General features: G+C 49.0%; 1 protein-coding gene and 1 long non-coding RNA gene across 7 annotated transcripts in view; both read left to right on the top strand.

Moving 5' to 3' along the window:
- ERMARD (ER membrane associated RNA degradation) overlaps positions 1 to 3,670 on the top strand; it is a 26,813-nt gene extending 23,143 nt beyond the window's left edge. For all 5 annotated transcript variants that reach the window (XM_046669326.1, XM_046669330.1, XM_046669328.1 and 2 more), the window contains exons 17-18: positions 683 to 796; positions 2,090 to 3,670. In XM_046669326.1, coding sequence (XP_046525282.1) covers positions 683 to 796; positions 2,090 to 2,273 — 298 coding nt within the window. In that variant the 3' untranslated portion in view covers positions 2,274 to 3,670. The remainder of the gene's footprint in view (positions 1 to 682; positions 797 to 2,089) is intronic.
- A 34,860-nt stretch (positions 3,671 to 38,530) lies between these two features.
- On the top strand, positions 38,531 to 47,201 carry LOC124243972 (uncharacterized). 2 transcript variants are annotated; one of them, XR_006889823.1, is made up of 3 exons: positions 38,531 to 38,757; positions 38,851 to 39,027; positions 46,568 to 47,201. It is a non-coding gene; the product is annotated as an uncharacterized LOC124243972 (long non-coding RNA). The 2 variants fall into 2 exon arrangements; XR_006889822.1 differs by having other exon boundaries at positions 38,832 to 39,027.
- Positions 47,202 to 71,419: the final 24,218 nt, after the last annotated feature.

Here is a 71,419-nt window from a genome sequence, read left to right as displayed (position 1 = left end):
GGACCAATTCCTAGAAATTTGAGTTGAGTGGTATCTGTGTCTATAAGGCTTTTAATAGACATGCCTCAGTTGCTTCCAAAAGGTTATACCCAGTTTACACTCTTGCTGGTACTTTATAAGATGCTGCCCATTACATTATGTCCTTCCCAAAACGGTATAGATTTTAAAAAATCTGTACCTGTTGCACCAGAAAGTTAGTATCTTACTTTGATTGGAATTTCTTTGAGTCCTGGAGACATTGAACTCATTTTTGTGTTTAAGCCATCTGTATCTCTCTTCTTATGAGAGTCCTTTACTGGATATCAAATTGTAAGAAAGGTGTTGACAGATGGCAAAGAGTACAGGAACCGAGTGGAAGGCCTGGGCGCAGGGCTAGTGATGTCCTGGTGCTCCCAGAGAGCAGTGTCAGGACCGCTGCTGGCTCCCGTCAATCAAGACCTTGCCCCCTGAGAGTGAAGACGGAGGAAGGTGGGACTCAGCTGGCAGAGGACTGCTGGGCTTCAGCTCTTGTGGGCCCTCTTGGTGCAGCCTGCAGGGGCCACGCCATGGCGGTTAGAAAACAGCTGCCATAGACACAGAGCATTCTTTTAAGAAAAGGGTTGGTTATGTGAAATGTTTTTTCCTTATGAAAGTGAAAAATACTTAAATTTGTCAAATTTTAACTTGTTTTATCTATTTTTAGCATTAAGCTTCTGTCTCCTGTGCTTTACCTGATTTTATTGCTGATTGCAGTGGAAATGGTCAACATTCATGAGCTTCCAGGAAAAAATGCTCACGAATATCAGCAGTATCTTAAGTAAGTGTGTCATACTCACAAGAAACGAAACTGTGTTTGGTAATTTTAAATAATTTTCACTCCTTCTGGTTATTTTCTTTGATTTTCTAAAGCCCTTGGTCTGATGGGCCCTTCACGGTTCTTCTGCGTGGGTTTCAGTGCAAGTGTGTGAACCTTTAAAACCAACACTTGTGTGGGCACATTTCGAAAGATGAGATGTGACTTACGTGTGAGTGCTTTCGGAGCTCCTCACCCCATGTGATGATAACAACCTCCAGAGAGTCATGTTGCTAATGCTTTGTGGGGAGCAGGCACCTCGATGCATGTTTAAAATGAACATGAAAGTATGACATTTTATGAAAGAAGCGTGGAGTCCAGGTGAGAGCGAGAGCAGCGGCTGTGCAAAATGTCAGCGGTTGGTGACTCTGGATCAAGGTTTCTCCGCCTCGACTCGGCTGGTGTTTTGAGCTGGCTCGTTTTCTGTGGGGGCTGTCCTGTGCACTGTAGGGTGTGGAGCAGCCGCCCACTCCGTGCCAGTAGCACCCCCAGCTGTGGCACCCAGAGGCAATGTAGACACTGCCAAATAGCCCCTGGAGGGCAAAGTCACTCCCGATTGAGAACCACTCTCTAGATGAAGGATCTGTGGATTTGCATTGTTTTATTCTTGTAACTTCTCTCCGAGTTTGAAAATTTTCAAAATTAAAAGTCAGAGAAAATTTCAAACTACTTGGGAAACTTTGAGAACTTGGAAAATGGAAAAATGACATTTATTCCCATCAGTCAGAGGTAACCCCTGTGAACATGTTGTTGATAGATATCTTTACAGAAAAACTTTCTAACAGCAGTAGCTGTCTGAGAGTGGACTGTGTCTGCTCCGCAGTAGTGGACCATCCATCGTGGAGGCTGGAAGCTGGACGTCCAAGGATGGAAACAGGAGGCATGCTGCCACAGGGTCCTAGTGGGTGGAAGGCTTGCTCATTCATCGTCGTGTTGATTGTGTGTTTATTCCATGTCAGTTTATTCCAGATGGCCTCTAAGATCCTGTCTGGAGTCAAGTTCCATCTAAAAATGTCGTGTCTGGATTAGAAAGAGTTGATTCCATCCACCTCTCCAATGACATTGACATTTCAGCATTTTCCTTTTTTATCTAATTTATATTCTCTTATTTCCATACTGGATGACTTTTTCTTGAATTTGCAGACAAAAATTAATTACAGTACTTTAATTGTAATTCCAAAATGAGAACACATTTAAGTCTGTGATTGCATTTTGTAATGAAATAGATGAAATGAACTTCTTTTCTTTCTTAAACAGGTTCTTAAAGTCGGTCTTACAGTACACTGAGAACCTGGTGGCTTACACTAGCCAAGAGAGGAACAAGTGGGCCGAAGCTATCAGTCTTACACACTCGGCTCTGCTGAAAATTTGGACTTTCAGTGAGAAGAAACAAATGTTAATACATTTAGCCAAGAAATCCACAAGCAAAGTAGTCTTATGAAAACACCTGTAAGTTAGGATGCTTTTGGTTACATCAGAAAACCCAACTTGAATAGCTTTGAACAGCATGTAAATTGAAAATTCAAAAGCAGGATGGATTCCAGGGCCTGTTTGATGAGGGTTCAAGGTCTGTTTCTCTGCAGATTTCTGATTTGCGCTTCCTGAGTTGGTGTGAACCTCAGGCTGGATTCCCTTGTGGTAACCAAATGGCTAAAGCAGTTTTGGTCCCCTCTCCCCATGACATACTGTCCAGAAGGGAGAGAGCTTCTTTTCACCAACTGTTACCCAGAAATGGGTAGCTTCACTCTTACTGGCCATATGCCTACTCTTGAAATGATGGCTGTGGTCAGGACCTTGCCCTGCACTCACTGTTCAGGCCAGTAGACGTCCACTCCTGGACCAGCCATCGGGGCATGGAGGGAGCGATTGACCAGTCCTGCCTCATCCCTGGAGCTGAGAATAAGGTCGAAACAATCCAGATCTCATGGGAGAGAACTGGGGATGAGCAGCTCCTGGAAGGTGTGGTGTGGAAGATCGTGGATGCTGGGCAGGAGGTCTTCCCATCAGCGTTTGTCTGGGAAGGCAGAAGCCCTGGCAAGTATCTGGATATGGCGGGTTTAGTACTGGATCTGGGGGAGCTGGAACAGTGAAGGTCAGGGATGCAGCCACTGCAGTTCAGCTTGACCAACCAAAGCAGCAATTCTCAAGAGTTCCCTGGGCAGCCACTGCAGTTCTCCAGGATGTCTGGGAAGCTCCCTTTGTCTTAGTTGGCGGCAGCAAAGCCGGTGGTTCTCAAGAAAGCCCTGCGAGACTGTCCTGAACCCCAGTTTTGCATATGCATCGGGTGTGCCCATCCTCAGTGAATCATGGCCTCCCTTCATCCTCCGCCTTCTAGTCCTCACTCACAGCCCTGCAAGGAAGGACATCCTGCCACTTGTGCTTCTGGCTTCTCTGCTGTCAGAGATCAGTTTAGAGCAGACCTTCAGGAGGGGCAGTGCTGTGTGACAACAGACATTCCAGCATATTCCATCCATCCCTTTGTCAACTCTACACCTGCCACCCCCTTTTAAACCAAACTTCTGGGTAAAGACAGTAGAAACATCCTGCTCCTGCCTGATGTGATGCCACTTTGTCATACAATGGGAGACCCTGATCCCACGTGTCATCATTTCCATCTCTGGGAGACGATCTTCTGTCATACAGTCATAGCCTCCCCTGGATTTATAGGATTAACCAATGTTAACCTCCTGACGTTGGTGCTACAACCAGAAAGGGAAAAAAGAATTGACTAATACATACAATTACCAAACCAGTGAAAAAATATGTGGAGCTTCTGTGCACCTTGCTTTTGCACTTGTGAGCTGGCACTAGTTGGTACTAAAATTCCTTTACCTACAACTCATTCCATGTTCCTTTACCCTCACCCGAGCCAGTGCCTCTGTTGGTTATGGTTCTTCACCTGGTTGAGCCAAACCTTGTTCTGAAAAACCTTCCTATTAGAAGTCTCCCTACTTTGGGTAACTAGTTTTCTCTTGACTTTTATCACTGGAAATGGAAATATTAAGCCGTTCCCAGAGAATCCCCCAAATTCCAGACATACTCCTCCCTGTCCCCATCTGTGGTAGAAGACCTACCCCAGAGAGTGGGGAGCAATTGCCCAAGACGTTACAGTCAACCCTTCTTGGTCTTTGTTTTATTGGCATGAGGCCAACACAGCCAGGTGGCCTCTCAGCCTGCAGGCCGGTGGGACACTTCTTGTGTCCCTTTGTGGAAACGTTCCTTCTTTAGGAACAAATGCATCCAAACCCGCAGAGTCCAGAATTGTGAGGTGAGCTAATGGCTCATTAGGGGCATAGTGAGGGGAACTGCTCCCACTTGACATGCTACCTTGCCCTGCATATTCTGGTGATGGGAAAAACCACACCACGTGTTGACTGGCGGTTCGGGGCATGAGGCACATGGTGCTGGGTGGGACAGCAGCCCCATGAGACATCACCACCAGCCAGCATCATGGCTGTCTTTAGGGGGCTGTCTGCCGTGTTCTCCAGCTGGCTGCTGTGAAGTCTGGAGCCCATGCTGAGATCGGTGTAGTCCACGGACCTCGTTGCTGAACTTCTGCTGTGAAATGGACCTCTTAGAGGCAGCGCTGTAAGAATCATGCAGTGAGTAAGGCCTTCTGTGAGCCCATTGCCACTGGTGAGAAAAGTTACTGATGGCCACAGACACGTCATCGTGTCACCTGAATGCCGGTGGTGAGCACTCATATGGGACGCAGACATCCACGCACTCTGCTTGTTTCAAGAGGTCTCTCCGCTTCCCTCTGCCTCAGTCCTTGTCAACAGTTTAGATTCTGCTTGCCACTGGTTTCCAATCTTGTTCTTTCTGAGACGCTGACCACCTGCTTACTCTCATGTAGATCCATACTTGTGGCCGTTGCCACTTCCAGGTGAAGTGAATAAGTGTGGTGCTTTGCCTGGTAGGGTTTCTTTCCTCCACTGATTTCTTGGCCACCATTGAGGCTACAATGATGTCGACTTTCACCTTTAGATGGTGTCAGCACAATTTGCGGAAATCAAATAGAACTTTTTTAGTTCAGGCAGCTAGTCATAGGAAACTCTCCATGAGACCATAGGTACCTATGAGGGGGCCTTGTCAGTGCAGCAGTGTTGCTGCTGTGAGGATCTGAACCATTTCCTTATATAAGCTGTGCCTTCAGGACGTGCCTGAGACCAGCCTTCTGTATGTGTCACTTCAGCTAAAGGGTGAAGTCCTCCAGCGGTTTCCCAGCCTGAGGACATGATGGGTCACAGCCCTGTGGCCACCTCAGCTCGTGCGGAAACTAGGTATCCCATGGTAAAGGGCAGTGTTCTAGTCTACACCAGGGTAGAGAAGACAGCCCAGAGCTGGTTCTCAAAAGGAGAGTAATTATCTGCAGAATAATCATCAAGGTTTTGTCCCAGAACCCTAGGGGTCTGTGCGTTGGGTCAGTTTGTGGCTCCATGTGGCATCCTGATGAGCCACAGGCTCTTTGTACCGTGGGATTTGTGGGTACCACCGACTGAGAAGGAGAGCAGCTTCCACATCAGCCAGCTGTAGAGCCTTTTCTTGTTCTGGACTCACACAAAACTGACAGTTTTATGGGTTAATTGGTAAATGGCCAGAACAGCAGGCAGAAATCTTGCCGTTGTTGCGTCCAGAACCCCAAAGAGGTTTCCTAAGTATCTTGCCTCTTTCTTAGTGGCAGTGGATGTAAGAGGCAGCAACCTATCCTTCGCCTTACAGGATGTGTCTAAACATGGACCCCTAGATCACTGGACCCATAGAAACTTCAAGGCAGAGCCCCCTGCATTTTTGTGGGGTTTATGTCCCACCCTTTGGTGTTCGTATATTTCATCAAGACATTAGGTTATCTTTGCTGTCAGCATTACATCATCAAGGGGTGGGCCATGTCCTGTGGAATGGCAAGACTATTGATGGCCGTGAGTTCTAGATTGTACCGAAGAACTGGAGAGGTAGCAGAGCCCTAATACGAGGCTGTGAAGGCATGCTGCTGTCCCTGACAGCTGAAGGCTAGCTGCCCCGGGCAGGTTTGCAGCAGGTTTAGAGAAAAGCTGTCTGCCAGATCAGCAGTGGCAGGCCAGAGACCAGGGGCCATGTTGATTTGTTCCAATAAAGAAACCACGTCTGGAGTGGCATCTGCAGTTGAGGTCCTTATCTGATTAAATTTGTGACAGTCCATGGCCACTCATCAAGACCCATCTATCTGTCTTCTTCGCAGGTCAGATGGGCTTAGGTCATGTGACTGATCTCCGAAATTCTCCCAGTAATGCAGTATTGCTTTTGGTTTTACCATCTTGGAGGAAAGAGAGAATTCTACAGATTTCTACTTTGCCCTTTCCGCCACCCTAGACCTTGTTTGAGGGTTAGGGGCCCAGCCATCCCTTTATGAAGAAGGTCCTGGGTCTGTGGACTGGCTGGGTCCTGGGAGTTGCAGGAGGGGTGTGGTTCTCTTTGTATGACTGCAGTGAGATCTCTGTCCGCCAGCCCCAGACAGTTTCCCTTATACAGATCAGAGATGGCTCTAGTGGCCACCCTGTGTTTCTGTTTGAGGGGCAGCATGATTAATTAGCCACTACTAAGCTCTCTGTAGGTTTGGTCGTCTTGATTACTGCTCTGACCCTGCAGCCCATTGCAGGAACCATGGAAGGCAAGTACTCCACAGAGAAGGAAACCGCTTCCCTTTGAATATCAGTCACTCCTCATTGTTGGGGTACCTCATTGGCTGTGTCCATCCTTTGATCCTGGATCTATGTGTGTTTTTGCCAACGTTCCTTAGGTCCCTGTTTGCTCATACTCACTCTCTCTAGGATTGTCCAAGGAGACTCAAAATTTCTTTCACTTTATTATACCTAGTAATTTGTTTTGCTCTCTCTAACCTTCTCCCACCTGAGCTGTTCCAGGAGGAAGTCTTCTTTCTCTCAGCGTAGATACCCAACCAAATTGCTTTCCCCAAAAAGAGTTATCAATCAGTAGATGAATAACCCAACACATATGAGGCAGAAGAGGATGCAATAGGATTTTGCTCTAAACTGCAAATTGTTGCCCCACTTACGTTTATGCTGATAATCCCGAAGTATCTCAAGCCCTGAGTCTGAGACTCATTCCCTTTTGTCTCTGGGACAGATCCACACCAGCCGCTCACAGGCCACACTCCCTCACCTGAGTCCCTCTTCTCCTTGTCTGTGCGCTCGTGACAAAAGGCAACACCAATACCCCAGACACCAGTGCTGGAAACTTCAAAATCACATTCAGCTGCTCACCTCATAATCAATGTGCCGTCTATTCCACGCCAAAATGACCTCATGTCCTGCCCAAGACACTCGGGCTTTGAGGTAGGAAAATCGTCTTCCCATGAGAACATGTAACAGGAAGCCTGCCTCCATGTAGGTGCTCCTCTGCATGGCCCTGGACCCCACCGCTCCAAATGTATGCCTCCCAAAGGGAGCAGTGTGGGTTCATTTGGTGCTGGGTCAAGCCTTTCCTGATGCTGCTGCGTGCACTGAACAGCAGCAGTCACAACCCACAGCAGGAGCTGCACTTGCCCCGGCAGTGCTTTGGCTGCTCAGGCAGGGAGCCTGGTGCCTTCTCTCCCTCGGGAGGCCCCGCTGTCTCAAGTGGGCACTCATTCCTTGCAGATGCTTGACTGGGCACTGCCATTGGGCATCTTCCCCTCCCTCTGAATTTGTTCCCTGCTGACCAGCCTGCTTCTGATGGACACATACCTTTATCAGATGTGTTACTGCTTTCATCTGGTTATGACCACATCAGATGATGTTGCCTTTCTCTGCTTGGACCCCTTTCACCATTGAATTGATGTAGAACTTAACGCTAAGGGCAAACATCCTCCCACTGTTGCCTTCCTGAGGGATGCTGCCACGTGGTCATCTGGCCAGCAGGAGTCACCGTTGTAACAGACACTGTTTTCTGCTGTGAATGGTGTGTGACTTGATCTGTAGTGTAACATTGCTCAGGAGGCCTGAATAACTGGAAAATGGCAAGAAGGTGCTTTATATTTGCAAGGCTGCTTCAAACTCTCTCTTGCATGCTTTTTATTTTCTCTCTCTGCTGGCTGAATAACCTTAGCAGACTGAACTTATTGGATCAAAGGGAAGAGTTGAAGATTAGCTAAATTTGTTCTCCATCAAAAGCAATGATGAGAGCCAGCTGTGATGGCCCAGTGGTTAAAGTTAAGCATGCTCCACTTCAGTGACCAGGGTTCGGTTCCTGGGCGTGGAACCACACCACTCCTCTGTCAGTAGTCCTACTATAGAGGCAGCTTACACAGAAGAACTAGAAGGACTTACAACTAGAATATACAACTATGTGCTGGGGCTTTGGAGAGGGGAAAAAGAAAAAAGAGGATGATTGGCAACAGATGTTAGCTCAGGGCAAATCTTTCCCAGAAAAAACCAAACAAAACAGAATATTAAAAAAAAAAAAAAGTGAAAGCAATGATGAAAATGATTCTCTTGAGAACAAGAAGCCGCCTTTCTGAGCTCAGAGTGTTCATCCGACACCATACTGGAGAGAGAAGTACTGCTTCATGGAGCTGTGTTTGGTCTTTCCAAGGGCACTGATGTAAAATTTAGCTAGGATGAAATGTTTTCTTGCTTTTCTAAGTTGTATTTTCATGAGACATGAAGAAATATTTTGGGTGATATGTGAAGAATTCACGACCTTGTCATGTTGGATCAAGGTCTGGCAGCCTGCCGCATCTCCTACTTTTACCTAATTGGAAGGGCATGGCCTCCCTCTTTAGATGAAAATGGCGGAATAGCTGGTCTGCTCCGAGTCCTTGTAGCTGCTCAGTTCTCCATCTCCTCCTCCTTCCTGGGCCACCAGGGCTGGGAATGTCTATAGGGAGCTGCGTTTGCCACAAGTCCAACTGAAGCACTAGAGGTTGATGTAGGACGTGACGAGGACAGCCTGCCTCTGTCATTAAACACAGCGAAGGTGGGCTGGTGCGATCTGCTTTCCAAAGCCTTACGTGGTCCACTTCAATGCCTTGTGCTCAAACTGTGGCCGAGTGGTTAAGTTTGCGCGCTCCGCTGCGGCGGCCCAGGGTTTCATCGGTTCGAATCCTGGACGTGGACATGGCGCCACTCGTCAGGCCACGCTGAGGCAGCGTCCCACATGCCGCAACCAGAAGGACCCACAACTAAGAGTATACAACTGTGTACCGGGGAGCCTTGGGGAGAAAAAGGAAAAAAATAAAATCTTTAAAAACAAATAAACAAACAAAATGTTGGCAGACATCACCCTCGACACTCGTTGGCCTACATCTGCTTACTCCTCCCCCACAGCCCTCTGCTCACTCCATTTTCCCTTCACCCATGTGGAGTGAAGGGTGAAGACTTTTCTGTTGGGTGGAGACACTACTTCAGAAAGCAATTTGAGGCCAGAGTTCCTGACCTCTTACCTCTCTGTATCCCCCATGGGGTTCTGAATATTTTTACTATCATTGTTATGATTGTGAGCTCTTAGGCCTCCAACTTTTATTTTGAACAAATTCAAAGCTACAGAAGTCTTCCAAGAATACATGTCCATTGACTCTAGTCAACTATCGCTGGCATTTCGCCACACTTTTCTCTCTCTCTCACTCTCTGTCTGTAGATGTACACACACACACATACGTGTAAGCAATTCTTTGACTGAACTGTTTGAAAGTTAGTTGTGGTCATTGTGGTGTTTCATCCCCAAATATTTCAGCATTCATGTCCTAAGATCGAAGACTGTCTCCAACATTTATCACATTGAGGAAATTTAACACCAAGATAATACTGTTATCTAATACGTAACCCTCATTCAAATTTTACCAATTGTAATGTTACTTATAGCTTTATTTGTTATTTTCAACCCAAAGATCTCTGCTGCTTTTAGTAACTATGTCTTTTTAATTTTTAGTCTAGAATAGTTCCCTAGATTTTAATTTATTTGCATGTCATGGACATTTTCAAAGAATTCAAATCAGTCTTGCAGAATGTCACCCAAGTGGAATTTATTTGTTTCCTCAAATATAACACTTTTAAAGGAACACCGCATACATGACATTGTCCTCCTGTGTCATTTCATCGAGAGACACAGTCTAGACACATGATGCCATATCCTCCTCAGTGCGTTGCACCAGGACACGTGGTCTACATACGTGATGTCCTCCGTCATCTCATCGGGACTCATGGTCTACCCCATGATGCAATCGTCACATCAAGGGACACATTAAGTCTGCTCCCTTTCTAGTGATGTGAAGCTTGGCCCCTTGGGTACAGTGGGTGACATCAGATTTGGTCATTATAAGAAGCTTTATTTGTAATTGGTAACTGATATGTGGGAAGTTGCTTTGAACCCTTGTGGATATTTTCCCCAGGAGCCTTCCTCCCGTTTTTTGGCATCCAGTGGTAAATCTTGCCTGAACTAGTGTTGGTGGATATAAAATGATGATATTCTTTTTTGCCATGTCTTCTACATTTATTGTTTGTTATTTTCCGCTAAAGAAGAGATACCCTTTCTGGTTATAAATTAGCACATTAAATGGTGTGTTTCAAGCCAATAAAAAATCCTTGCAATGCAGCCCATCTAACAAACATGCAAGGAGGTGTGTGGGTGCGGCCCGGTGTTATGAGGTTAGTGGAGGACCCTGGCTTGCTTTCTGCTGATTGTTACTTGAAGGGAACCATTTGCACAAAGCATGTTCAAATCCACTTCATCTTCAAAGTATTTGCAGAGCATGCTGTCTTCCAGGGACTCTGCCACCGCTGCCTGTGCAAAGATAGATAAGCCCTGCCCCGACCTAACAAATCTGTCAGCGCATGACCACTGAGAGCAGAGTCTGGGCAGTTCTGCAAGGACCCAGTAATAAAAGAACAAGGAGATGGGGGCACACACATTTGGGACCAGCTTTACTCAGTTCTGAAAGAAAACCACAAAGCAAAGTCGTTATCCCATTCTTAGTGTGTGGACCTGTTCTCACCACATCCTGGCTCCTCCCTCATCCACATCCGCCCCAGCTGGTGGACGGTGAGCCCTGAGATCCCACCAAGTCCCTCTGCACACAGCTGCCTGGACCAGTGGTGGACACCTGGCAGGGAGCCTGTCCAAAGCTTGGCCAACAACTGGAGACAGTTCTAGAAAAGATGAGCTGTCCAACGTGATTCCTCTTTGGGAGTTTCGGAAGTGAGATTCTAAGAAGCAGAACCAGCCAGAGCTGGAAGATGGGGAAGACCAGAGTCAGGAAGGCCATTTTGGGTGAGATTAGTATGAAGTGTTGAGAGGGGAAATGGAGCACATGAAAGGAGAAAAGAAGACACATCATGAAAATAAAGATGGAGAAGGAAAAGCAGCTGACCCTAGAGCTGCCCCGGTCCTTTGCCTTCCTGAGGCTGAGTGGGTCATCATCTCCTGGGCCCCACGTTAGGAGAATCCTTTCAACAACCCCTCCAGTGAAAAGATATTGAAGCCTTCAAGAGTGAGCCTGAGAGGGAGACAGGATCATGCTGACCATCAAGAACACAGCCGAGTCTGGAAGGAGGGACACAGAGGTTAAAGGCCACAGCTCAGGAGCTGGACACACCCAGATTAAGATCCCGGCTCCACAATTTACCAGTTTCACAAACAAGTTACTTGACCCCTCACAACCTGAGTTTTCTCCTCTGTAAAGTGTGGATGACAGCAGTATCCTGATTAGATTGACGTGACAATGACGTGAGGTGATGCTCAGGGAATTCTTAGCACAGTTCCTGACACAGCATCAGCAAATAATACTAGACCTTTCTGTTATGCTAGGAGGAAGAAATAATTTGGATTCACTCCATCTAAAAGTCAAGCTCTGTGTGTGTGCTCAGCGAGTGTGGGCCATATCTAAGAATGTAACTGAGCTATCGTTTGCACGTCTCCCTCCCCAACTCATGGTTTCAGAATCTGCGCAGTTTTAGGTAAATGAGATGGTGGGGAAACAGCCACCGGCTGTAAGGCAGAGCTAAGAATAACTTGGTTCAGCCTAAGAAGTGCCCTCTGAACTGTGAAATGGAACTGTTTACAGTGTACGGGCAAGCCTTCTGTCTGCCCCAATTCCTTCTCAAGGTGTTTGGTGAGATGCACACGTAGAAAAGGGGTGTCGGAGCTTATCTTTGACAAAGGAGCTGAGGGCATACAATGGAGAAAAGAAAGTCTTTTCAACAAATGGTGCTGGGAAAACTGGAAAGCCACATGTAAAAGAATGAAAATTGACCATTCTTTTTCACTATTCACCAAAATAAACTCAAAATGGATTAAAGACCTAAAGGTGAGACCTGAAACCATAAGGCTTCTGGAAGAAAACGTAGGCAGTACACTCTTTGACATCAGTATTAAAAGGATCTTTTTGGACACCATGCCTTCTCAGAGAAGGGAAACAATAGAAAGAATAAACAAATGGGACTTCATCAGATTAAAGAGCTTCTTCAAGGCAAATGAAAACAGGATTGAAACAAAAAAAACAACCCACTAACTGGGAAAAAATATTTACAAGTCATATATCTGACAAAGGCTTAATATCCATAATATATAAAGAACTCTCACAACTCAACAACAAAACATCAAACAACCCAATCAAAAAATGGGCTGGAGACATGAACAGACATTTCTCCAAAGAAGATATACTGATGGCCAATAGGCACAGGAAAAGATGCTCATCATCGCTGATCATCAGGGAAATGCAAATCAAAACTACACTAAGATATCACCTTACACCTGTTAGAATGACAAAGATATCTAAAACTAATAGCAACAAATGTTGGAGAGGTTGCGGAGAAAAAGGAACCCTCATACACTGCTGGTGGGAATGCAAACTGGTGCAGCCACTATGGAAAACAGTATGGAGATTCCTCAAAAAATTAAAAATAGAACTACCATACGATCCAGCCATCCCACTACTGGGTATTTATCCAAAGAGCTTGAAGTCAGCAATCCCAAAAGTCCTGTGCACCCCAATGTTTATTGCAGCACAGTTTACGATAGCCAAGACGTGGAAGCAACCTAAGTGCCCATCAACAGACGAATGGATAAAGAAGATGTGGTACATATATACAATGGAATACTACTCAGCTGCAAAACAGAACAAAATCATTCCATTTGCAATAACATGGATGGACCTTGAGGGAATTATGTTAAGTGAAATAAGCCAGCGAGAGAAAGATAATCTGTGTATGACTCCACTCATATGAGGAATTTAAAATTATGGACTAAGAACAGTTTAGTGGATACCAGGGGAAAGGTGGGGTGGGGGTTGGGCACAAAGGGTGAAGTGGTGCACCCACAACGTGACTGACAAACATTAATGTACAACTGAAATTTCACAAGATTGTAACCTATCAATAACTCGATAAAAAAAAAAAAAAGGGTGTCGGTGGAAATGCAGGCGTTCATGTCCCACGCTCTGTCCCGCTGACTACCAGGGCACCAGCGGTGACTCATGTCTTGTTTTGCTTTTATGAATGGTGTGGTCAGGAAGCTACTGTCGTGAGTAAACCTTGGATTTCTCAGAGCCAGATGCCGTGGAGTCCTTTTGGTGCGAGGGGTGGCTTTCTGGGCCTGTTTTGAATGGTGTTTGCATTTTCTCTGTGGAGACGCGAGGTGGCACTCTTTAGTTAAGCATCAGCCTGGTGAGCCGAGTGGAAGGAGAGACTTCCTCTTCAGCTATTGCTAAGAAAAGCCTTCTGGGAGGGAGGGGACCTCTGTGATCCTCAGTTCAGGTAGGACATCAATTTCCTTTTCTCTGACTGCTAATAGACGGAGTAGAGCTTTCACTGGAGGGTGAAAGGTGAGCCACTGGACCAGAGCTTCTAAATGAGGAGGTGGGACCCACATCTGAGAAAGGAGACGTTCATTCATTGATTCTTGATTCATCGATTGATGAGAGACAAGAACACGTGTAAAACCTTTCCCGTCTCACAGAGGAAAGACTGGATCCAGGAAGGTGCTGTGGGGGACACTCCTGTGAGTGGAGACGACAGCAGGCTGATGGCTGCACGGGAAAGGGAAGCGGGCACCAAGATCACCATTGGTCAGGTCTCCATCCTGTCCAGCATTAACCTGTGCGGCTCCAGGAACGAACTGAATGGGGAAAGCTCTTTGTGTAAAGAAGTGTGATTGATTTCCCGCGGAGGGCTGCGTTCAGGGGCGGGTTTGCTATGGAAATTGTCGTCCAACAGCTCATCTTTATTGTGAGGCACGGAGACGAATCCCACCTCGGTGTTACCATAAATCTGCCTACACGGCTGTAGAGAAGGCAGCGCTCGCCTCCCCTGGGGCGCAGCCCGCCAAAGGAAATTCTTCACGTCGTGTAGAAAGGAGTGGCTGTGGTTTGGTTTATAACACACTAAATAATTTTAATAAAACTAAATCACCATGTTGCCTTACGGCTCTCTGAGGGTTATCATAGCAGACCTAAGCCGTAGTCTTCCTACAGTTAAATCCTCTGCATTCCCTAGGGACCTGGGACCACTAGTATCAATGTGAATCAATTTGGGACTATTTACAATGGATCTAAGATCAAATCTTACGTTTCCCCAAATAAGACCCTGGATGAATGCAGGAAGTTCTTCGGACACGTCACTTAATTACTTTAAAATAAGAGTATTTTATGTGAAGTCATAAAACTAAGCCCTGAACCAGTGATTACAGTGTGTGAAGCCAGCAGGCACAGACTTATCACTGTAAATATTAAATACCACCATTATGGTTAAGCACATTCATTTTCAAAGTACTCTGCAGTCATTAATTGTCCACGTCTGTGAGTACCAGCGAGCCAGACAGTGTCATTAACTCCATTTACGAGTGAGGACACTGAGGCAGAGAAAGCTCAGGGACGTGCTGCCCTCCGAGGGAAGGAGGAGAAGCCGGGATGGTAGCTTGTCCTTTCTGTGGCTCTCCTTGGGAGGAACCCTGCCGGGCGATGCCCCTCCTGGTCCCTCCCAGTCTCTCGCGGTGGCTCCTGGACAGTTACAGGTGCCGCTTGCTGCCCAGGTGCCGGGTGACGTTTCCTCTAAGCCACACGATGATCCCGTTGGTGTAACACTTGGTGGGTTGGTTATCCTGTTGCAGATTGTCTCAGAATTGAATCCTCTTAGTGGCCCGCGAAGGAGGCAGTATTGCCCCTTTTACAGAAGAAACACGAAGGGTCAGTGAGACGAGGTGGCTCTCCCAGCGTCCGTGCAGCGTTTTGGTGGGACTGTCCTCAAAACAGGAGCATGGCTTCTCGGGGGCCCCAAATCCAACCATCTCCCCTCCTCTCCACTCGCCCAAGTGTGATCTTTGTTTTATTTAGGAGACCGCTGAAGGTGGCTTAGCATCTTCCTCCTACTTCTTGCAGCGCAGCATGGGCAGAGTAACCTGGCCACTCCAGACCCTGAGTAAATCTCTTTCACAAAACCTACCCTCTGAGATATACTGGCATCTCCCTTCCCATGTAAGATGGAGTGTTGCTGTAGGTGTCCAGACAGTAAAGCAATCTCAGCAGCCACCCCTTCGCGGGGATGTGCCCTGGCGTCATCGGCGGTCTGGAGAGGCCCAGTTTCTTGCTGGGATAAGACTCCTCTATTTTCCGTCTCACCTCTTTCTTTTTCTTCCCTATAGTAGTCAGCAATCCCGATTTCCTTGGCTCGGATGAAAGTCACTGGTAATAAATACATAACTAATCAGAAAATAAATATTTCATTTCACTGTGGGCAGACATTCTGCTGGGGAGGCTGCAGGATCCCAAGGTTTGCGACGAGGTCCCTGGCCTGATGAAGAAGGGAAGACAGACACTGCAGAGGTGGTGGGGCAGTCACCGTGGAGCCTGGGGTGACCACGACAGAGGCAGACCTGTCGCCCTTGGGTCTGGGGTCAGTAGGCAGGTCTGGGCTGAGGTATCTCTCCGGGAGCCATCAAGACACTCCTGCTTTCATTTTCCTCCAAACGTGGTTGTTAGCCTCCTCCCACTGGATCGAGGGGGTCTACGGGGTGAGAAGAGAGAGGAAGACAGACTCTTGGGAAGAACGATAGTCAGCAGCCTGACATCAAAGAAAATAATAAAAACAATGAAGAAGGTTGAGAAGAGCCTGGCTGGAGTGTGGGAGGGAAGCACAGGGTATGAAAAAAGAAATGAGCCCAGAAATGAGATGGGGGATGAAGCCTGGGGACGGCCATGGGCTCTGGCCATTGCAAGACCATGCAGAGCTATTTCAGGGGGTCTCGGTGGGCTGAGAGCCAGGGGACACAAGAACCACAGACTATGTTATGAGGGATTGGACCACCAGTGGAGGGGAGGGGTCCTGCAGGCCTCTGTGCCACAGAGCGGGGTTTGGGGTTGAGGAGAGGTGAGTGCATCTCTGGGACTCAGGGAGGAGCCTGAAGGAGGAGAAGCTGTAGACCACACAGATGTCCTGGAGGGAGGAGCGGAGGGATAAACCGGTGTGCCAGAGTCACTGAGCAGTGCCTTCTTGTCTAAGGGAAAAGGGAGGAGGACACAGTGCAGATGGCAGAGAATTTCTGAGTCAAGAGGAAGGAACTTGAAGAAATGCACAGGCAGGGGCTAAATTGACAAGACACGGTGAGAGCTGATTTTCAAAGAGGGAGAGGTTAACGTGGGAGATTGAGGGTGGGAACCTTTGGACGAGGCTCACAGAAGGCGGGGTCCATTACAGGAGACAAAGACACGGGGTTAGGAGCGGTGTGGCCAGTTCCTTCCTTGTGCAAGGAAACCTTAGTTTTATACATCTCAAAGCATAGGAAAATCCGTTACCTCCACCGTTCTTGTTCTTTCTCAAGGAAGATTAACCTTCCATTACTTATAAAAAATTGGGAAAAGCCCATGCTGACTTCCTCAGTATGGCCACCCATCCATGCATCCAGGAATTTAGGATGGGGTCAGTGGCTAAGGCGCTGATGAATTAATAGGGAGCCCATTTGCTTTGGGCTGTTAGCCACTGCAGCTGCGGAGTTCTGTACTTACAAACAAGAAGGTGTGAGAGCTGCAGAAGGTGCGACACCCAGCAGGCAGAGACAAACGGTGGGAATGTTGCTTCCTCAAGAATGTGGATGTCCAGATGGTGGCTGGGATGTCCGGCCGTGTTGCTGTGTCTCTTCCCACCCTTCTCCTCTTCTCCCCTCAGCACCCCCACGCCATCCTCTACCCCGTCCTTCCTACCTGGGCCTGATGCACCAGGCTCTGCTTGCTCTGGATCCTAAGGGCTCTCCCTGCCTTCTTCCTGTACCTGACAAGCAAACTCGAATGGTCCAGCATCTAAGAGCCCGAGACCTTGGATTTCAAACACCTACAAGAAATATTTTGTTGTTTTCATTCTTTAGTACCACCTAACAAACCAAATCTGTCTAACAAATCAAGTCGTATCTTCATTCCTGAGACAAACATCCCTCTCAATAGTCCTGGAGTGTTACTATCTAATTTTACGGTTTTCACAGAGTTTTCTCAAGTTCTTACCACCGTCACTTCCTTCAGAGCAGATGCTCTGAGGACCCAGGAGGCCAGAGGCCTGCGAGCAGCAACGTTCCCAGCTCACACAAGGCCATGAGGACCTTGCACGGTGGTGAGTCTGACATGAAGATGTTTAAGCTCGCCTCTCTGCCCTCCCTCTCCTCGTCGTTTCTAGGACATAAGTACTGGTAGGTCTGGTTTCCTTAGGGGTGGAGTGGAAGGGAGCGTTTTCATACCAATTTCACTTCATGTTACCATGTACTCCTCAGACAGCAATCACACACTCCTAGAGTATTAACTCTTCACACCACGGTCTCCTGCTCCGTTGTTTACACGCAGTTTCACAGTGGTCTCAACTGCAGCTCCAACACATCCTCCAGGTCCAGATAAATGTCTGTTCTCCAGCTCCACCACATCCTCCAGCTCCATCATGCCCTCCAACTCCACCACCTCCTCCAGCTCCATCATGCCCTCCAACTCCACCACATCCTCCAGCTCCATCATGCCCTCCAACTCCACCACATCCTCCAGCTCCACCACATCCTCCAGCTCCATCATGCCCTCCAGCTCCACCACGTCCTCCAGCTCCACCACATCCTCCAGCTCCATCACGCCCTCCAGCTCCACCACATCCTTCAGCTCCATCATGCCCTCCAGCTCCACCACGTCCTCCAGCTCCATCATGCCCTCCAGCTCCACCACATCCTCCAGCTCCACCACATCCTCCAGCTCCATCACGCCCTCCAGCTCCACCACATCCTCCAGCTCCATCATGCCCTCCAGCTCCATCACGTCCTCCAGCTCCATCATGCCCTCCAGCTCCACCACGTCCTCCAGGTCCCCCATGTCTGCCAAGTCCCCCAAGACTTCCAGGTCCCCTGTGATGAGGATCAAGCCTGCCCCAAGGAGAAAAGCCCAAGGCATCCTGCCCTACATACTGATCTATATCACCCTCCTCCGGGAAGCATAGGATGTTCTGACCTGATCTGATCTGATTCTTATCTAAAGTTGTAAGACCACCCAATAACTAGACCCCACCTACACCGAGACCATTTTGACAACTTTTTAACACAATCTTTCCTTTGTCTTGTAAAGAGATAGCTCACATACCTATGCCTTAAATTTAGCCCTACTCTCAACCCATTGCAGCTCTTCACTGCCCATGGGTCCTGTCCCCATGCTGCAGCCATTCACTGCCCATGGGTCCTGTCCCTATGCTACTCCATGCTATTCTCTGAATAAAAGAGCTTGAGAGTCCAAGAAATCTTTCTTTTGACTCCTTGGCTTGTTGAGCCCACATCACACCACATCCTCCAGGTCCACCATGTCATCCAACTCCACCACGTCCTGCAGGTCCAGGTAAATGTCTGTTCTCCAGGTGCCCATTGAAGTAGGTGCGAGGAACCATTCAGTCCATGCTGGTTCATCCATGTCTGGGGACACTTGGGACCACAAGGCCCCAGCAGAGGGGCACCAAGGTCACCGGAGGGAGAACCGGCAGGGCTGGCAGGAATGGGGAGGTGGGAAGCAGACAGAGACAGGGAAACCCCCCAAGAGGGCTGACGGGCGGTCAGCCCCAGGCCAGCCTGGCTTCCAAAGCCAGGGGTGTGTTTCACCCCAAGAGAATGAGGCTGAGGATGACTTCAAAGCAAAGGACAAGTGCAGAGGCCACTGCAGCTGCCAGAGGGACCCCACCCAGGATGAAGGCGCATGAGATGGAAACGGAGCCCAAGGGGACAACGGCAGCAGCATTGTCCTTGTGACGGCAGTAACCAGACTGGGCGGTTCCTACGTGCACCTGTGCTCTATATGCTCCATCTGACTTTATGCATGTCATCACAGTTAATCCCCCGGATAACCCCAAGAGGCAGTACTGTTACTCACAATGATCGGTACTTCCCCAAAGTCCCAGAGCTACTGAGTGGGTTGAGGCAGGATTTACAGAAAATAGTCATCTCCAATCTGAGGAACAAGTGGGCAATCTGGCAGTGCAGTTGGCAGGGCCCCAGAATTGGACACTGAGGCCTCAGGATCAACATGAGGCTGGAGAGGGACACAGGCAGAGTGTGGCCAGCCAGTGGGCTGTGGCTTCGTCAGCCCTGCAGGATTGAGAGCTTCAGCTTCTGCAGGATTAACGCAGATTTCTAGAATCCACTGAGTTTGATTGACATCTCTGATCTTTCTTCTGGCTGGCAGCTTCCTGGTTCCAGGATCGGGCTGGGGAGGCTGCAAACGTCTGATTAGAACAGCTCTGGGGGGCTCAGAGGGACAGAAAGGGACAGGAGGCGCATGAAATAAGCTCTTCCACCCAGCAGAACTGCAGAGCTCCCCGCCCCTGCGTGGCCAGAGGGTTGATGTGCTCAGATGTGGTGTTTCCACATGCTCAGGGGCTCCTCTGTTACCATATGTCATCCTCCACGAACCACATGGCTGGCGGTCCTGTCGCCTGGGCTGCTGCTCAAAGATGAAGACGGGAAATGCCTGACTTCACCTCTCACATGCAGAACCTGCCTTGGTGTTACAGGGACTTTTGAAAGAGTTACTTTAGGTTCTGCAGAAAATGACCAAATAGAGAGTCCCAAGGAACTTGCTGATAAAGTGGTTTGCAGAGTCCATATGAGTGAGGTGGAGAGAACAAGAGAAAATAGGAAATCATATTGTAAGGAAGTATACTTTGTAGTGCTGGAAAAGACGGTTCCTGTTGACTCAACCTGTTAGTAAATACAAACCACCTATTATTTAAGTTTTTTGTGGCCTATCGTGCTAAAATAATGGTCTATGAAGTCAATGGCAGTCTGTCCAGTTGGAAAATAGTAATATTTATTATTTGAGGCCTAAACATAAAGCAAAATATTGCTTAAATAAAAAAGATAATTTTATCTCCTCAAATTTAATTTTTAAATTTAAATTGTTTAATGGGTAATAATTCATATGGTTTAGAAATCAAAAACCGTGAAAAGGTATTCAATATAAAGTCTGCTTTCTATCCTTGTCCTCCTTTGCCCAGTTTCTCTATATTCATTCCTCTGTTTAAGAAATTATTTCACACTGGTTTCTTGGAGCTCTTTATATATCAAGGATATGAGTTGTTACTAGTTTCTTGTGTATGTTTAGAGTTTCCTAGTGCATATGCAAATAAATATGAAAATGTATGCTCATTTTCACTCTCCCTGTTTTTATACAAATAGTGGCATAATATCTGTACTGTACTACACCTTGCTCTTTTGCTTAATGGTGTATATTGGAGAATCCCCTATGTTAGTACATGGAGAACTTCTTCATTTTTTAAAGCTGCATAGTATCCATTGTATGGATGTTTTCTATTGATGGACACTTAAGTTGTTTCATATCTTTTGTTATAACAAATAATGCTTCACCAAAACCTTGCATATATATCATTTTGCACATATCTTTAGAATCAATTCCTAGGAATAAAATTGCTCAAAGGATGTGTGCTTTCTTAATTTTATGGCTGTTTCCAAATTATTCTCCATGTGGTTATAAAGTTTACTCTCCTAATGTATGAAAGTGCCTCTATCTCCACAGTTTCATTATCTGAGTACTATAAAAGTATTTTGACTTTTGCTGATTTAATAAGTTTTCTATTATTAATAAGGTCAAGTGTCTCTTTGTATTTTCTTTTTACTGGACTATCTAGTTAAATTTTTCCCATTTGCCTATTGGGTTGTTGATCTTTGCCTTTCTTACTGATTTCTAGGAGCTCTTTATATATTAAGGATACAGGTTGTGATAGGAGATGAAATACATTTTTTTGTCTCATTGTCTAACATGACTTCTTAATTTGTTGACGGCAATTTTTTCATGCAGAAGTTTTAATTTTTATGTTGTTGACTTTATAAATCCTTCTTTTACTGAATTTGGATTTTCAGTTTTAATTAGAAGTCTTCCCTTGACTACAAAGTTATAAAGGAATTTGCCCATGATTCCTATTAGTACTTTTATGATTTTATTTTTAACATTTAAATATTTGACCCATTTGAAATTTATTTTGCTATACAGTGCAAGCTATGGGTACGACTTTTATCGTTTATCGTTTGTTTTGCTGCATAGCTACTCAGTTGTCCTAATGCCACTTATCCCATAGTCATTTTTCACTACTAATTTGAGATGTTGCCTTTATTCTATACCAATGTCCCACAGATTTCTGTGTCTATCTGTACTTTCTATGCTTTTCTGTTGTTCTCTGTGTCTATTCACGAGCCAGCACAGCAATGTTTTAATTACTAGGACTATTCTATGATTTAAGAAATAATGGGGCTACTTCCCTCTCTGAACTCTTTCTTTACAATATTTTTCTGTCTATTCTTGCTTTTTTCCTTTTCTAGTTGAACTTTAGAGTCAGATTGTCTAGTCCTGCCTTTATAGTAAAAAAATAAAACACAAAGATCCAGAAAAGTCTCAATTCATCTTTATTTTTACTGAGGTTGCATTAATTTATAAAGTAAGTTGAGGAAAATTGACATTCTAGGATGTCGAGTCTTCCCATTGAAGAACATTATGTCCTTCCCATTTGTTTGTTTTCTTATATGAATTTTTGAGGGTATTTAGAAATGTTTCTCATATAGATATTAGCTTTCTAAATTTATTCCAAGGTACTTTATCTTTGTTTTTTGGCTAATTAAATGAGAGTAATTTCTTCCATTATATCCTTTAAAGCTATTGGTTTCTCTGTATTAATTTTATACCCTGATATCTTACTAAATTTTCTTATAGTTTGTAGAAGATTTTCACTTGATATTGTCTTTTGGGCTGAGAGAGATGTCTCTTACCATGTTAAGAAAGTATTTATCTAAGCTTATTTTGTTAAAATTTTTAATGCTGAATTTTATCAAATACTTTTTCAGCTTCTGTGAAGATGATTCTGGGTTTTTTTTATCCTTGGATCTGTTAAAAGATAAAACAAAGTACCCATAACCAGCTTTTGAAACCAGCTTTTTAAGTTTTCAAATTTTATTTTGACATGTAATTGTGGACAGCTGCACTTTATAGCATGCATCATTCAAAGTACAATTTTCCACCAGGACACGCTGTTTTCTCTTGCACTCACAACTCAACAGCATCTTGAATTCATTTAACAAAACATTATAGCTGGAAAAACTTAGAGCTAGTGAGGTCATGCCATTATTTAAAAGCTTACATTTTTTTCTCTGAGTTTGAAAAAGAATAGATATGTGTTTTTAAATGAAGAAAGCGATGTATGGTATGCCATCTTAAATTCTTTCTTGAACAAAGTAGGTGTGTATGGATGGCTGGGCAGAGGTTGGTATGTAGCTAGGTAGATAGATTAGATAAAAGTTAAGTCATTAAATTTAAAATGACATGATGCACACTCTTTAAAAATAAAATAGGCAATGAGTAACAAAGCAGGCAGGTGGGAAGTCCAGGTCCAGAGACGCCACCATAATGACAGACCTATCCACGCGCTGGTCTCCATGGCAACAGCCGAGTGAGGGGCAAGGAGGACCAAGGAGATGCTACTGTAGTCCATCTTATTCCCCAAACACCTTCATTTCCTAAGCTTATCTATCTCCTTTCCCTTACACAGAATCACATTATGATTTTGTGGTGACTGGGAACCAAGAGTAGAAACATTTGTTCCTCCAAGTCACAGAGCAGGCACCTACCATTAAAAGGAAGCAATGTTCAGGCTTTTTGTGAAATATTCATCTCCTGGGACTTTAGTCTGGGCACAAGGAGACCAATCACTGTGTCTGGACTCATAAATCTCCAGCATCGCATCCAACATCCAGTTTTTGATATCTCGTGTGTCATGGAGGTGTCTTTAAAGGGTCTACAAATGCTGACATCTGGGATATTTATTCGTCTCCTCTGCAGTGAAGCTGGCAATAAACACATCACCTCGAAGCTGGGGGAGGCAAGGAGGAATTATCAGATGGAGAGCTATTAAATTGATGGCGCTTTTCCTTCCTCTTGAACCGTCTCCCACAAAACAACTGGACAGCGATTGCGTCCCCACCTCCAGTGGCTATAAGTCGGGGGCGGTGGATTTGGCACAGCGGTCGCCAAATGCAGACGGAGCTCGGCACCTGTGTTCCCCGTCAGGACTCTGAAACTGCTGCACGACTGTCTCTCACTTCGGAGTTAATTTTTGTTTAAAACAACCAACAGTTTCTTATGATGGCACGAGTTTTAAAGCTGCGACACTGCCATTTTTCCAAAAGGGCAAACTGTCACTAATGAGAACAAAATTCACACTGGGGACGGAACCTGTTGTCTGATCTTCCGGGGCTTCTCCGGACGCTGTCTATGTATTTCTATCTTCAGCACAGAACGCTTTGATGTTTTTCTTAAAGGAGTTCACGCACGTGGGGGGAAGTCTGCACGCTGAACAACCAGAAAGCGAGATGTTGAGAGTGAACGGGCAGGCCAGATGGCTGCCCACCCAGAAATGGGAACAGCAAGACCGTGGGTTTCTGTCCGTAAAGCTGCGTGTCCACAGGCGCCTCGGGAAGTGAGTAAGCTGGGTGAGAACTTCCCCGACCCAGGATCCAGGGTGTTCTGGGACGATGGGCACCTGAGCCAAGGGCAGAGTAGAATGGCTTCTCCAGCTTTTCGAAGGGCTGCTTAAGGAAGTGGCAGCTGTAAAGGCCAGTTTGGGCCTGTGTGTATCTGTTGACTAATTGATACAGTTTATTGCCATCATATCGAGTGCTCAGCTCTACTCCAGGGACTTGTCAGAGCACGGCCACATCCTGTGCTCTGGAACAGCCTCCCCTTTGGTTGGGAAGAGCAGCGGCGCCCACGGAGAGCAGTGCAGACCAGACTCTCGGGGCTGCGTGTGCCCTGGGCAGGACCTGCAGGTGGTCCACTCTTGTCCCTTGAGTTTCCACAGTCTGGAAGGGCGGATTTTAATAGGATTTCCCTTTCTGTATCCACGACAAAGCCTTAGAGGAGCAGAAATGTTTAGTCCATCCTCCAAGACCATCCTGTGAGCGTCTGCGATTGCAATGTAACAATTCAGTCAAAAGGTTAAGTCTTTGCCTCTGGCCTGCATTTCTTGAAGGAGAATCCAGACTAGACCGCGCACGCCCCAGACGGGAGGATCCGTGTTTATCAGAAGTACCTCCCGGCAGGGAACAGCTCCGCCGTGTGGGCCAAGGGATTATGTAAAGCGAGCGTTATTTATTTGTCTTTCCCGGAAAACAGAAAACTCACTCCACACACACTTGCCATTCCATTTGGCAGAGGCTGAGACGAGGTGGTGACACTTCCATGTATGAGGAAAGAGTTTGGAAACATTCACGCCAAATTAAAACTAATCTCCCTGACAGGCAGGCAGGCAGGCGCACACCAGAGGGATGCAGCGGGCGGGCGTCCTGATCAGCCTGCCCGGATCCTTCTAAAAAAACGCCAGAGGGAGATCAGCAGGGCCGACCCATCCAGGGCAGAGGACCCTTTCCCCAAGCAAGGAGAGAAGAGGTTTGCAAATTTGAAAACGCGTCTGCTCCCGCCCCCCTCCGGCCGCCAGGCAGCTCCTGATGGAATGTTTGCTCAAGATAACTCACTCCTAATGGCCCAAATAAAGTTTTACAAGGACAGCTGGGCCTGTTTGAAAGGTAAGCTGTTCCCGAAGCAAAAAGAAGACGAATGATCCTGACTCCTGCCATGTAGTTAATGTTTCCCTCGTCGCTCGCTGCTGTGTACACAGCCCCCGCTGGCCCGGCTGTGGGGAGTGTGCGCCTGTGTGTGCTCAGCGTCGCCCTGCCCACCAGTCCCATCTTTCACCTGGTGTCCCCGCCAAACCAGCCTTTAATCATCGCACATCATTAGTCTGTGCCGCAGCCCGCAGATCCCCCGCCCTCCTGCCAGCCGTTACCTCAACTGCCAAAACACAATCTGTCTCTGGGCTCCCCAAATCGGGGCGCCCCGCCCCCGCCGCCCCTCCCCGGTGCCTGAATTTCCATGAGGTCTTGGGGTTGGTGTGTTTGGCAGCCCTGCGAGTTGCCGCTAATCCATTTTTCCCTCCAAGGGGAAATTCCTCCAGGCCTCTGCTTTTGTCCTCCGGCTCATGGTGACGGCAGCTCCTGCCAGGCCCGGCTCACGGCTGCTCCGACCCTGGGCTGGGAGCCCAGCTGGTGCCCGGGGCCCTCCGTGTTCGTTTTCGCATCAGCCCCGGCCTATCGTAGACGCTCATCTCCTCTCTTGGTGAGACTCTGCCAAGACTGGTCCCCATTGCCCCCAGCGAGGATGAGCTGGTGGCTCTGGAGTCGGTGAAGAAAGAAGGAGTGAGTCAGCTCCTCCTGTGGGCCCCCCCCCCCCCCGGGTTTGGGCTGTATCTCTGGTGATTTGGCATCTCTTTGTCTCAGTCATAGGTAAGACAAACAGAGAAAACAAAAGCCAGCCCCACAGGGCTCATGGAGCAGAATGCTCTTCTCTCCTGGCAGCAGGCAGCACAGGAGTGTGTGCACAGCAGACAAGCGGGATGAATAGGAGTGACAGCAGGAGCAGAGCCGGGCGGCAGGGCGACCAGCCGAGGTCGTGGTCCCGGGATGGGGCTCGTTCCTGTGCTCCGGGAATTGTCCGTCCACAGATCCACGGGCCTCAGGGCTGCTGGGGCCTCAGCTTGCCTGTGTGTCCACACGCGGCTGGTTTCCACATGGTGAGCCGACCGGCCATCCACCAGCTCGTTTTTGCCTGCCTACAGAAGGAAGAGCCGTCATCCTGGCCCAAGCGGTGGGGAAATCTGTACTGATTTGCGGAAGCTGTGGGGTGATTTCAACATCTCCTGCCCTCACAATGGACCTCAAGACATCGGCCTGAGCCCACTCAGAACAGATTGCTATCCACTGTATTCTCCGAGGCTGGGACAGGATTCCACATCCTCCTGGGGCCATGAAAGCTTTATCCCTTCTAATTAGCATCCCGGCAACTCCGCACAAGTCCTGCTGAAGCAGATCGGTCTCATTGTCCCATTTAAGACACTGGCTTCCTGAAGTTGGCTGCTCAGCCAGCCAGAATGAGGGACAGGAGACACCAGCCTCTGACTGACGGCCAGGGGGCTCCACTGCCTGGGGACAATGGATCGACGGCTGTCCCCAGACGCACGCCCAGCTGCACGAGGTCTAAGATGTGCTTTGAGGCCGGCGTTTCCGCTGGCAAAGTTCTAAATTCTGGGCAATCCACCGCACCTGCCAGTTACGACCTTTGCTTGTGCTCCATCCGGTCTCCCGAGGAGCCCAGCAGCCCCTGCCCTAGGTCACGCCCCAGGCTCCCACTCCTTCTTGTGTCTGCCCAAGGGTTTCCTCTCTTAGGGAGTTTGCTGTCAGTCGTGGCCATGTCCGGAACATTCTCCTCGTCATCCTTCTGGCCTGTGCTGGTCCCTCCTCAGCTGCTTGCAATCCTTGTCTGCCCTCATTTTCCTCAGATGAGCCCTGCCCATCACAAGTAGCTCTGGGTTCTGATAACCACTCTCCCGTCCACACCCGCCTCGCGCCTGCTGCTGCAGCCGGCTGTTTGTCCCAGCTGTTTGCACGTGTGTGGAATTTCCACACTGCTCCTGAAGCCACAGCCCCGGAGGGCCGGCAGGCCCTGCGCCCGCTATCACCGACACAGCTCCTCGGCCCCTCCACACAGGATGCACCGGTGGGACGATTGATCGTCCTCTCGGTTGAGCAAACTGGCCGTGTGGTTCAGTGGCAGGAATGTGGGAGGACTGACCTATGCGTGGGTCGTCCTGGGAGGGACGCCACCTGACACACACCCTTTCCAGCAGGTATTCATACCGCCGAGAGCACTCCTAGCTGCTGTGGTGACCATCTCGACACGCAGTGGGTCATTACAGAGAATTCTCTATTGCTCACGTTGCAGGTGATGCGGTTTCCCCGATCAGTGAGCGTCCGGGACCCAGGCTGCTTCCGTCTTATGGCTCCACCTTCCTCTAGGGCAGGGGCCTGGTAATCAATAGCTGAGACTTTGTGAGCTTGTAGTGGGGAGCAGCCCCAGACAAGGGAGAAGACAGCGCCTGGGGGAGCAGCCCCAGACAAGGGAGAAGCCAGCAGGTGCGTCTGCATTCCAGAGAAACTCTATGCACAGCTCAGGTAGCGGCTGGAGCTGCCCCTGCCGGGGGCCCGGAGTCCTCGTGCTCTGTCCACATGGGACGGAGCATTGAGATGGCTGCCTGCCCACCCAGAAGTGGCACCTCCTTTCCCCCACGTCCACCGTGAGGGCTGTTCCCACGGTCGACCTGGATGCAGGGGCCGGGGACAGAGCCCTGGTGGGAAGCCGGTTCTCAGGGACGGTTATGCCGTATCGAGAGGGGACATGAGTCTTCGGTGGGCAGCCAGCTGTCTCCGCACAGGGTTATACCCCCTTTATTCTGCAATTGAGGAAACGCCCAGCGTCGTCCGTGAGGCTGCTCAGGGTCCCGCATCTCCCATCGAGGAAAGGGTCAGATTCGAACCTGGACCCGGCTGACCTCAGAGTCGACGCCCTTTCCTCTGAATCTGAGTTCAATCCTGCCATTTGTGAGCTGTACGACCCGGGGCAAGTCTCAGCCTCTCTGTGGATGTCGTTGTTTATGTCTAGAAGCACAGATTCTGTCTAAACTTTCTTCTAATGCTGAAAAATCGGTGAGGGCCCCACTGGAATGTAGATTGGGAGTCGATCACTGTCCTCCATGGAGCCGTGAGGGTGGGCGATGTGGCGGTGGATCCCTGGTAGTAAGCTGTGCGTCCCAGGACAAGATACTTAGTCTCTGAGCCTCAGGTGCCTCATCTACAAAATGGGGATGAAAATGGTACATGGCCTTTCCCGTCATTCTTGTGCTTAAGCACAGTGATGATTTTACACAGTATGTGGATCTGAGCCCAAAACCTCCATCTGGCATCCTAGGTGGGTCTCATTCCCCCTCTGCACTCTGCTCAGCATTCAGGCCCCTCCCAACTGCCCTGCGGGTCCTACCTTCCTGCTCTGCCTCTGCGCATCCCCCATCCCCACATTAGCCCCACTCTCCGAGCCCAAGAACCTCGCCCATCTGTATCAGACATGAGCTCCTCCAAGTCACAGCGGGCAGGACCCAGGGGGCCCCTGAGCCAAGTGGCCAGACCCCCCTCAGCCTGGTGGTCTCCATGGCTGGACCTAGAACTATGAATCGGGCCATTAGCAGCCTGCAGCCTGGGAACCCGAACTTGGAACCACGAGCAAGTGAGACACAGTGGGGACTGAAGCTGAGAACCGTGGGGTGGAGGGAAGCTGGAGGCACAGAGTGGGCCACAGGCTGTCACTTCCCAGCAGGCCCCACCACGGAGAGGGATGGCGCAGGGCGTGGGATGAAGGCGAGCCCTCGAGCATCTTCATAACAAGGGCTTTGAGCTCCTGTTCTGTGGCCCAAGGACCCGGGTCCAACCAGAAGACCCTTCTTTAAGGCATGTGTGGATCTGGCCGACCTTGGAACTGGGTCAGACATAGACTAGCTCAGTAGTCATTCAACAAGCAATGACCCTGAGGCTTCAGCAGCAGAAACAGAATCCCACGTGGTGGGGAAAGAGCGCTGGGCCTGGGGCATTTAGGGGGCGGCCGTCTCTGTGCTTGGTCAGCAGGTCGAACCGTGGCGGAGGGTGGGATGTGTAAACGCTCGCATGCAGAGACCACCGGCTGGGAACTGGACTGTTCACCCACCGACGGCAAGACCCACCTGGGCTCAAAGAACAGCTACATTAGGTTAAAGAAAACCCCCAAACCACAATAATAATGTGAACAACAAGAATGAATTAGAAAGGGGCAAATTACAGAATTTAGTGTTTTAAAATATTTCGTAAAAGGTTTAACAATAATCTCCACAGCTTTTAAAAATCCGTTAAAATAACCTAGCTCAATAAACTGTATTCAAAAGGATTTTGATATTCAGATTTCTGTAGTTTTGGGAAAATAATTCTCGGTGAGTAGCTGCAAAATCTCCGCAGTCGTGTGACTTTCATAAACCAGACACTAAAATTCTGAGAATGGAACCCACCGAAGAAAAATTAGTTTTTATATATTTTTTCATATTTAGGACTCACAGAAAAGTGCAGAGAATAACGTAACGGACGCCTGTGTGTCCCTAACTACCACACAGAATATGTCACCACACGTGCTTTATTTTTGAATAAATAAAACATCATAGACGCCGTTGAAACTCTTCACGGTCCTTCCTTTGAATGTGATTTGTGTGTGTGTGTATGCGTGTAACTGGACAACATGTGAAAACAAAGCACACGCTATGACGCACGTGGACCTATTTATGTTTCCAGAAATAAAACAGTATTTATGCCCTAGTTGAATATTATAAGGCTGAAGTTCAAGTTTGAGATGTTATAAAAGTTTGAAAACCTAAAAAAGTTCAAGCTTATGGTTCCAGGTTCCCCCAGGACTGACGTTTCCCATCCACACAGTGAGCTCTGGTCTGTCTGCTGAGAGCCTGTTACTTTCCGGCCATGAGCATTTTGAATGTCACCCTTGGATTTACTTAGTTGGTGTGTGTATTGTAGTACATTCCTTTTAATACCCACATGGCATCAATTTACTTCGCTGTCGATTTGTTCGTGGGTATTTGTGTCCAGAGCTGTTTTATTTTGTGGGCAGTGCTGTCCTTCAGGGGCATCCTCTTCTGCAGGCAGGTGCACCTGGGGGAGCCACTCCGTCAGACCTGGGTCTTAGGGCCAGTCCTCAACGTGAGCTGCTATGCACGCTACTCTTCCCACAGGGGCACCTGCTTATATCCCCAGGCAGAGTTCCAGGGTCCCACTTCCCCTCACAGGTGCAAACACCGACATTTTTGAACCTGTACAATTTTATAAGGCTAAAGGATGCAAAAATGATCCTAGCTCCTTTTTAAAACGTGCACATCCCTGATCAACAGTGAGGTGAGAAACCTTTTATACTTTATCAGCCGTTTCTGTTTTCTGTGACACACTTCACCCATTTTCCTATTGTGGTTTATTTTTTTAACTGTTTTGGAGGAACTTTTTCAAATTCTTTCTATTAACACTTGGTGGGTGTATGTTTCAAACATCTTCTTCTATTCTGATTCACAGAAATGATTATTTTCAGTGAACTTTTTGTTCTGCGTTAATTTTAGATTCACAGAAAGGCTTCAGAGAGCTCCCGTCCACCCCTGGCCAGCCGCCCGCTTTTCATACCTTACATCATACGACGCGTCGGTCAAAACTAAGAACCCGACACTGGCACAGAAATTGTCTGTTTTGACATGGTCAAATTCGTCCATCTTTTTCTGTAGGGTTCATGTTTTTCTGTATTTTTAAAGAACATTTTTCCCCTGCAATTATAAAGATATTTTTCTATATTTATTTCTAAAACTCTGAACATTTTGCTTCTTACTTTCAGGACTATAGGCCACCTGGAACTTACAGATCTGCTAAACTGTTTTGAGGTGGGAATATAATTTATAACCAATTTTCCTAGCACTTTTGTATTGCAGTAAAATATACACATTATAATATTTATAATTTAACCATTTGTATAAATATACCATTCAGCAGCGCTAAATACCTTCACAGTGCTGTGTAACCGTCACCTCTATCTTTACCTAAAACTTTTTCATCATCCCCTCCATAAACTGTTCCCATTAAACAATAACTCCCCCCATCCCCAACCCCTAGTAACCTCCCTCCTACCTTCTGTCTCTATGAATTTGCTATTCCTCATATAACTCGTACCATGATATTTGCCCTTCTGTGTCTGGCTTATTTTACTAAGCACAATGTTTTCAAGGTCTATCTATTTGTGGCATATACTTTTCAAGGCTGAATAATACTCATTGTATATACAGACCACATCTTGTTTATCCAGTCATCTGTTGATGGGCACTTGGTTTGTTTCCACCCTTTGGCTCTTGTGAATAATCCTGCTGTGAACATGGATGTGCAACTATCTGTTCAAGGTCTTGCTTTCAATTCTTTTGGGTATAAACCTAGGAGCGAAATTGCTGGATCACACAGTGATTCCATGTTTAACTTTTTGAAGATCGCTAAACTATTTCCCACAGCATCTACCCTGTTTTGCATTCCTACCAGCAATGCACAAGGTTTCTAATGTCTCCATATCTTCTCCAATACTTGTTATTTTCCACTTTTTGAAAATTATTATAGCCATCCTGTTAGGTGTCAAGTGGCATCTCAATTGTGGTTTTAATTTGCATTTCCTAATGACTAATGCTATTGAATGTCTTTTCATGGGCTTCTTGGCCATTTGTGTATCTTCTTTGGAGAAATGTCTATTCAAGTCCTTTACCCATTTTAAAATATTGTCTGTTTGTTTTTGTTGAGTTGTAAGAGATTTTTATTCTGAATATTAATCCCTTATCAGATATATGATTTGTAAATATTATCTCCCATTCAGTAGGTTGTCCTTTTGATTTCTTGATAGCATCAAAATGATTAACTTTGGTGAAGTTAGATTTATCTCTTTTTCCTTTTCTTGCCTGTGCTTTTGGTGTCATACCAACATTACACTTATTTATTTACTTATTTTAAAGATTCACACCTGAGCTAACATCTGTTACCAATCTTTTTTTTTTCTTCTTCTTCTCCCTAAAACCCCCCAGTACATAGTTGTATATTCCAGTTGTGAGTGCCTCTGGCTGTGCTATGTGGGACGTCGCCTCAGCATGGCCTGATGAGTGATGCCATGTCTGCACCCAGGATGCGAACCAGGGAAACCCTGGGCTGCCAAGGCAGGGTGTGCGAACTTAACCACTTGGCTGTGGGGCTGGCCCCAACATTACATTTAATGGTGCAGTGTTTCCATGCTCATTTGTATTGCGGCCTCTGTCATGTGTCAGAATTCCAGAGATGTATCTGTTCTGGGTTCTCCACTCTGTTGCGTGGTCTCTGCCTCTCCCTACACCACCACCTCATTGTAGCTTTGGGGTGAGTCTTGATACTCAGCAGGGCAGGTCCCACCATCTCCTTCCCATCCCTTCTTCTCCTCCTCCTCCTTTGAAATGTTCTTTGCTATTCTTAACTCTCTGTTTTAATGACTTTTAGGATCAGCTTGTCAAGTTCCATAATAAATATGGCAGGAATTCTGATTAGAACGGCATCTAACTCACAGGCTCGTAAGGGGGAGAATTGACATATTTACAATGTTAGTCTTCAGATCCATAAACAGTATACATTTTACATTTGTTCAAGTCTTCTTTTTACGTTCTTCAATATCTTAAAATTTCCTCCCCAAAGATCTTGCACTTCTTTTTTTAAAACATATTACTACGTTTTAAAAATAGCTTTCGTGCTGTTGTTCATAGTACATTCTTTCTTACTATATTTTCTAGTTGATAATTATTGGATATGGGAATTCTGCTGGTTTTGGTAAATAGATCAAAATAATTTCACCCTCTTTTCCTTCTTTTTGTTTTTAATTTCTCTTCTTTTTAAATTATCCCTAAAAATTTTCCACATATCTTACTATAATTTTATTTTTAACACGTCCAGAAATGTTCGGTATTTCTATCCTTCCAAATAGGAAAAATATTTTAGCATTTTTAACTATCTCTATTTAAATACAAAGTTAATTATTAATGTTTTACATTAAATATTTAGTTAATTTTATTGACATATCAATTTCTATGCTTATCATTATCTTAATATCACCTGCATTTATTTAAGTTTTGTTTTTTTTCTTGCCAAAATAATTCTTTAATAATTCTTTTAGGGGGCCTGGAAATAGGAAACACTCTTAGTCTTTTTATTTCTGAGAATGTCTACTTTGTTTCATTCTTCTTCTTCTTATTTTTTTGCTGAGGAAGATTGTCCCCGAGCTAATACCTGTTCCAATCTTCCTCTATTTTATATGTAAGTCGCCACCAGTGTGGGATGAGTGATGTAGATCCATGCCCGGGATCCGAACCTGCGAACCTGGGCTGCCGAAGTGGAGCATGCTGAACTTGACCACTAGGCCAGGGGGCCAGCCCCTCCTTTGTCTCTTTCTTAACGGTCATTTGGCTGAGTCTGAAGTTGCAGGTTCACAGCCGTTTCCTCTCACCTCTCTGACTATGTGACTCTCTTGCTTCCCGTGTTTCTCATTGCAGCCGAGAAGTGCGCTGCGATTCCGTGTTTTGCCCTTCGCACGGCCCTCTTATTTTCCCTCTGGCAGCAGTAAGGGTCTCGCTCTCGTGTCTGCAGCAGGACCATGGTGGGCCCGCATGCACGATTCTTCCTCCGTGCGTGGATGTCCCAGGGGCCTGAGGATGCCTCTGTAGTTGTGAAAATCCCCAGCTATCAACTTTCCAAATGTTACTTATCGTTCCTAAAATTCACACGGGAGCCTCTCACTGTATCTTACATGGCTTGAACTGCTCTTTCATAATTTTTTAAAATTTAAATTTAAATTCTCCCATAACTCTTAGTACCATCTTCCAAACCACTAAAGCTCTCTGTGTGTTCCATCTGAAGTCTATTCCATCTATTGAGTTTTTTAAAGATTTCACTGGCTACGCTTTTAGTTCTAAGATTCCTAATTGGTACTTTTTCATATCCACTTGCTTTTTAAAAATTGTTTTCAGGGTTGGCCTGGTGGCGTAGTGGTTAAGTTCGCATGCTCTGCCTCAGTAGCCCAGGCTTCCTGGGTTTGGATCCTGGGCAGAGATCTACACACCTCTCATCAGCCATGCTGTGGTGGCATCCCACATACAAAAAGTAGAGGAAGATTGGCACAGATGTTAGCTCAGGGCCAATCTTTCTCACCACAAAAAAAAAAAAGTTTTCATTTAATAATTCTATGTTTTTCAAAATGAGTGTTACTTCTTTGCTGATATCTCTGAGCATCATAAACATATGTATTGTCCAGTCTCTGTCAGATACCCCTATAATTAATTTACCTGGAGAGAATTCATGTTTTAATGGTTGATTTTTTTGGCCAGACAGCATTTTATTTTCTTAGCTTTGTTTTTCTTCACATCATGTGGAATTTTGATTTGAAGGGTTATTTTGAATGGGATTTCTCTCTTTCCTCCCACTCTCCGCTTTTTAGGCCAAACAGTTTTGAGATTTGTGGTTGCCTATCCCCGGGAAGCTCTTGCCTCCATTCCCCAGGCACATGGTAAGGAACTTTCTAGAATTCCTGCCCCCTCCCGGGCACGTGAACTTCCTGGATCTGCTCTGTGATGACCCCAGAGATCTTGGGCCCCAGCCGTGAAGCCAGCAGGCACCTGGCTCTGCTCCTTGTCAGGAGGGTCCCTTTCCTCCTGGGTGCATGGGCTGTGTGCAGAGCACCTGGCCCAGGGCCTCTGCCTCACAGGGACCCCCCTCCCCACCTGCTGAGTGAGCAGGACCCTCTGCTGGGTCCAGGGCTCACTGGGCCTGTGGCTTCAGAGCTTCCACTGCTGTGTTTTCTGCCCATTTCTAGAAGTGTTTATCTCGTTTTTGAGCCTGACTCCATCTCTGTTTCTGTTTTGTTGTTTTTTTAAACCTTGTTTGCTTTTTAAATTTTTTCCGTTGCCATGTGTTTGGGTCAGTAGGGAGGACATTAAAACACGATCTTATGCAGCCAATTTGACTGAAGGTCCAAGCAAAGGATCTTCAGCCCACAGGAAGACACCTCTTGTTCATTGGGCGACAGGCCGACAGTCACGGCCTCGTGCAGTTCGTTGGTGTTTCCACTCCAGGTTGAATTCCTCCTTCCTCCCTCTTGACCACAGTGAGGGATGGAGATGCAGTCCTCTGTCAGCCCCGTCCTGGGCAGATCTCAGCTGGGCTCTTGGACGGCTGCCTCGTGGGCTCTCCCTGTGGCCGCATTAGCCCCGAGGAAGGTCCGGCGCCCTGGCTCTCCCAGCCCCATGGCTACACGGGAGTGTTTGGGGCAGAGTCCTGTCCTCTTCCCCACCGGCCTTGCCCGACTAGGAACTAAGGGTGTATGCTGGCTGTGCGCTGGGGCCCAGAGAGGTTGCTGTGAGACTGTCATCTGGGCTAAGCCGGCTGTGCCGAGTGTCTCCTGCCCCCAGAGGGCCTCAGCAGTGGGGCTGGAGCCCTGTGTCCTGAGCCCCAGCCGGAGTTCAGGCCCAGTTCCCAGTGGTCTTTCCCTTCCTCGGTTGTCTCTCAAAAGTGGAAATTTCTGGGAGGGAACTATTTTCTGGCCTGTCCCCTGTCTGCGTGTTTCTCCCGTCAGTGGATCTCTAGTTATTCAGGGTTATTTAAAACTCAACACCTTGGCAATCTTTGGGCTCCTCCTTTCACTGTTTTTGCTCTTGCGAAGAGATTCCACAGCGTTCCCATCAAAGCAGGCATGTGGCGGGTTACAGGGATGCTGAAAATCACTCCTGTTCCTCCCAATTGTCCCACCCACTGACAACATCCTACCATTAGAAATTCATTCCTTTGACTTGAGGCATTATGTATCTGAGGTCCCTCTTAGAATGCAGATAAACTGTAAGAGATGACTATTGAAGGTATCCATGCCACAACTCAAGAATACATTTGCATAATTGGTTCTGTGAGTCCTAAGCTATGTGGTAAACAGGACATGGAGAGAGTAGCTTTGATGGAGGCAGAGGGGAGGGCAAGGGTTACAGTCCATACATCCAATATGGCGGCCTCTAGCCACGTGTGGCTCATCGGAATTGAGACGTGCTGTAAACGTAAAGCACACACCAGAATTTGAAGACTTGTGTGGAAAAAGAATGGGAAATGTCTCACCAATAATCATTTCATATTGGTCGCATGTTGAAATGATAGAATTGTGGATATATTGGTTTAATGACATATATTGCTAAAATCGATTTGCCCGATCTCTTTATTTTTGACGTGGCTCTCATTCTCTCCCTGTGGGGCGCTGCTGGTCCTCAGTGTGGACCTCCACTGGGGCGGCTGGCTGGGAAGGGTTCGGAGGACACACTGGGGAGAGGGCCCGGGGGCTTGGTGTGACATTGCCGAGTCCTCAGTCCTCGGTGTGTGAGAGGAGGAAAGGGGAGCTGCTCAAGGGAAGCACCTTCACCTACTGGCTGCTCTGTCTGCGCCCTTGGGAGGCGGCTTGTGTCAGGATGCTGAGCATCAGTGCCACACCCACGGCCGGGAGCCTGAAACATGGTCAGACACGCCGCACGCTCTCGTCTCCTGGTCACTGACTTCCATGCACAGCAATTGCGTGAACGCTGCAGGTAAACTCTCCCATTTCCATCTTCGCTTTCAGGGCACAAGATGTGGGATGCCCCCCCCCCCCCCAGGTTTCCAAGGGACGAGAGAAGCGTGGTCAATCAGGAGAGGCCTCGGTCCTTCGCGGACCAGGCGAGTGCTTCCTGCAGGGAGTTAATCCTGGGGCCTCAGGTCCTGCTATGATGCGCCTGCTCACTGGATAGTTGAAAGGCTCAGAATCAAAGGGGCAGTGCGAACCTTTGCCCCTGGGGACAAAGGCGAGAGCTTAGCTCCAGTTATCAATCAGCATCATCAGGGGGCAACGGGAAGGCTTCACCTGTGGACCTTAGCCAGCGCCTCCGAAGGGAATCAAAGGTCACTCCTGACGAAGGTTTTGTGTCAAGTCCCCGGATGGGTGGCACTGAATTACCTTTAAAAGTTGCTCAAAGGACCGGAGATGAAGCCTGGATTAGTGTCTTAATCTCAATAGCAGGGGCTGCCGTCAGGGTCCGGGATGGAGATGGGGAGGTTGTCCCCGGCTGTCCTTGGCCTGCGGCTGGGGGCGTGGGTGGGCTTTGTGCCTCTGGACACGGGCCCTTTGACCGGCTTTGGGGGCGTTCTCGCAGAGCTCTGCCAGTTCACTTAGCCAGACAATGGGATTTGTCAGGAGCCAAATAAGTGAAATCTCCGATGGGATGGAGACAGGGGGTGGTGGGGAGGGAGCAGAGTCAAGACTGGAGAAGCTCCTGAAATGTTATCTGGGGCCTCCACTGGCCTGGCCTCCTGTTCAGAGCTGCCCCGGGTGGTACCCAAGTCCAATCGAAATCCCCTGTTCTCTGGCTGCGGCCCTGAGCCGGTGGCCAGCGTGGTTTCTGCGGAGGGCTTCAGCTGTGCCTGGGAGCCGCCTCCACGAAAGGCATGGGGGAGGCGGGAAGGGACATCCATCTTCGGGGCCCACACGCTGCTCCCGATCTCTATGTCACCCAAGCAGATCCCGCCGCCCACCGGCCTCACACGCCTTCTCTGTGGAGGGGAGACCTCCTCCTCATGTCTTTCCTCCTGCACTTCCCCCCAGAGCAAGCTCTTCCTGATCTCAGACTCACTGTGTGCTCTTTTCTTCTCCGCTGGGCGTGGGCCGCATGGTCTAACCTCCCTCTCTAGTGCTCTCTCTTTCTTCCCTGCCCCTCCGAGCACAACAAACTTAACGGGCTCTAACTCACCCCTCCGCACAGGTGCCCCTGCTCCTGCCGCGGCCCAGCACCCACCCGCTTCTCACCCCGGCTGGCAGGGGTCCCCCCACTCTACTGACTTGTCCGGGACCTCCCCCTACTTCCTCCGGGGTCTCTGTGAACTTGAGAGACAAATCGCTTTTCCAGACTCCCCTCCACATGCCCCCAGGTGCAGACATTCCGGGGACTCCCTCCCCCTCCCTTCGTCTGTCCTCTGTGGCCGTCCCCCCCAGTCCTGCTGCTCCGGCAGCTTCACCATGAAGCCAACAGGCCTCGATGTCAGCACCCTCTGTCTGTGGTGACCTCCAAGGCCAGGGAGGGACCCTCCTTTTAGGACCTCATTCTCCTTCCAGAACCTTCCGCTCCCTTCCGTCTCCCTTCACGGCGGGCAGGTACTGCGGGCCTTCGGGGATCCAGCTACACAGTTGGGGACGGTTGGAGACAACAGCTCCCGACCTTCGCTTTGAGCTCGCAGCTTCTCATCAGGCCCCATGTGCAGCAATCCAGCCCGGCTATCAGGCGGCTCCCGGGGGCCGTCCCAGGGCCGAGCACCGGAGCCTTGGGCCTTCCTGCCCAGAGTAGGACCAGGACGGGGGAGGGAAGACTTCCTCCCTCTCCGTTTGTGCACTGAAGCCGGATCTCTGTTCACCCGCCTGCTTGTGGGTAACACTCTTGATTCTAGAACTGTGGGCTCCATTCTGGGCAAGCTCCCAAGTGTGGGACCCTGACGTCCCACATTCTGTCATTTGGAGCCCCGGGCCTGGTGCCTCATCCTCACCCAGAGCTGTCTAGTTTCGGTCCTTCCCCTCCAGCTCCTCCTCTGTAAAAACGCCCCCTTGAGGCCCTCTCCTGAAGACAACTGAGTGCGCAGCACAGCGCCTGGTGCCGATGAAGGGAAAAAATGTTGTCTGGTCTGCTGCCACATCGATGACTGCAATTACTACTAAAAATGATGACGGGCATGATTCTAACTTTTTTCACTGATGGTGAAGAGCGTACATCTCCCCATTTACATTATTTCCTGAAGACGGACTCGTCCCCGGGGACACGCAGCTGTCATGGAACTGGGCACAGAATTCCAGACTGCAGCCTCAGAACAGCGTGGAGACGACAAGGCATAACTTTGACCTCATCGGCACGATGGTGAGTTAACCACGGAGTCATGTTCGTTAACATGAGCTTTATTTGGGGGTTTCCGTCTTGACAATGATTGTTAGGAGCCCCATGTCCTGACAGGCACCACAGGCAGCTCCAGGCCTGTGAGGAATCCAGCTAGATTGAAGACCAGGCCTGTCGGGGAGCCTGAGGCTTGAGTTGGCTGCAAGGAATGCATCCTCGCGAGCTGCGGAAGATGGGGCGCGTGCGCACGCGTGCCCCATCTAGTTACTCAGCTGTTCTAGGGCACTGCGCGATGTAAGTATGCAAATATTTTAGGTTTTCTTTTTCAGGGGAGGCACTTTAAATATTGGGGTCCCCCCTTGAGGAATCTGTGAGTTGTGCATTGTCAGATATTATTCAGATCAAATAAAGCTATTATGATTTCTGCAAAACACAGAACTGTCGGCGACCTGGGAAGTGCTGACTGTGTCTGGAGGGTCCGATGCCTTTGTGGGCGCGCTTGGCCAATCGGAGCCCAGACATCTCTGCCACCACCTGCCACACCCGTCTGGGGTGCAGGGTCTTCTGTTTGCACCAGAAGTTGTTAACTAATATGCTGTGGCCGTTGGTACATGGTACCTGGCCTTTTCTAAGGACCATGAATCCATGAAAAATTGGATTACCTTGGGAGACGCAGTCAAATAGATCCTATCAACTTAAAGACGTCTGAGAGAGCGTGGGACAAATGAGATATAAAAAAGCCTGCTTGGAGATCTGGGAACACTGTAATCGTGCATGGTGTTTCCACTGAAAATCTGTTAAATAACTTTGTTTGGGTTAGTTAGCTGTTAAAAATCTGTTAACTAATGTTTATTTGGGTCAGTTGGCATGGAGATTGTTAGGTTAAAGGTCTAGGTTTTTCCCAGAATCTGCACCTGCTCTAGATGATGTTGAGCCCCTCTCTCAGGCCATATTTCTGCTGCAAGAAATAAATAACGAGAGTGGGTCAGACAGGGCACAGGATCAGGCCACCCCGTTATTCTGGAAATGGTGGCAGATTGATGTGGAATGGCCACAGTTACTGGAATTTCTGTCACTAATTTATAGTAGGAAGAGGGAAGTTTGAGCCACATGTCAGTTACTGATACGATCTATTTATTCAATTCAGATTTTTCATTTTTATCAGAAAGGGGACAAAGGTAACCCTCTTAGTTTCTCGATTGTGAAAACAAAGTGAATAGGCTTTTGGAAGAAAGGTGTTTTGCAAATCCCCAAATAATTACTCTCAGGGTGAAATTTTTAGAACTTGTTTTTTCTTGGATTTGCTGGTTATCACTGAAACGAAAATTTATTTCTCAGAAAGTCTATCCAATTTCTTGGAATCAGAGCTGGTCTCAGAGGGCAGCCACCTACGTTTTGTACCAACACCACCTTTGTGTAAACATCTAAGCACATTTGACTCATTTTTTGGAATGAAACAACTTTATTGTTGATACTTTGCCAAAATCAAAAGAAAATGAGGTCAGATTTGTTCAGAAAAAGTGCACACTGTTCTCCTTTCTTCTGTCATACCTCCACATCTTCTTCCACTGTCCTCAGTGGCTCCCAGGGCCCTAGTATCCTGAGAGCCGTCTGCCCAGTGCCCCGTCATGGGCTGGAGCCGCCCATTTCTGGGCTGGTGCCTTCCTCGGTTATTGAGAGGGTTCAGAGCTGTTCCTCGTGTGTTTCGGAGCATTTAAGAGATCCCGTCAAGCATATTCATGACATAGACAGTACATTAATATCTACTAAGGAGGGTAGAAATTTTAAGGAAGAAACAGACTGTCATCTCTCTCGATGGGCTAGCTGGACCCATTGCTGATGCTGTGAATGGGTCATAGCATCTCTGGTCCATGATCTTCGCTTTGCTTTGTGATGTCACCAGATCATCATACTTTCCCAGTCACATTGTGGTGTCGCTTTGTGGCCCTCAGAGGAAGACCTGCATCTGTGGCTTAGAGTAGAGGTTTCCTCGCTGTGTGAGGTTCTCCTTCGTGAAGAAGGCTGGTTCTGCTCCTGAGGTCTCCTTTCCTCCAACACCAGGAGTTTCTCTTGTGCAGCCCTGCCCTGCCCACGCATTCTCCATTACCTCCTGCCTCCTTAGGGCTGACTGTCCCCTGGGCACCTGCAGCCGCTGTGTGTCATTGAGATGGCCCTTAAGAAATATCATTTGAATGCACATTCTTTGAGAAACTTCCATCTTCTGAGTTAATTCTTTACTTTTTGTTTTGTCTAAATGTGGCCTAAATGACAAGTAGTGAAGGGTGTAAATTTTAATTATACATTGAAATTATGAAACTGTTTTTACTCGGAGCTTGTCAGCTCTTTAATGATCACAATTAACACACGAGGAGAGACGGAGAGGAGCTGGCGAGACTGAGTCTGTCTGTAATTTGTCTCGTTCTTCATATTCCATTGCCATTTTAATTTGAGAACATTGATTCTGTGAAAACAATGCATTTAGGCTCTCATGCAGCCCTGGGCTCCTGGATGGGCTTGTGCTAATGGCCCGCTGGCTCTCGTCACAGTGGTTTCCCTCCCCGGGTCAGCTGGGCCACCACGTGGAGCCTGATGCTTTCCGGGTTCCAGCTCAGCCCACGCGTCACGGTTTAAATGAGCAGGAGGAGGAGAGAGAGCTGAGTGTGCTGGGCTGGTGAGGGCCCCCCAGAACGGCACTGGAATTATTTTTCCTCTTTCTGGCAAATTTCCATTTCCATTTTGCATCTCCACGGGGAACATGCTGCCCACCATCCTCATGGATTATCTCCTAAATGGCACAGAGCTGGAGATGGCTGAGCACCCCCACGGCTGATCCCACTTGTTGGCCACTCCATCACGATGGTGGTCGCCACAGGAGAAACAGGAAAAGTGGCTCGGAGCAGGAGGGCCCCTGCTCTTCCTCCCGCTGTCACTTCTTACACTGTCAGCAAAGACGTCACATCTGATTTTCTCCTTGGCCCACTTAGGCTAACGGTCAGCCTGACTGTCACAGTGCTGAGTTAGGTCCAGTGGGATTTGGGCAAAAGGGACAGACACCGCTACCAGGCTTGGCCCTTACAAATACCCTCAGGGGGCCAGCCCCGCGGCCAGGTGGTTAAGTTTGAGTGCTCTGCTTCTGTGGGCTGGGTTCGCCAGTTCAGATCCTGGGTGTGGACATGCACACTGCTCATCAAGCCGCGGTGTGGTGGCGTCCCACATAGAAGAACTAGAAGTGAAACTGGCAGAGAGTTAGCCATTGGTGATCAAGCAGCTAGGAACTAAAGGTTTTTTTCCTTTTTGCAATTACTGATTATAGTGTTTAGCTGTTTAACCCGCACATTGCTAACTGTGCTGCTCAGGCAATATGCTATCTGATTCCCACTAGGCTCCTGGAGATAACATCTCCCTGCAGCCTGGGTCACCACAGTAATGGGTGTGTGAGCTGTTTTTCAGGCATCAGAACCCCTTGTCCACTCCAGGCCGGTTGAGACCACCAACCCATCAACTGGGCCCATGCAGATGTCTGATAAGTGACCTTTGACATCAAGAGGCTGAAAACTCCACGCTCAGATCATGCTGATACTGCCACTCTGTGAACATGGGTCCTGTGAAGAGGCATGAAGTCTGACTACACTTGCGCAGATCATCAATTACCTTACCTCTCCTCTCCTCCAGCCACCTCTCTCCACATTCGAGACAACCCTGCCCCCATCCCATAAATATCTCTGAGTCCCTATTTTTGGCGAAGTGGATTTGAGACTCATGCTCTTGCTTCCTCACGTGGCTACCTCGTGAGTAAACCCTCTCTCTGCTGCAATCTCGTCGTCTCAGTGTTTGGCTTTCTGGGACGCAGGCAGAAACGAACCTGGATGGGTAACAGAAGGACTTACAATCAGGACATACAACTATGTACTGGGGCTTTGGGGAGGAAAAAAGAAAAGAGGAAGATTGGCAACAGATTAGCTCAGGGCCAATCTTCCTCAACGACAACAACAGAAAAACCAAATACCCTCAGGATCCTCCGTGCTCGCTGTGCCTACTGCCAGGCATGTGCAGGGGTCCTGGGGACTCCACGGGCCCCAGGTGGCAGTGTCCTCAGTGGGAGGAGCCTGGGGCCCTGAAGGACCACTGAATCTGAGCCCCCGTCCCACCCACGTCAGATTACCACGGGACTGTGCGTGTTTATTGTGATAAAGCCCCAGGTCTTGGGGTCATTTGTCATAGCAGTTCGCCTGTGCAGACTCACACACTGGAGGAAATTAATCGCATGTATTCGTCACAATAATCCAACGTCAATTTCATGGGTTCCATCCTGCAAATGGGAAGACGACCAGAAGCTTTCAGATCCAAGTGTAGAAGCAACACCTTGGAAGTGTCCCTGATGGGTGGCTGCTCCCACGGGCGAGGAGGGGGCTTCCCCCCACAGCTGGGGTGGACGTGGGATGCGCCCACACCACCGGTCTAATGGTCATTGCCTCCAGCGTCTCCATTACTGAAAAATCCACCAGCCCATATGTCTCTGATTAGAAGTCAACACAGGAAAGCCGGGGTGGGGGAAGGGCCAGTCTGAACCCCAAACATTCCTGCTCCCCAAGAAGAAAGACCCGCAACCGCGTCTTGTCAGTGAGTGAGGAAAATAGAGTTTGTTTTTCTCGATCTGGTCGGAATTCAAATAGGTTTACATTCAGGAGAAGCCTGCTCCCCACAGGGCAGATGGGCCGTGCCTCCCACACGGGATTCAGAAATGGAAGAAAGACGCGCCCTGAAGAGAAGACTTTTCTGGGAGCACAGCAGGGTCTGTCGTGAAACAGGAGGGAAATGGTCAGTGGGAGTGAGAAAGGGTGGGGGGGAAAGGGGAGAGGCAGACGACAGAAAGACAGATAGAGAGAGACACAGAGAGAGAGAAACAGAGACAGACAGAGAGAGAGAGAGACAGACAGAGAGACAAGATAGAGAAACAGAGAGAGAGATAGAGTCACCGGGGGTGGAGCCGAGGTGCCAGCAGGAAGAGGAGAAGGGATGAAGGTGGCAGGGACAGGCATCCAAGTGCATTCAGAGGCCTGTGTGTTCTGACCAAGGTCGCTCTCCTGACAGCTGTGAAGGGACGAGAAGCATCTTTCCTAGGATCCTTCCTCAGGGCCTCTTCCCTGGGGGTGAGCAGGGAGTGGCCTGGGAGCCCCCTAGGGACCTCTCAGGGCTAAGCCCCCTCTCTTCCGAAGAGCTGCCCCCTCCCCCATCACGTTGCAAAAGACGGGATGTAATTCAATGGAGCCGCTGTGACAGTGGCCTTCACCTGTTTCCGGCATGCGCGTGGGCAGACAGCCTTTGCTAGGTCAAAGGGGTGATGGCGGGTGATGGTGGGCCGTCTGGCACTGGCCATTGGCCCTGCTCACTGGGGGCCACAGTTTCGAAACCCAGCCTCATGCCCCGGGCCCAGCCTCCACCCTGTTTGAAGGGCGTAGCTAGAAATGCTCAGCTCGGCGGGCGCAGGCTGTGGTGAGGGAGCACGGAGGGGCCGGGTCAGCCCCGGGCAGACAGGGGCTCTCCTGGGGTAGGAAGGCCCCCGTCCAGGCCTGGGGGCTCTGGGGCTCATCTGCTCCCTAGTTTCAGGGTCGCTGGGTTCTAACTTCTCTCCTGAGACAGAGCCTCAGCGGCTGGGTGGGTGGACGGGAGGAGGTCAGGTGGGTCCCCCAGACAGGAGCTTCTAGGGGCCAAGCCTGGAGGGGCTGCGGGACCCCCATGTGGACAGCATCCTCGGGCCCTCCTTCCTGTCCTCCCCAAACTGGTATCTGTTTCCCATTAACACACGGCTGCTGCCAATGCTTCCTCAACCTCCCTCCTTCTCTCTCATCGTCCTTTGCTCAGAGAGTGTTTTTTTTATCTTTTTTTTTTTTTTTTTGAGGAAGCTTAGCTCTGAGCTAACATCTGCTGCCAATCCTCCTCTTTTTGCTGAGGAAGACTGGCCCTGAGCTAACATCCGTGCCCATCTTCCTCTACTTTATATGTGGGATGCCCACCACAGCATGGCTTTGCCAAGTGGTGCCATGTCCATACCTGGGATCCGAACCTGCAAACCCTGGGCCACTGAAGCAGAGTGTGTGAACTTAACTGCTGCGCCACCCGGCCGGCCCCAAGACATCAGTGATTTTTAAGAAGCTTTCCGGTGACTCACTGGGAAGTGGGGCCATGTTCACTGACAGGTCAGGAGTTCGGGGTCCTGGGCCACACTCTTGGGCGGGAGGCGAGATTGCATCAGAAGCGTTTTGGCTTCTCCCGGCCGGGCCTGTGTCCAGCAGGAGGAGGACAGAGGCTGAGCCCACCCTACTTCGGTCCCCTGAGTTCTTGGCTGTGAAGGAGACGCCTCCATCAGGCCTTGTCCCTGGGGGGATGTCTCTGGGTGCCGCCCCGTTTGGACCCCAGATTCGCCTGCTACCCTGAGTCACTTTCTGCTTCCTGCCCCGCATGGGGCTCTGGCAGCAGCACCTTGGGCATTCCTCCCGCATGAACATTTCCTCAGGTGCTTCACCCTCAAAAAAGAAGGAGACATCAGGTCACGGTGGCCTCTGGTGGATCCGCACTCACGCCCTGTGGGCCCAGGCCCCGTCCAGACACAGCAGGACTGGAGGGAAGGGCAGGAGGGCGCTGCCCGGAGTGCAGGCCATGCCATGGCTCGGAGTTTCCAAGAGGATCTGGAGTCTGGATTTCAACACGAAATCTCCTCTTTTGTTTATTTATGTTTTTGGTGAGGAAGATTGGCCCTGAGCTAACATCTGTTGCCAATCTTCCTCTATTATTTTTTTCTCCCCAAAGTCTCAGTACACAGTTGTAAATCCTAGTTGCAGGTCCTTCTAGTTCTTCTATGTGAGATGCCGCCACAGCATGGCCTGATGTGGTGTGTGGGTCCCATGAACCCCAGGCTGCTGAAGTGAGGTGTGCGAACTTAATCCTCGGCCACAGGGCTGGCCCCCTCATTTCTTTTTTGAAGAAACATTTAGAGCCCCAACAAGCCAGACACGCATGTTTACACCCCCCTCACCCCCTCCCCCGGCCTCTCCACGGCCTTCATGACCTGGAGACGGAGGACGGGCTTCCGGAGAGGCTGAGGGGGCGCAGCTGAGAGAAGGCTCAAAGCGTGAGGGGAGGTGACCGCTGGGTTCCTGGGGTGAGGGTCTCTGTGGCCCCAGTGTCCTCACTCTGTCCTTGTTGGTGGGGCCAGATGAGCATCTCGGGCCCTAATGCTGAGAAGATCGCAGGCTCTTTCCCACATGAAATCCAGATACACAAGTTGTTTTGGAACAATACAAACTCTAAACTATGATGCAATTAGAAAAAAATTCCCCTAGATTTTCCGATTGCAAAATTCCTGGTAAGTTTGTCCAAACTGCGCTTCTCTTCGTCTTTTTTTGCTGTTGGTTTGGGGTGTGTCCGCTTTGCTACCCTCTGAGCGCCCACGGAGAGCACCCACCAGCAGTTAGTTTTAGAACCTCAGGGTGGTCCCTCCCTAGTGGGGATGCCGCCTCCCCCAGGGCCCGGAGCTCCACTGGTGGAGAGATTGTGTTAAACAAATATGACCGTCCTGTCGGGGTCCCTCCCCTGTCACCCCCCAGCCTCCCTCGACCCTCTCAAGTGCCTGAGGGACCAGGAGCAGAGATCAGATCTCGGGAGCATCGAGAGTCATCCTCCACCCCGGGTGTCTGACTCCAGCTCCAAGGATGACGAGCTGGCCTGAAGATGCCCACACCCCTCGACTTTGTTCTCTCTCTCTCTCTTTTTTTTTGCCAAGGAAGATTCGCCCTGCGCTAACATTGTCCCAATCTTTTTCTATTTTGTATGTGAGTTGCTGCCACAGCACGGCTGATGAATGGTGTTTGTCTGCGCCTGGGATCCGACCCCACAAACCCAGGCCACCAAAGCAAATTGTGCCAAGTCAACCACTAGGCCACAGGGCTGGCCCCTCGACTTTAGCCCCTCGACTTTTTCTCTTGGTTGCTTCCTCCTAGAACGTTCCATCATCCAGTGACAGAAACGCTCCCATCTGGGGAGAGCTGTGAAGACGTCATCTGCCTCTCTGTGTGTCTGTGGTGTCTGTGCTATATAGCGTTCGGTTTTGTGGGGTTGTTTTAGAAACATGCCTGTTTATGAACGTGCATCTTTGATGTTGACAGCACATGCCCTTAGGACTTTAACCAACCCCCCAGCTCGTTGCCCTCTGGTGCTTTCTTAGAGGTGCTGTTTGCTCATCGTTCACGCTGATGGTAAACGTTTTTGACGGTGCATGGATATCACGTGCCTGTTTATTTATTTATAAATGATACCCGTAAACAACTGTCCTAACACATCTACGTTATAAAGAAAAATGTAGGATTTTACACGGAATAAGACAAAATAAACACCGGTAGGAGTATTCGTACTTTCTTCCGCATGCCATGGGTTTACTTGCACGTTCCCAGAGTTTGAACACACCTGATGGAGACGGCAGGCGCTGGGATGGTTTACTGGGTGGGCAGAGGGTTGGGCGCAGCACAAGGGGCAGGTGTCAGCCCCAGTGAGTCATACACAGCACAGATCACAGAGGTCCTGTGCCTGGAGGTCTGTTGGTGAAGCCAAGACTGTCGCCATGAAGTTTAGACATTCCCAGGCTGCACCATGGCCCCGGGACGAGACCCTACAAAGACGGCTATGTGTGCGTGCCAGCTTCCCTCACTGACTGCCATTTTCTCTCTTTAGACTATTTCTCGTTAGACTGAAAGCTCCTCGGGGACAAGGCTGTGGCTGAGTATTTCACACTCAGTTACAGATGCCTGGGATCCTCGAGTGTTGCTGATGAGAACCCAGGAAAGAATCCTAAGCAAATATCAGAAAAAAATTCTAAGAAACAGCATCTTTTTGCAAAAAACTAGTCCCAGAAATGATATTTCTTTTTGCTCATCAAATAGCACAATAGACAAAGTGTGTTATATCAAACAAATATGTATTATTTTATGTTTATATATGTAAATATGAAAAAAATGAACTAAAATATCCGGAAGTTTCATCACACTCAGGGCTGGCAACATCATTTGTGGGACCCAGTGCGAAATGAAAAGGTGAGACCCTTGTTCAGAAATCAAGAATCATTTCAAGACAGCAACACGGGAGCGTTGATACAAGCCTGAGGGCCCCCTGAGTGTGGACACCCTGAGCATGGACCCCTTGAACATGGACCCTTTGAATATGGAGCCTTCTGAGTATGGACCCCGTGAACATGGACCCCCCCGAGCATGGACCCTCCTGAGCATGGACCCCCTTGAATATGGACCCTTTGAATATGGACCCCTCTGAGCACCGACCCCTTGAACATAGATGCCCCCGTGAGCATGGATCCCTTGAACATGGACCCCTTGAATATGGACCCCTCAAGCATGGACCTCCTTGAACATGGATCCCCCTGAGCATGGACCCCTTGAATATGGACCTGCCCGTGGGCATGGACCCTCCTGAGCGTGGACCCTCCTGAGCTGGGGGACCCTTCTGATTTGTGGCCCACTGTGAATGCTCAGGTTGCATACCCGTGACCTGGCCTTGGTCACACTGCCCTGCCTCATCACCAACCACGTGGGCAGAACCGAGCTGAATCTGATGTAATCACCAAAGCTACAGGCTTCCCGCCGTGTGGCTTGGGGTTCATGCAAACACTGCACAGTGTGCCAGTGGTAAAGCTGGCATCCCAGCTCTGAGCCTGGCCTTCCGTGTTCTGCTCTGTGATGCTGGGCTGCAACTCTGCAGACCACATTTCTGTCTTTTCAGCTGCTTCTTTTGGGCACTGACGGTAGGAGCTGCCAGGGGGAGACTGTGAGGCTGTGAAGGGGAGGCAGGGACCTGTGCTTGCTGCCTGCTCCCCGTCTCTGTGCACATCGCCCGGCAGGGCTCACCTGCCACGTGTCACCACTGTGATGCTACGGGACCCACAGCCACAGTTGTTCCCTCCTACAGCAGTTTGTTCACCCCATTTCCGACACTGCAAAACCAGTCCCTCGCATGCCACCTCCCCTCTGAGACCCTCACGGCAGTTGGCATCCCCTCTCCAGGCTGTGGGCCCTTCCTCATGTGTCTAAGTTGGAACAATTCCAACCTCTTCCCTGTTGTTCCCGGCATCTTCTATCTGAGGAGTTAACCTTCTCTCCAAAGAGTCTTTATACTAAATATTTCTGCTCAGATAGCTGGTGCGGCTTCCTTCTCCTGGCTGGGTCCTGAGTGACCCCCTTGCATGGCTCACCAAAGGGACTAGACCTCAAGAGCGATAGTTGGGTTAGGACATTGCAGAAACCTCCAGATGGCGAAGATGGTGTCCCCAGTCACAGCACGATAAAGGAAGCTCTCTGGCTCACCCTGCACGCCTGACTCTACTCCCCAGGGGAGGAGAATCCACATTGCTGGGACCCAGCATGGCTATGGGCTGAATGCTTTTGCTTTAATAATTCAATATCCACAAAATGAAAAAGGCCATGGACCCAAAACTCTCACACTGTGCCTGGTGAGAGGAGATTTCCCAGTTAGGGGATGGCTGGGCTTGCTGAGGATCAGGGCCCTGCCCGCAGTCACAGGAGGGCGAGGGGATGGCGGGCAACATCCCTGGCTTTTACGCAGCAGAGTCGCCGCGTGACAACACTGAGGAGTTTCCTCAGTGAGCAGAAGGCAGCGTTTGCTCCCAGGACAGGAGCCACATCACAGCTCCATGTGCTGCTTGGGAAAAAGAGAAAGTTGATAATCGTAAAAGCCATGTGAAAAGATGAGCATCTTCATGGGAGATGCCTGGAGAAAGCAGAGAGAAGGGCCTGATGTCAAGTAACCAACACCGAGAACACGGCAGAAATTAAGGAGCCCACAAAAGAGGCGAGAGTGGGCCCAGGGCCAGTTTACACAAACGAAGAGACTGAGCAGTGTCGGCCGCTGCCTGGCTGTGAGAAGCCACAGGAGACCCACGGATTCGGAGAGCAGGGCTGTGTTAGAGCCACTCATTTCAGGAAGGTTTGTGTGGCAAAGAAATGCCTATATCTATATAGAGGTAGTCGATACCTATATCTAATCTATATCTATATCCATATCTAATCTATATTGCTATATCTATATCCATATCCATATGTATATATCTATATCCATATATATCTATATTCCTGTCCATATCCAATCTATCTCTATATCCATGTATATCTATATCCATATCTAATTTATATCTATATACATATCCATATATATATCTATAGCTATAGTCATATCCATATCTAATCTATGTCTATATCCATCTTCACACGTACATTATGCATACATATGTTGTATACATATACATTTACATACATAGATATGCTTTTTTCTATTTTTTTAATTTGGCTTTTTATCTGGATATTTTAACATATAGCCAATGTAGAAAGAACTGTGTAATGAACTCCCATGTGCCCACCTACCTTCAACAATCATTAACTCCTGATGAATCTTGTTTCATCAATCTCTGTGTCTCTCCCTTGTTTCTCTTTCTCTTCCTGGGTCTCCCTCTCTTTCTTTAGTGGAGTATTCTAGAGCTTTCCCCAACGTCACATTCTTTCACGTAGATATCTTGGTATGCATCTCCAGCAGGTGGGGACTGGTTTTTGAAGAAGCAGCTAGGATATATTAGTGCCTTTGATGGTTCTAGACCATGAAGGAAGTAAGTTTGGGGCAGAGAAGCGCAGGAGGAGATTGTTTCCTGGAGCAGCACAGAATCAGAGAGCTATCTTTGATTGTCCATGTTGGTTTTATAAGCATGATTAAATATGTGAAAAAAAATCAGTGGGGCTGGCCTGGTGGCATAGTGGTTAAGTTCATGCACTCTGCTTTGGTGGCCCGAGGTTCGTAGGTTCAGATGCCAGGTGTGGACCTAGCACTACTTAGCAAACCATGCTATGGTGGTGTCTCACATAAAGTAGAGGAAGATTGATGCAGATGTTAGCTCAGGGCCAATCTTCCTCAAGCAAAAAGAGGAGGATTGGCAACAGATGTTAGCTCAGGGCCAATCTTCCTCACCAAAACCACCCTCCCCCCCAAAACCAGCAGTATCTACTCTTCTAAAAAGTGTCCTTCAAGATAGATTGGTTTAAACCAAGCCCCTTTTATTTTCCCCCTCAAATAAGAAGGAAAATGTACCCTGAAATAAGGGGATGCACCCTCCAGGGTTATGTAATTTATTTAGCTTGCTCAGCACGGAGCTTTCTCAGAACATAGTGGGGCTGATGTTAGCATTTAAGAACACGGGACCTTGTAGACTTATTGGTCACGTGCCCTCTGATAAATTACTATCCCTCAGTTTCTTCACTTGCAAACTGGGGCTAATAATACTTGTCTCACTGAGTTGTTGCAGGATTCCAGGAGAGGGCACCGGTGGAGGGGGTGCTGCAGTGCCCGCTGTGTCACCACGGCTTGCTTCCACTTCAAGGTCTGTACCCTGGAGGAGGAGGACTCATGTCACTGTGAAAGCCTTTCCGGCCGTGTTTATAGCAGCTTTATTCAGAGTCTTCAAAAACGGGAAACGACCCCAATGTCCTTAAACAGGTGAAGGAACAAGGAATTGTGGTCCATCCGCACAACGGAAATGTGACTCAGCAATGAAAAGCAACGAATTATTGACGGATATGGGTCACACTATGGTGACTCTCACAGGCATCATGCTGAGTGACAGAAGACAGTCTCAAAAGGCTGCGGACTGTAAGGCTCGGTTTATATGGCACTCTGGGGAACGTAGTCGATGCAAAATAACCAATAACTATTCTATAGAAAAGAGAAATACGGTGAGTTTTACTTGAGCCAAAGCAAGGATTACAACCCGAGAAGGCCTTAGAGAGTGTTCTGGAGAAGCATGGTTTTTAGGACAGCCTTATATCTTTTTAGAACAAAGAACATACATTAAACATGCCCAGGATACATTTTTGTCAAAGTTTCAAAGAGGTATTTAGTTGCAAATTAGCAGGTTAACATGGTGGCAATGTCCGGGAAAGAGACTATTACCAACGGGCGTTACCAATGGGCGTGACCAATAGGGCGTAGGAGGAGAAGTCTGCATTCTTTTCTTCCAAGAGTACATTCTTTATTTTAATGGTTAAGCAGATGTACAATGTATGTTTGATAGGCCATAAGTCGGGCTTTTTAGTTCAAGCCGAATCAGTCTTCAATACGAATAGCTGCCCATATACCTCGATCTGTGAAAATTCTTGTCAAGGTTAAACCACAGGGACAGACAGCATATTGGGTTCAGGGTCAGGGAGAGAGTGATTAAAAAGTGCTAGACTGAAGTTTTTTGAGGGTGATGGAGCTATTCTGTGTCTGTTCCAGTGGTGGTCACATGAATCCACAGATGTGTTAAAACTCATAAAACTCTATGCCAAAAAAAAAAATAAAGGTCTGGGGCTGGCTCAGTGGTGTAGTGGTTAAGTTTGTAAGCTCTGCTTTGGTGGCCTGGGGTTTGTGGGTTCGGATCCCAGGTGCCGACCTACACACCGCTCACCAAGTCATGCTGTGGCTGCGTCCCACATACAAAATGAAGGAGGATTGGCACAGATGTTAGCTCAGGGCCAGTCTTCTTCACCAACCAATCAACCAAATAAACAAACAACAACAAAAAGATCTATTTTACTGTATGTAAAGTTTTTAAAAGCACACACAAATTGGGGAGAATCTACTTTCTTTAAGCTAAAAACATATGTCTGGATTTATTATTACTCATGTATTAACCTAGGAGATATTTACCCTTATCACAGACTATTGTAACTTTTTCCAGCACAACAAATATTTACGGAGCACGTGCTATGTGTGTCTCGTGATGCTGGCTCGGCAAGCCAAGGAGTCGAAAAAAAGACTTCTTGGATTCTCAAGGTCTGGCAGTAGTGCTCCTTTATTCAGAGAATAGCATGGGGTCAGAATCCACGGCCAGTGAAGAGCTGCAGGCATGGGGACAGGACCCATGGGCAGTGAAGGGCTGCAGGGGGTTGAGGGTTAGAGCTTAACTTATAAGGCATGGGTATGTGACTTATTTCTTTACGAGACAAAGGACAGATCATGTGAAAAAGCTGTTGACATGGTCTCAGCACAGGTGGGGTCTGGTTATCGGGTGGTCCTGTAAGTTTGGACATGAATCAGGTCGAATCAGGTGAGGACGTCCTATACTTCCCAGAAAATGATATAGATCGGTACGTAGGGCAGGACACCTTGGACGTCTCTCCCTGAGGCGGCCTTGATCTGCATCATCTCCAATCAGACATATAGAGAAATTTGGTCATTCTTGCCAGCCATTGATGGAGTTTTTCCTTTGCAATTTTAAAAGCTTTCACCTTAAAATTCTCTTAGGGTGTGTGGTGGGAAGAGTAATGACCCCCTAAAAAGTTCATGTTTTAATCCCCAGATCCTGTGAAGGTTAGTTTCCGTGGCAAAGGGGATTTAGGCAGATGGAATTAATATCGCCAATCATCTGACTTTAAAATAGGGAGATTATCCTGGATCATCTGGGTGGGCTCAATGTAATCCCAAGGGTCCTCAGCTGTGGCAGCAGGAGGCAGAAGAGGAAGTCAGTGGGGTGGGACCTGAGAAAGCCCGGCCCCGCCATTACTGGCTTTGGAGATGGGGAAGGGGCTGTGAGCCAAGGACTATGGGCAGCGTGTAGAAGCTGGAAAAGATGAAAAAAAGAAAAAAAGAATCTGCCTGGGAGCTTCTGGAAGGGACACAGCACTGCTGACGGAGATTTTAGCCCCGTGAGACCCACTGAGGACTTCTGATCTGCAGAACAGTAAGATCAGCAATCTGCATTGTTTTAATCCACTAAGTTGGTGTTACTTGTCACAGCAGCAAGAGGACACCAATAAGGCGTCTTACTGGCTCTCGGCTTCTCCTCGTGTGGTCTCTCCCATCTGCTCTGGATCCCCGAGACCTGATGAGAAAGGCAGAGCTCCGAGGCCCCAGGGACTGAACTGTCACTCCCCCGCCCTCCGGGGGTTCCTGGCCCCATTGCAGGAGGGACACTGCCCTGGGACCCGCAGTGCTGGTGGCCCCACCTCCTGCAAACCCCGGGGCTTTCCAGGCCAGCGTGGCCAAAACAAATGACCCATGGCAGCTTTTGTTTCCTCTGTGATGATTGGAAAACCAGCCTTCATCTGGGCCCCAGGCCATGATTATCTTGAGTCCTCATCAGCTCGTTTGCCTAAATGCGATGTCCAGGCTTGCAGAGGTGGGTCACTTCCAAGCGCTTTGATTGAATGTGGGCGGAAGAGAGAATCAAACCCGAGCTTATCTGCCTGAAAGCCGAGATTCTCCAGGTCCAGATAATTACTGCCTGGGCGGGTCCTCTGAATGGCTCAGTCAGTGCCACTGAGTGCTAATCGAGTCCAAGACACCCTCCCAGCAGTTCCCACCTGAGTCCCTCAGCCCCTCAGCTGCCCTCCTTCCCTGCCCCACACCCCCCAACCAGCCCGAGCCACGTTGGCAGATGGAAGGAGCAATTACTGCTCCATCCCCTCGGGGAGAGCCTATCAGATGATGCTGGGGGCTCATCAGAAATGAATTGGAAGGAAGAAATTGCACCCTGAACACCATATTCTGTGTCCTCCCGTCAGCAGGTTGTAATTAGTTAATTAAATGCCCGGGCTGACAGAATGGCCCCAGTGGGGCTGCTGCCACTCGGGCTGCTCCCGAAACCTGAGCAGGAAACCTCTTGGAATCTGTGGGCAAGGGGCAGTTAACACCTCCCGCTCAATGGGCCCCTTTTCCTGGAAAGGTCACTGGGAGGAGTGCCCGGGGATTTAGAGTCTAAAACCATTGAAATGGAAAGGAGGCACAGAGAGACCACGTGGACCTCTCCGGACACTGAGGCCGAGCCTGGAGCAGGCAGGGGAGGGGAGACAAGCTGGCGAGCGGTCACAAGGCAGGAAGAGAGAGCAGGAGGGAGAGATGGCAGGGAAGAGGCTGGTGGAGAAACCCCTTCCTTGAGGCACACTGACTCAGACCCACCGCTGAAACACACAGCTTGGTGCCTGGGGAGCGCTTACGTCGGCCTTACAGCGAATTGAGCCATCCGTGGTGGCTGGCGTGTGGTGCGATTCCTGCAGAATGGTGCATGGACGGTAAACACACACGTGCCAAAGGAAGAAAACCCAACGAGAAGAGAGGATGCTCCCTCTCCCCCAAACCACCTCCTCAGCCTCAGTAACCCCCATCCCTGCCCCTCGGGGCTCCTTCTGGCAGATGTTCGGTTGATGTTAGGTTTACACGTGTCCTGTAAAGGACTTAGAAACAACATCCCCCGGGCGTGGATGCCTCAGATTCTTCACCGTCCTCTCTTTCCCCTTCCAAGGGCATCCTGAGTCCGTCCACACCTCCTGGCACCAGGTTCCAGCCGCCAAATTCTCAGCTGGACGACAGCAGTGCCATCTCACTGGTCCTTATGCCCCATTTTGATCCATTCTCCACCCGCTAGCTGGAGGATCCTGGAAATCTGTGCACCAGTTCACGCTGTTCTCCTGTTTAACCGTCCACAAGTTCCCGCTGGTCATGGGGTAAAGCTCCCCTCCACATCTGCACCGCTCGCTGCCTGCCCACACCCACTCCACGCCCACCCGGCTCTTCTTGCCGGCTCTTGAATTACCCAAGATTATGGCCATCCAGGGGGCCTGGCACTGGCTGATGGCCTTCCCCGCTGACCTTCACGTGTCGATTCTGTTTAACTTATAGCCAGCTCCTTTCCTCCGTTCTCCTGTTAGAACAGGGTTTCCAGATCATTCTTATCATGTCATCTGCAAATAATAATAATCTTCCTTGCCTCTTTCTAATTTTTGCATTCCATTTCTTTCTCTTGTCTAAGTGGATTGGTTCTTTTACAACATCTCACCTTTAACTGGGGCTTGACCCTCTTCCTGTTTTATTAGTCTGGCACGCCTTCTGTGTCAAACACACACAATTTCTTGGGTGACTTCCTGGTTCTCAAAGACAGGCATGCAGACTCTTTTATCATCTCAACGTTTTTTTATATATTTGCATCATAATTTGCTTCTCCTGAACCCCATCTGACATCTGGTCATTTCAGCAGCGAGAACCGGTTCGCTGAGGTTTACTCTTTGTGCCTATTTTCACCATCGCAGGATTTCCTGAGTTTGAAGTGAGATTCTGGGAGGAAGACATTCAACTTAAACAGCTACCGTCTCTCGTCCCCTGGGAATATTGTTTTCTCCGTGATGAGGAAATCTCGGGGGCACCTCTGAAAACTGTCTCATTTCTCTAGGGTCTAAGGATCTGTGTTAGAGTTGGGCATGGTTTTGGAGCTGCAGAAAAGATAATATCTCCTTAAAAATACGTCCGAAACTAATTCTGCCTCAAATTTTATGCTTCTTCTTCTTTTTCGGATAAGGCAAATGCCACTCACAGCAGACACTTGGGCCGCCTGCCCTGCATGTGTTCCTGTTCCTTCCCTTCCTGGTCACTCTAAGACTTTGCTTTGGGAAGGGGCCCACCCTTGATGCTATCCACGCAGGTGGAAGCAATCCCAGGATGCCCTCCCTGCCCCCGGGGGTCATGGCTCGGGAATGTTCCTGCCTCTGGGAGATGTGGCCGTGCAAGAGGCAGCCACAGAGAATCCCCAGCTTCCCCATGCTCCTTGCCTGTCGGTTCTCTTCCTCCACCAGAAGACACATCTCATCAACAACTTGTCAAGAGCGCCAATCACCCACATGCCGGTAAGTAATAAATACACACTGAGGCCCGGTGAGCAACGCAAGCCAGCGAGCTTGTGGATCGCATGCTCTGGAATATTGTGTTCGCAGGAGGCCTGGGGTGGTCGTCTCTCACGAGCCAGGGCACGTGTCCTTTTGTTTGGTCCCGGATGGGCAATGCCATCTAAGCCTGATGGGCTCCATCCAGCCCATAGCTACCCAGGCCTGTGTTTTGTTGGTTAGATGCCAAGAGAGTGCAAACATGTCACACTGGAGTGATCCTGTCGGGCACTGAACCTCGAGCCAGCCCAGGAGTCATCTTAGGACATTTCATTTTTGCCACAGATCTCTTTTTTAAATGACCAGCCTAAGTTTATCAATCTGCCAACTTTGTATTTGCAGAAAACACTTCCCCGAGAAACCGCCCCCCACTTTCCTGGGGGTAGATCAGACGCCTCCTGGGATGGAAGAAATGCACAGCCCTCAGCGTTTCAACGGGAACCTCCACTGACTGATTCTGTTTCCCGGCCACACTTCCATTGACTTGTCGCCTCCCATAGCCCTCAGGCTATGGGATTTGTTCCCTTTTCTGTGGCCAATTTAGAACAGGAAGAGGCCAGCCCTGAGCCTGAGGAGGGGCCCCTCATTGTGAAGGCCTGACCCCTCTGATGACAGAACCCCAGGGGCCTCCGATGAAGGGGCGTGTCCTCGGGGTCAGCGAGTGAGCCCAGCGAGGAGACGGTTGAGAGAGCTGGGCTCAAGTCCTGCCCGGATCCCGGACTCGACTCTCACAGCCTCTTTACCTTCAGAGGCCAGTCTCTAGCGAGACCATCTTTATTTCAGGCACCCCTTAGTCTTTTGGAAATTTGGAAGAAAGACGTTCCTCTTAGAGTGTGCATGAAGAGATGACGGGTGTTTCCTAACTGTTGTGCACGCTGGTGTATTTTGAGTGGAATCAATTGGTCAGTTGAGCCTACTGGGTAGCAGGTAACCATTGATGAGCACCTTCCTGCATCCAGGAGGATCCATGTGGCCCCGAGGAAGAACTGGCTTTTATTTCCACATCCTTGGCAGTCTTCCTAAGGCACCACTCAGTGGGAGCCACAGCTGTCAAGGCTGAGAATACAAGACAGGTCCCACCGATGCATTTCGTTTCACGAGAGATTAATCAGTCTCCTGGAAGCAATGGCCGCTAATACTCAATAGATGTTCACCAAACTGTCCTGAATTAAACCCAAGGGTGATCACGCTGACCTCGGGGAGACAGACACACTTGCAAGGGGAAGTGCTTCCTTTCACACTTGCTTCCCCACCTTCATGGCTCCCATGGTCCACTCCAGGTTGGCTGGACTCCAGGCGCCTCTGGACTTTGGACGGCCGTCAGCTGCTCCTCCGTGCCCACTGTTCCTTATCAGCCTCCGACGCGCCACCTGGCTCCCTCTCTTGGAGTCTTATCTCCTCATGAAGTTATTGCTGGCCACGTGAGCCCAGAATGGTTTTCCTCTCGTCTGAGCCATTACAGCAATTCTCGTTCAGACCACTTGTTGGAACCTGAATGCTACCCTTAATCACAGGGTTTATCTCTTATATTTATCTCTCCCTTTCACACCTACGGTCCTCAGGATACTTCCTCAGCACAGGACTGTGTCTTATGCTTAGCTGAATTATCTATAGCTTGTCCCATCACAGAGTCTCTATAAATATTTGAAAATGTATTGAGGTATTAAGCTTAGGGTTATTTTCGTGACCTGACTATGCATCCTTTCTCTTCCACCCTCAGAGAACTCATTTTCACCCCTTTAATTTATTTGTGTCTATGTTACTTTCTGATCCTTCCTAATGAGGTCTTGAGCCAATAAGATGAAGTTGCCAGGGGGACTTCAAGGAAAGGGTGGGAGGAACCTTACGTTGTGGTGCTATTTAATCATGACTGACTCTGACTATACCCACATCCTCAGTTTTAGCTTTCTGCCCATCCTTGGGTAGCTGACCAGTGGGCTCCATCTTTCCAAAGTGAGAAGGTTTGAGTCACCTGGCTAAACTGCAATTGCATGTCCCTCCCACCAGAGGGCACCGTGCCCACAGTGGTGTTATCGCCCCCTCACAGAAGGAAAGGGGCACATGGGTCCACTTGCAAACGCTGAGGGCTATCTTGAAAGCTAAAGTGCTGCTTGCCCCTCTTCCACTTGTAAGGAAGTATCTGGGTTCCCATCCTTCTCATATGCCACATTGGGGTTTCCAGTCATATTTCCTGTTCACTCTTTTGGCAACCAGGAATGTGAGGTATCTGGGATCTCCCCATCTCCTACCCAAAAAATGGGAATTTCCCAACTGAGGCGCCATTTTGGTTTGGGTTTCATGGGTTTGGGCTGTCCGTTCATGGAAGGGAAAGGAGCACCTCTAGTCTATTTCACTCAAGATATTTGGAGTGTGTGGTTGGGCTCTTTAAATAATTTATTTCCAATAAAGTGATTATTTCAATAGCTATCAATTAACAGTAAAGAATACCTGGTTCCTGACTTTTGTGACTTTTTTTCCCAAGTCTGAAGAAGGCTGGGTGTGAAAGAAGTCTGGTGTTAGCCCATTGAATTGCCTTCCATAGAGTAGGCAATCAACAAATTTGAAAACAGAAACTATGTCCTAGGCCCGTTGTGTACAATCTCAACTTCTGGCTGGAGAGCTGACATTGTTTAGTGAAAGGCTGAATTCCAGCTGAATAATCATGAGACTACAGCAATGCTTTTTACCGTTAATATCATCCTGACTTTGTTGGTTAATGGAAGGTTCGGTTGTGTGATTGGGTGATGAGGGCATTTACATATAATGATTTTCCTCTGAGAAGAGTTATCAATCCAATATTTCTTTTTTAGATGTCCTCGCTTTACTCAGTAGATTGTTCCTCAAAAGTTGAGTGTAATTGGGTTATTATAAATGGAATATTTAAAATACACCAGGAAGCTCACTCTTTTAAGAGACCTTTGGGAGATCAGAGACATTCTGATTTGGGCCCACACCTCCCCAGGCTCTCCTCCCCATGGTTATATCCGTTCCTCCTTTCCCGGCATGTGATCTCGCTCGTCCAGATGGCCACTCAGCTGCAGGACCAACTCCCTGTTGTGAAAAGCGAAACATCTCATGGTTTGGCATTCACTTGGGGCTGATGTTTTCCACCAAGAGGAAGGACAGTTTTACTCTTTAAAGATTTTTATCATCAGGATTAGAAAGACATCTGTATTTGCTACTCTGAGGTCAGCTAAAACAAAACATAACAATAAAAGCAAGAGAAGACAACTGTGTATGGAGTCATGTTTTTATCTGGTACTAATATTATAGGTAGAGGCAACCGGACGTAAGTTAAAAAGGACAAAGGAGGATGCCACGTTATACAAATATGTTGTGGAACTTATCGGAGACAAAGCACAAAGGGAAAATTTTAATATGCAAATAAAAACCAGTTTTATAGACAATATTTGCATGTGTGTTGAAAAGCCCACAGATCTGGGGTATGGTTATGGTGAAAGGGACCCACTAAACTCTTGCTCATGCTCTGCAAATTCACAAATTAAGGGTTTCTTGCAGCCAAATAGCTGGACGGTGTAGCTGGTTGCCGTGGTGTGTTCACCGCATTTAGGTCTTGCTCTTCCTGTTTGCAGTGTCAGTAGGCTTTCTGGCAGACGGGAACCTGTGAGAGGAGCTGCCGACAGACAGAGGCTCACCCCCCAGGGCAATGGACCCCCAAGGGGCGGTCAGCATGGGATCCCTGAAGGCGTGGCACATTCCTTTTTTGCCTTGAGTGAATCTGGCTGGTGGCACGACCAGGCCCTGGAGCCACTGGACTGCACCTGCTCATCCGGGAATGGGAACCCCTGTCCTGCTGGAGCTCAGCATTCAGGTGTTGCCAGGAGGACACAGGGAGCTTCTTTCTCCTGCCACCCCTTCTTGAAGGAGACTCCCACTCCAACCACCAAAGCAGTTCTGTGTGTTCAGGGCCCCCCTCCACTTTGCTGACCTTCTTTTCTTCACCTTGTGGGCAGAGAGAGGAAAATGTTTACCCCATGTTTGCTCAGCTCAGAGGGGAACCAGAGTTCTCAGACGGGCTCCAGCAAGGTCACTTGAAGTGCACAGATGAGTGAATTTCTGCGAAGTTCAAAGTCTGAAGTGCCTCCTTTATTTCTGCTTTTCCTCTTCTCTGGCTCTTCAGCCCTCTTGCTCTCACTCCTGGATCTGTTGTTCCAGAGGTCAACTGCCCTTCGTGAGGATGCCCTGTCATCCCCAGGAAGAGGCCTGTGTGCAAAGACTTGAGGCCTCCTGCCAACAGCCGTGGCAATGCTCCCTCGAGGAAGTGGATCCAGGCCCCAGTCAAGCCTTCAGATGACTACAGCCTCATGAGAGACTCTGAACCAGAACCACCAGCAAAGCCACTCCCAGATCCTTGACTTTCGTAAATCGTGTGGGATGACAAATACTTGTGCTTTAAGCGGCTAAGTCTTGGGTAATTTGTTATGCAACAATAGATAACTAATACACAACCTTCATTAACTGAGAGCAGGAGACTGAACTAGTGATCTTGCCAGCTCCTTGATCCTATTATCCTGTGCAGATGTCTTCCTCTCTGGAGCCTGACCCTTTGCCCCATCACCTGTAAAGCGCCTGTGACAAAGGGGAGCAGCTGAGCCAGTTTTCATTACGGACAGCTGTTTGTTAGGAGTAATTAGAAGGCATTTCTTTGTAGTGCCAGCACTCAAGACCACTTCTGAGGGATTCCCAAATTTCAGAATTCTGTAGACAAACAACTAATAGATTGAAATTTTAAGGGGTGTTGTCCCACATATAACAAAAGTAAAAATACTGAGTGAATCATACAAAAGCTTACAACTTTTTTTTATCTTTGTTGATCTCTTCCAGAAAAGGTTTCTAGTTAGGTTAATCTTTTTCTTTTTTCCCTGCTACCTTTGGACTCTTATCAGATATTTCAGACCTGAAAGTCTATAAATAAAACAATAGTTTCAGAGACTGGCTGTGCTTTCCAATATGGTGGCCATAAGCCACACATGGCTATTTAAATTTAAGTTAATTAAAATTAAATAAAATTTAAAATTTAGTTCCTCAGTCTCATTAGCCATGGGGCTCATGGCCACCGTATTGAACGGTGCAGATTATAGAGTGTTTCCATCATCCAAGAAAGTTCTACTGGACAGCAAAGATCTGAAAGATTAGCATCATGACGTCTACTTCTGCAGTGACTACCACCTTGGCATTGACTTGGCACACAGTGGGGTTGTGACACGTCACTCTGAACCCTGCCAGTCTCCCCTAATCTCAGAAGATGAGCCGACTGAGGGCTGGTTGGGAGTGACGTGTGGGGCACCTGAGAACAGGAGCTGCTGGACCAGTTCTCTTCCTCGTTCCTCCCAGGCCTGTTGTTAACAACATGTGTTCTACTGGAGTCTGAACCGAGGAGATGCACACTTAGCAGGTCGATGTTAATGGATTTAAGTTGCCTCGACTTGCATTTTATCAGGAGCTCCTTCTTGGACTCATGAGGTTGGTCCAACTTCCAGCCCTTGGGGAACTGACCGTTTTGGCCTCTCCCTTTGGCGGCTCCTTCCTCTGCTCTCTGAGCGCAGCAAGAACTCTGCCTTCTCAGCCTCGAGGCTTCAATGGGTTGGCATTTACAGACCTTCGGGTGGCTTCAGGACGGGGACTGAGCCCTCTCAGCTCCGAGCCCCACACGCCATCGCTCTGAGGGAAGCCTGTTCTCTGGCCCACGATGGGGCCTTGTGATGTCACTTTGTCATGTGTAACAAATCTCTAACAGCAGCAAGCCGCACCCCCAAACCGCCACGCTCGCCTGGGCCATCACATTCAACAGCTGTTACCTCTGCCTGTCAATGGCCATTCAAATTGCTGCCTATTGATCTCGGGCATAAAAAGGCACAGCTGAGCTCATTAAAATATATTTGTCATGGGGCTGCAGGTTTCCATCTTGACCTTTCTGCCCCCAGTTTTCATTCCTCCTTCTCCCCTGCTCCCACGTTCCCTCCTGCTCTCCATCTGCAAACCTCTGGCCAGCGCAGCTCTGCTGTCACAATCATGGGGCCTTTGGGTTCATGCGCAGGGTCTCAGGGTGCGAGGTCAGGACATGTCCCTCCCACAGTGACCAGTGTTGGCTCCCCTTCTCCCACCTGGGTGAACATCCTCCCAGATCCGTAGCCTTGACTTCATTTTGTTGCCTCTTAGGGTGAGGGAGCAGGATTGCATGAGGCTCCAGGGTCTGTGTGGGTGGCGATTTCCTTCCATGTGACACTGCGGTCAGGGCCACTGTCTGGGTCCCCGGAGAAGGGAGCACTGGGGAAAGGGGAGGCGGTCATCTGTGTGGACAAAGGGGACAGTGGGTGATGACCACACAGAGAGGGCAGTGGCAGTGGCAACAATAAGCTCATTTCTTTCTAAACCCTATATCTTGAAAATTTTCAAACACACCCCAAAGTAAAGAGAGAAGGATGGTGAACTCCGTCCCCAGGTTCAAGAATGAGTGACATTCTGAAGCTATTCTCGCTTCAGCTGCGTCCCTCTTGGAGTTTTTGGTGGGCATATTTTAAAATGGATCCCAGACAACGTATGATTTCATCCATTTATTTCATTCCACTAAAAAATAAATTCTTTCTTATGTTACCACACTATTCTTACCTCACTAACTGATGATGATACCGAGTGTCATCCAGTGGCCAGCCTGTGTCTGGCTTCGCCTGTGTTCCACGAAGGCCTTTTTATGGTGATTCAGACTCTAAACACATTCCACACGTTGCGTTTGGGTGAGATGTGCTTTAGTCCTTGGCAGTTTCCTAACCCTTTAAAAAATGCTTCTATTGAAGAAACCGGGTTATTTTTCTTGAAGTAGTTTCTACACTCTGGACTTTGCTGATCGAATCCTCAGGGTGTTTTCCTCTCTTCTCTGCGTTTCCTACCCATCAATAGCTAGATTAATCTGGTGAGATTCAGGCTCTCTTTTTTTGGCAGGAGTCCTTCCAGGGGATGCTCCATGCTCCCTCTCTCGTCAGATCAGGAGGCGAACGCTGTCAGGTGGAGAACCCATGACTTCCAATTTCTCAGGGCAATAAGCTCAGGAAAATCTACTAGAGACGGTTTCTGAATAAGGCACAACATCGATACGACTGCCAGGATGGAAAACACAAGCGGCATACTGCACACGGCCTGCTATCTGCAAACAATTGCATCAAAACCGATCTTTCTCTCCCCGTTTTCTAACCTCAGGAAGGGTGGTCCCTCCATATATTTCACCCCTGCCTCCTCCTCTGCTGGCTTCTCCTCTCATTGTAGAAATGGGCTGAAATCTCTCCTGTTCTGAATGGTCTGCATCGGCTCCTTCTGCCTTCCCATGTCCACACCTCCTCAGTCTGCCTCCATTGGCTTCCCTCCCTGTCACCGCCCTCACCAAGGCCCCATGACCACCTGAGCTGCCAAATCCAGCAGGTTTCTCAGTTGTGGGACTTTGGGATCCACCTTCTCTCTTTTGAAAGTCTCTCCTTTTCCGGCTTCCAGAGACTACGCTCCGTGATTGTCCTAATGCTCTTCTTCCGCGAGCGTCTTAACGTTGGCATCTCCCCAAATTCCACCCTTGACCACCTTCTCTTATGACTACACACTCTTCCTGGGTTATCCCATCCATTCCTGTATTTTAATTAAGAATTATAGGCTAATGGCTCCCAAGTCTATATTTCTGCCCCAGATCCCTCTCTCTCGAGATCCAGATGTATTTAAGAGTACCGGAAATCTCTGCTTAGATAACACAAGACATCTCAAACCTAAAATGTCCAGTTCTGAACTCACCACCTTCCCCTTTAAGCCCGATTGTTTTCCTGTATCTCACCGGGAAGGAGCACGCTTTGGTGTTTCAGTCACAGCTCGCCTCGCAAACCACTGGGAAAAGCATCCACGAGCAGAGCAGACAGTAGTCAAGAGCCTGACCACGTGGTCTTTCCTCCAAGACACACGCCCGTGGAAGACAGAGGGTAGGCTGGCTTGGGAAATGGCAGCTGGGGCGTGCGAGGCGCTGGCAACTTGCCATCAGGGCTGCTGGTCAGTATTCCAGCTCCATCCCGGCCCCCGGGGGCAGCGTAAAGAGGCAGATGTAGGAAGGGCAGAGCACACAGCAGCCCTGAGTCCTCTCCATTTGCAAAAGAGAAAATATCATGAGCCCGGACCAGGGAAGCACATCCTTCTCCTGGGGGTTTCGAGACTCGGGTTTGCCACGTGCAGACTGAGAACAGATCAGACCAGTCTGCGGTGCCAGGGTCTCTCTGGGAGTTTGGAATAACAAGGCAGCAAAGCTTTGTTTTACCAACATTACCCCATTTGTGTGGTGAAGAACTGGGACCTGTGAAAATAGAGATTTGTCTCTCTGATAAAATACAGGAGACAGGAGGATGGCTAAGGAGGGAATCCTCTCTCTTTTTATTTTATTATTTTTTTTGAGGAAGATTAGCCCTGAGCTAACTGCTGCCAATCCTCCTCTTTTTGCTGAGGAAGACTGGCCCTGAGCTAACATCTGTGCCCATCTTCCTCTACTTTGTATGTGGGACGCCTACCACAGCATGGTGTGCCAAGTGGTGCCATGTCCGCACCCAGGATCCGAACCAGAGAACCCCGGGCCGCCGAAGAGGAGCATACAAACTTAACCGCTGCGCCACTGGGCCGGCCCCAGGAATCACCTCTTGAGTTGATGGGTTAAGCTCTGTAAACCTTCATGACAGGAAAATCTGTAGTTGAAAATGGAAAATCTTGTGGAAAAGGTAGCGTTAGAGATCTAATGTTGAATGCAAACCTACGAAAATCATTATGGATTTTGTTAAATCTTTTTTTACTGTTCAGTAAAATAAAGCAACAGGGTATTCATTTCCTGTTGATGCTGTAATAAATAACCACAAATCTTGTGGCTTAAAACAGCACAGATTTATCCTTACAGTTCTGGAGGTCAGAAGTCCAGAATCCATCTCTCTGGGTTAAAGTCCATCGGGCAGCAGGGCTGGCTCCTTCTGGAGGCTCCGCGGAGAAGCCATTTCCTGCTCTTCCAGCTTCTGGAAGGCCCTGTATTCTTTCCTTTTCTTCAAAGTGCGCCATGAACCTTGGCTTCCCTCATCTCCTGAACTTCTCTCTGACCTGACCTCCCGCATCCCTTCTATAAGGCCCCTTGCGATACATCCCGCCCACCGGGGACCATCTCCCCGTCTCAGGATCCTTTACTTACTCCATCAGCAAAATCCCCTTCGCCACATAGGGTCTCACAGTCATAGGTTCTAGGATTAGCACGTGGGTATATTTGGGGCAGGGGCCCCTATTCGACCTCTCACAGTTACCAAATGGAATAAAGAAGACTTTTATGACTCTACACATCTTAAATGATAACTGGTCCTTAATACGATTGCCTTCTGCTTACTCTGGGCTCCTCGTCAGAGACATTTCCGTATTTCCTTTGAAGGTGACTTGTTCTCCCTCCCTGTGGCGGCTGTCTGTCTAACATCTCCTTCTTCTCCTCACATGTCTGTGGTCCCCCAAGCTGCCGGACTGCGACGGCAGCTGCAGATAGAGATCTGGGGGTTTCATCTGAACGCTCAGTCACCCAAAGTTAGAGGACGTGGTGCTGGGGGCGGCCGCTCACTCTGCAGCTTGGAAGCCAGGCTCATCCCGCTGTCTGCACCTGCTCACACCTGGCCCTGCCCTCCGGTCCTGTGCCCATGCCTCACCCCTCACAGGAGCAGGTGGGGGAGCTCATTCACCTCCTGCGCTGCTGAGTGAAGGCCTCAGCTCTTTCTCCTGCTCCAGGCGGCCGCAGCTCCCTCTTTATTCCCGTCATTCCTGGAACTCCAGGACACTTCAGCTCAGGAGGAGAAATACCACGTAAATCTGTGGGGACCCTGTGCTCCCAGGTGTAGCATGTACAGGAGCGAGGGAGCACGTTCCCATGATTCCCACTGTTCCCTGTCACCCAGCACCAGGCCACCACCTGGCCTGAGTCTCTAGAGGACTCCCCACCCTTGGACTTGGCTCCTCCATGGGCATCCTGCTCTAGCCCTGCTCCCACGGTGTGGAGTCTTCCAGGCTCATCCTTGTGCTGAATCCCTCACGCTTCACAGGACCGACCCCTGGGCAGCCTCTTCCGCAATGAGAGGGGCATCTCAGGTGGGGCTCCCGCAGGAGGTGGCTCGGCTCTGGGGTTCCAGGTCTTACGGAAATGGCTCTTGCAGTACACACACAGTCACGTGTGGGGGGGCACGTGTGTGAATATGTGCATATTCAGAAGTGTGCACATGCACATATGTGTGCGCATCTGTGCGTATGCCTGTAGGCACATGTGTGAACTCATATGTCTGCACATGCATGTCTCTGTGTACAAGTGTATTGTGTATATGTGTGCATGCACATGCATGCTCTGGAGACGCACATCTCACAGGGGCAGGTTTGGGAGAGTTTACATAAACCCCCAGACCTCCGGGCACCACTGCTCTCGTCTGACCCTGGGACTCACTCTCCATCTGGCTGGGCATGCCAGGGTCTCTCCTGCTTCCAGGCTCCTTCGTCCGTTTTGAAGCCTGTCCCCGTCCTTCTCCCAGATCACGTGTCTGAATGCTAGCTGTGGAATGGCAGGCAGTTTCCCGAGGAGCCCTCCGTTCCCATGGAGACAGGGCATGTCAACAGGTACCTGGAGGCGTCAACAGGTAACTGGAGGAGTGTGCGGGGGGAAGGTTATCACCCCACTTCCCATGGCAAACCTACTGAAACGTGTGCCCCAGCAGCTCCTGGACCGCTTGTCCCAGGGCTCAGTGTTGGGGGGGACCCCTCACACTCCTAATTCCCACATCAGGTTGGCCTCCCACCTGCTCTGAGGAACCAGAAGCAGATGAACAAATGCACTGAACAGAAGCCCATGTCATTCGAGGCCATTGCTTTTAGAATAATTAGTTACGTCACCTGTTTGTCCTCGCCGTAGGACTGGGAGGTGACGTTGAAAATGTTTAGTAATTGAAGACCCACTGTGGCCTGGTACTGGCCAGTCTGAGTGGATGCTGGCCCCAGTGACTGGCAGAGCTGTCCGGGTCCCCGCGTCGAGCTGTCTGTGTTGGTGGCAGGCGTCATGGTCACACGTGCCATGTGACCCTCAGAAGAGGTTACCTTGGTCTCACCAGGAAGACAGCACAACAGAAATTGTAACAAAACCAAGCCCTGTCCTTTAGGATCAGCAAAGGCAGGTGGCCCCAAGGAAATGGACTTGTGAGACACTGGCAGGTGGGGTGGAAGGAGACCCACGAGCGGTTTGCAAATCATTGGAAAACCTGGCTTAGATGCCAGTTGAGCCTGGCTTTTGGAATTGGCCCTTGGATGACAGTTGGTGACTTGACTGCTGGAGGACAGGTTGCAAGGGCTTGAGAAGTGAGTGTGGGAGCTTCTAGAAGGTTCTCCTGAGCTCGACCCCCTCCACACCCAGGCCTGTGAAGAGCCTGGTGGATGCTTCCGTCTCCATGCCCGATGGACTCCACCCCGGGAGCAGAAACTGTACTGTGTGTCCGTCTGTCTGTGCCAGTGACCCTGAGCCCCATGAGGACAGTCCATGACGTGGGGCATGTGGCAGGTCTCAGTCAATGCTTGTGGAAGACAAGCTGTGTCAAGACGCGGGTTCCTGATCCAAACGTGAGCTCTTCTCCCTTTTTTCTGCTCGTACCCAGCAGATGACGCTTCAGCTGCCTCTGCAGTGACATCAACCACGTGCACCCAGTCCAACAGACATGCAGCCGAGTGGTGACATTCATGCCATGACACTCGGGAGGCTAGAAATTGGAAAAGTGGGGAGGGTTCAAAAGGACCTTTCCTTTTTACCCTGAGACTCCCAGAGACAACTGAGCCCCAAGAACTCCCCCTTTTAATGCTCCTGGAGAAGACCCCTGTCCTCCTTCAGGCTGGATGCCGGCCAGTAGAAGGTCAGCCTGGTGGAAATCGGCGTGGGCCTGGAGTGGACAGTGGGCCAGGGTGGCAAGAAGTGCTGGGCACAGGGCGAGGCCCACAGGAACAGATGGTGGTGGACGTGGAGATGCACGTGCAGTGTCCATACAGGGCCTGTGCAGGAACACAGACAGTACATGCCTTCGTTATTGTCAGTCTGTGCTGGCCGAGGCTGTTTGCCCGTTTCCCCATCCGCTCTTGGTCACGTCCCCCTGGGCAGGCAGGTGTGGCCCATGACCAGTCCAGCTGATGAAATGTGCCTGACGCCAATGTGGGGTCACGTTCAGGTCAGGGAGTTGGAACCCAGTGCACCTGCTGCATTTTCTGGATCCTTCTGCTGTGAACTTGGTGGTCTTGAGTTGGAGGGAGGGAGCTACTGGATGGAAGAGCTTGGGTCCCCGAGTCACAGCCTGGAAAATAAAAATGCTTCTTTCAGATGCCATGTGGGTAAGGAGGGCCTTCCACTGAGCTAAGCCACAGACACTGGCTGGTGGCGCAGTAACAGTGTGCCACGTTGCCTTGAGGCTGAGTCCACGAGGCTCCCTCCAGGTGTCCTCCTTGGGCACAGAGCCCTCCTGCCCACAGAGATTCTTGGAGAAATGAAGGAAGACGACAATCCATGGTCATGCCCATCTGTGCAAGGTGGCAAGAGAGAGATTGTTCCAACACAATCACTTTTACTGTACCCCAAATAGAGGCAGACTGTTTTTCTTAAATCGAGTCCTCCAGGAACCCCTTTGCTTGGATGACTTGAGGAATAGCCCCAGAGTTCAAGTGAAAAAAAAGGTCTCTTCCCTGACACTGAACATCCAAGCCATGTGCTCCATTTTCCTTACACTGGGCTTGAAATTTGACCTCTGTGGGATGCCTGAAATTGCCCATTAAAAATTAATATTGCCTATCAAGATATACATAATTATGTAATATAATTGATATGGTTTAAAATATAAATTAATGTTTGAGCATCTCGGAAAGAGATAATTCAAGACAAGTCTGTAGCTTTCATCAGCATCTCAAGGGGACCTGGGAGATTAATGCTTAAGAATCTTAAGACGTGAGTCTCTCACGTTCTGTTCTTCCCTCAGCTCATGGCTGTCAGACGTCCCTGTGGACGTGGATCACGTGAGTTTGAGTGGCACACAGGTGGTCGTGGTGCAGGGTGTTCAGCTTGACATCTATTGGCCACTTCCCCCATGAGCACAGCAGCTCCTGTGCGTCTAAGGGGGTACTGCCCTGTCACTCCCTCTCCCAGTGGCTCTGAGTTTCTGGGATGTCCAAGGAAGACGGCTGGAGTTTCTGAGCGTCCAGAATCCCCAGCATCCTGGTCCAAGGAGTGTGTTGATCCTGCGCTGTGTGTGAGCGGTTGGACCAGCCCATCCTTCAACCCTGAGCCGAGAAAGATCTGCCTGTCAGCAAGTGTAGGTTAGGAGCAACCACCAGGTCACCCAAAGGACAGGCACCCAACTGAGGTTTCTGAAGGGTTTCCTGGCTTATAGGTTCGTGAATTCCTGAGACCAGCACCTCCTGCAACGAAACAGACGAGAACACCCAAGTTTTCAGCCAGCCGTTCAAACAGGCAGCGACTCACTAAGGAGGAACCGTGTATTCAGTCACCCAGCAACCAGTGCTGTGACAGCTGCATGGGACAGAAGATGACCCAAGTGGGGACACCGACCAGAGGGCTCAGGAGAGACGACGGGACAAACCCTAAAGGCGGTGGCTCTTCATTTACAGGAACACTGCACCCGTTTAGTGGTCCGCATTAGTTGAATTGCCAAAACCGTCTATTTTCACTGTGGTTACCCACTTCTTTCAGATCCTGACAGCTCCTTTGGTTTTGACGTACTGCGTTGTGTAATCAGTAATGAACTGTTAATGCTTCTGTAAGCTATTTCGTTTACCCTTGGATAAATATTAATCTAGAGTAGTCACATGCATTAATATGTTACTATACCGTTTCATGCACACATGTCTGCACGGACACATGGACACTTAACTCCATTTGTCTCGTCTCTGTGTTTTAAATATTTAACAAAGAGAACACAATGTTATGGGAAAAGCAGCTTAAAATCCAGACACTTCGGTCTGAGGAAATGATTTTGTCTCTTATGTTTAACTTCTTTCTCTTATTTTTAGCGGTAATAAAAACACACATGCAGGGGATCGTGGGCTCCGTGGACCCTCAGCTGTGCTCTTCTCTGGGAGACGCATCGTGGATATCCCTCCAGCGTGTCTGCAGGTAAAGGAAGCCCAGTCAGTCCTTTGCGTTTGTCAGCCCTGACACCCACCAGGGGCCTGCGCCGGCTGTGGCCAATCTGAAGGGTGGACACTGTGGATAGTTCCGGAACCCTGGAAGGAGCTGCAAAGGGGTCCTGTGGCTGTGGGTCTGGGCTCTTGCCTACACCCTCTTGGCATCGCCTCAGAAGTGCACGGACCTAAGAAACAGCCTCAGTGTCCACCTTGCACCCACATGGCTGCAGAGTTCACTGGTCTATTTCCCACCTGGATGCTTGGCACGGCCTCAGCCTTCTGGGGTGACGTGAATGAGTGTGTGAATGTGTGAGTATAGGTGCTAGAGTGTGTACGTAAGTGTGTGAGCACGAATATGTGTGTGTGAGTGGCATGAAAGCATGTCAGTGACTGTGTGCAGTGTATGTGCATGAGTGTGTGAGCACAAATAAATGTGAGGGTGTGGACGAGAGTTGTACGTGAATGTATATGTGAGCTTGAGTGTGAAATACATGAGTGTGCACGTGCGTGGTGTGGAAGTGCATCAATGAGTGTGTGCAGTGTATGTGCGTAAGTGTGTATGACTGTGTGAGTGAGAGTATAGGTGTGTATGAGTTGTGCATGAATATGTAAATGAGTGTGAGCGTGAAACGCGTGTGTGCATGTGAGTGTGCCCGTGTGTGTGCGTGTGGTAAGAAGTCAGGCTGGGGGGAGGGGAGGAGGCGAGACTGCTGGAAGGCGCGGGGAGG

This window comes from Equus quagga, chromosome 8 (genome assembly GCF_021613505.1).
Source record: "Equus quagga isolate Etosha38 chromosome 8, UCLA_HA_Equagga_1.0, whole genome shotgun sequence".
In the NCBI taxonomy this organism is placed as follows: Eukaryota; Metazoa; Chordata; class Mammalia; order Perissodactyla; family Equidae; genus Equus; species Equus quagga.
Note: the sequence above shows the minus strand (reverse complement) of the source record. Positions and strands in the feature narration are given on the sequence as shown.